Source organism: Rhinopithecus bieti, unplaced genomic scaffold, assembly GCF_001698545.2.
Source record: "Rhinopithecus bieti isolate Rb0 unplaced genomic scaffold, ASM169854v2 scaffold_30463, whole genome shotgun sequence".
Taxonomy (NCBI): domain Eukaryota; kingdom Metazoa; phylum Chordata; class Mammalia; order Primates; family Cercopithecidae; genus Rhinopithecus; species Rhinopithecus bieti.
Genome location: NW_016813249.1, coordinates 67,493 through 128,008, shown reverse-complemented (window position 1 = coordinate 128,008; position 60,516 = coordinate 67,493). Strand labels below are relative to the sequence as shown.

The window sequence follows — 60,516 nt, the reverse complement described above, 5'->3', positions numbered from 1 at the left end:
TCTTCTAATTATTCTTATTATTATTATTATTATTATTATTATTTATTTATTTTTGAGACGGAGTCTTGCTCTGCCGCCCAGGCTGGAGTGCAGTGGCCGGCTCTCAGCTCACTGCAAGCTCCGCCTCCCGGGTTCACGCCATTCTCCTGTCTCAGCCTCCCGAGTAGCTGGGACTACAGGCGCCCGCCTCGTCGCCTGGCTGGTTTTTTGTATTTTTTATTAGAGAGGGGGTTTCACCGTTTTAGCCAGGATGGTCTCGATCTCCTGACCTCGTGATCCGCCCGTCTCGGCCTCCCAAAGTGCTGGGATTACAGGCTTGAGCCACCGCGCTCGGCTCTTCTTCTAATTATTTATTTTCCTATAAAGCCTGCTTTAGTTGCATCCCATACATGTTAGTATGCTGTGTTTTAACTATTATTTAGATTGGATACTTTTTGTTGTTGTTGTTGAGACAGGGCTTCGCTATGTGCCCAGACTGATCTCAAACTTCTGGCCTCAATTGATCCTCCTGCCTCTGCCTCCTAAAACGTTGGGATTACAGGTGTGAACCACTGTGCTTGACCTTAAAAATTTGTATAGATATTTCATTGTTATTGATTTCCCATTTAATCCCCTTGTGGTCAAGTTCTATATTATTTCATATTTGAAATTTATTAAGAAGTATTTAACAGCCCATAAAATTATAGATCTTTGTAAGTGTTTCAGGCCCATTAATTTGGCCTCCACCAGGTCAAATGATTTACAGTGTAATACAAATCTTCCATATTATAATTAGTCTTTGCCAATTTATTATATTAATTATATAATAGGGGTATTAAATTCCCTAACAATAATCTTAAATTTGTCTAATTATTTTTTTAGTCTGTCGAATATTGCTTTATGTATCTTAAAGGTCTGTTATTATGTGCTTACCTTTTACTGGCTCTTTTATCTCTACTAACTTTGGTCTGTCCACATCCTGTCATCCTTTAAGGAAGTGAAAAATAATAAGCTTCTATTTTGTTTTAGGCACTTTTCTTTTGGGTTTTTCTGTAATACATAATCAGATCTAATGCTAAATGATACAAATACTATGACAAAAAAGTACAAGACACTATGAACATGTGTGCAATGGGGATCTAACCCTGTTATGGGAGTCAGAGTTTTCCTAAGTCATACATTTAAGGTAAAGTGGGTATTAGCTCTAGTTAGAAGTTGTGAAAGAGTATTCCAAGAGGGAGAACATTATGTGCAAAAGCCCTGAGTCAAAGGAAGCTTGGCTCTTTGGAGAAACAGAAAGAGGTCCAGATTAGCTTCCCTGTATATTAAAAGCAGAAGTGGTAAATGAATGATAGGCATTCTAGATCACATTTTCATTAGACAAGAAGAAAGACTTACAATGTTCTAAGCTTCTAGATGTGGAGGCTTTGGAGCTTCCTGACAGCACTAGAGATTTTAAGATGAGAAATGCCATGATCTGATGTGCAATTTTAAAAGATACTCAAAGTGCTGTGTGAGAATAAATTTTAGGGGGCAAGAAATGGATGCAGAGAGATCAGTTAAGAGGTGATTGAGGCCAGGCACGGTTACTCACGCCTATAATCCCAGCACTTTGGGAGGCCGAGGTGGGTGGATTACGAAGTCAAGAGTTCGAGACCAGCCTGACCAACATGGTGAAACTCCATCTCTACTAAAAATACAAAATTTAGCTGGGCATGGTGGTGAGTGCCTGCAATCCCAGCTACTCAGGAGGCTGAGGCAGGAGAATCGCTTGAACCTGGGAGGCGGAGGTTGCAGTGAGCCAAGATCATGCCACTGCACTCCAGTCTGGGTGACACAGCAAGACTCTGTCTCAAAAAATAAATAAATAAATAAATAAAAATAAAAATAAAGGTGATTGAAGTGATTAAGGTGGGAGAGAAATGATAGAACTTTTGGTTAAACTATATGCAGTAGAGGTGAAGAAGTGGAAAAAAATCAAGATATATTTTGTATGCAGAATTAATAGGAGGTGGTCATGAATCAGATGTCCGTTAGAAGGGAGAATATTATAAAATGTCATTGATCACTTTTTGCACGTGTGCATTGTGGGGAGGGTAAGATAGGTTTTTAATATGTTGATTTTCAAGATGCCTGAGTTACATTAAAGAGAAAGTACCACACAAGCTATGAGATACATGAGCTAGAAAGAAGATCTAGGTTGAACATATATATCTGAGAGTTATGAATGCACATGGCAACCAAGGCTATGAGAGTGCATGAAATAATTTAGGCAGGGCTCTCTGCTCCTTCTGTTTGACAGACAGCCACATCTTCTGTCACATTGCCAGCCACATCTCTGAGACACCACGGGGAAAGTGAAGGTAGGAGTCAACGGATTTGGTCGTATTGGATGCCTTGTCACCAGGTCTGCTTATAACTCTGGTAAAGTAGGTATTGGTGCCATCAATTATCCATTCATTGACCTCAACTACATGGTCTACATGTTCCAGTATGATCCCACCCAAGGTAAATTCCATGGCACTGTCAAGGCTGAGAATGGGAAGTTTGTCATCAATGGAAATCCTATCACTATCTTCCAGGAGCGAGATCCCTCCAAAATCAAGTGGGGTGATGCTGGCGCTAAGTATGTCAGGGAGTCCACTGGCATCTTCACTGCCATGGAGAAGGCTGGGGCTCACTTGCAGTGGGGAGCCAGAAGGGTCATCATCTCTGCCCCCTCTGCTGACCCCCCCACCATGTTCAGGGTGGGTGTGAACCATGAGAAGTATGACAACAGCCTCAAGATCATCAGCAATGCCTCCTGAACCACCAACTGCTTAGCACCCCTGGCCAAGGTCATCCACGACAACTTTGGTATCGTGGAAGGACTCATGACCACAGTCCACGCCATCACTGCCACCCAGAAGACTGTGAATGGCCCCTCCAGGAAACTGTGGTGTGACATCCACAGGGCTCTCCAGAACATCATCCCTGCCTCTACTGAAGCTGCCAAGGCTGTGAAGAAGGTCATCCCTGAGCTGAATGGGAAGCTCACTGGCATGGCCTTCCATGTCCCCACTGCCAACGTGTCAGTGGTGGACCTGACCTACCATCTGGAAAAACCTGCCAAATATGATGACATCAAGAAGGTGGTGAAGTAGGCATCAGAGGGCCCCCTCAAAGGCATCCTGGGCTACACTGAGCACCAGGTGGTCTCCTCCGACTTCAACAGCGACACCCACTCTTCCACCTTCTATGCTGGGACTGGCATTGCCCTCAACGACCACTGTGTCAAGTTCATCTTCTGGTATGACAATGAATTTGACTACAACAACAGGGTGGTGGACCTCATGGCCCACATGGTCTCCAAGGAGTAAGACCCCTGGACCACCAGCCCCAGTGAGAGCACAAGAGGAAGAGAGAGGCCCTCACTGTTGGGGAGTCCCTGGCACACTCATCCCCCACCACACTGAATCTCTCCTCCTCACAGTTTCCATGCAGACCCCTTGAAGAAGGAGGGACCTAGGGAGTCCCATGTTGTCATGTACTATCAATAAAGTCCCCTGTGCTCAGGCAATAATAATAATAATCATAATAGTTTAGGCAGGAAGGATAACATAAGTAAAAAAAACTTGTAAAGCAGCCAGAAATAACTGAATTTTAACATTCACAGGCCACAAAGAAGAGGAGGAGCCGACAAGGATGAGAAAGAGGGAACAGATATATAAGTGGTATTACAGAAGCCAATGCTTTCCCTTAGGTGTTATTCACATTTGCTTTTGTGTATGGTGTGTATGGATTCTTCAGGTTCAAGACAGTTTCTCCAAGATCAGAGGGAGGTCATTCATCTTTGTGTGGTTCATAGGCAGGTGAGTCCTATTGCAAAGTTGCTGAAACCATAAAATTACAGTTCATTTACTGGCAAGTTTTTAAGCATTTATTCACATATAAGCATTTTTCTTAAGAGGCATTCCCAGATCATCAGGATGGCTGGTAGGAGATAGCTTCTGGAATCAACTAAATGCTTGCCTAGAACCAAGTATTTTTCTGACGTTTTGGGTTTTTAAAAGTAAGTCCTTGAAATACAGCCTGTTTCTTTCCTCTATCATGGTGAGTTTTTTTCCTCTCAGGGGCTCTTTTTGTCTTCTCCTACCCTGAAACCAGATTGCTCTTCAGTAATAGGAAGATAAGAGGAGGGTGAAAAGTCATTCCCCATTAACACTTGGAATTTATTACCAGATTTTTTGGACCATAGTTTGTTGATATCCATGAAGACGGAGATGTTAGAGTACTAAGTGAAGGGAATCACAACTCAGACAATACTTCAATTAAGAGTGACAAAACTTTTCTTGGTATAACCAAGCCAGGAAAAACTGGCAGAACCACCATGGTTTGACCCTCTTATCACTATATGCTTGCATGTATGACTAGAAGTGTGGGATATGGCCTTGAAACATGGCTATGTGAAGAGAGACTGGGCTAATGGCTTTGACCGTAAAGAATATAGATTGGGTGCACATGTTGGGTGACACCAAAACAATGAATATACAATGTAAGTAATTCGTAATTGTCATTCTTAGGAAATGAGTAGCATATGTACCTTAGAAATACGCATCAGGGGTTGCAAAGCTGAGAAGGCATTCTGATATATGATTCTGTTGGAGGTGGTGGTGGGTGAACCTAACTTATTCCCAGTATCCAATATGCCTAGTTGAAAATCATTATAATAAATTTAGTAAGAGACAAATAGCAAACTGGGAAAATATATTTGCAACATATGCAGACAAACTGTTAATAACTTTATTATATGAAGATCTCTTACAAATCAATAAGAAAAGGTAGACACAACTAATGGAAAATGTCTAAAGAATTCAAACAGGTAATTCTTGAAAGAAGGCTAAAATTGCAATAAACATGATAATCTGTCAAGCAACAATGAAATATCAATATTTACCTCTCAGACTGGTAATGATTTCAAAGCATAAATTCAGCAAAGAGAATGAGGTGGGGAAATGAGCACCTTTTCACAAATTTTGGTGGAATTGTGAACTGGCATTATTTCTGGAGGTTGAGTGGGCATGATGTATCAAAATTTGTAAATTTAAAACCCTTTGGCCAGGTACAGTGACTCACACCTATACTCCCAGCACTTTGGGAGGCTGAAGCGGGCAGATCACATGACACCAGGAGTTTGAGACTAGTCTAGCTAACATGGTGAAACTCTGTCTCTAATAAAAATACAAAAATTAGCCAGATGTGATGGCACACGCCTGTAATCCCAGCTACTCGGGAGCCTGGGGCATGAGAATCACTTGAATCCGGGAGGCAGATGTTGCAATGAGCCAAGATGGTGCCACTCACTCCATCCTGGGCGAGAGGGTGGGATGCCATCTCAGAACAAAACAACCACCTCCCCCCCTCAAAAAAGTCCCAAACTTTTGACCCAGAAATTTCCCTTGTAAATATTTATGCTAAGAGTTATTAAACAAGTGCACAAAATTGCATACTATGGATACTAATAGCCAAATTGATATAGTAATTCAAATTTGAAACAATCTAAATGCTAATCTATAGGGTAAATGGCTACATAAATGAGGGTATATCCATATTATGGAATATTAAGTAGTTGGTATTATGTTGAAAAGTATTCCTGATGCATTAAGTTTTAAAAAAAGCAGATTATATAGTAGCATTATTAAAAAATAATATATTTTAATATATATTAAAAATAATATATAAACAGTATCTGTGTTAAGAAAAAAAGGCTTATATAGGCATGTGAAATTTATTTAGAATGGGAGATGAAATTATGGGGGGATTTTCATTTTGTTTCTATTTTGTTATTTTATCTGTGCTTATATATTATCAAGATAATCTATGTCCATTTAAATAAAATAAAATAATTCATACAAGGTAACAAAAGGTAAAATCTTTAAACGTTTGAATGAAATGTATCTCATGGAAAACATTGTAATTCCAAGTTAGTGAAGCACCTGTGTTATATGATGGCTATAATGTGGGGGAGGAGTAATGAGCAGAAAGAACAAAAGATTGGAACTGATAGACAGTAGTTAGTATTATCAACAGTTTTCTCCATTTTCTCTAAGTAGCATCCATTTAGCAAAATTTACTTCTAGAAGATTTAAAGTCTTTCTCTACAAACTCTTTAATTAGGTTATTTCTTTTTACTCCTGACTCAACAGGCTTCCAGGTTCACTTTTCTTTGAAAGCAGAGGTTGTTGACAATATTACCAACATGGAAAGGTGGACTAGGAAAAAAAAAAAGGTGGATAGCTTGATTTATGTTGCAAACCTTGTATGGACTGTAAGATATTTAAAAATATTTTGTACTGGGCGTGGTGGCTCATGCCTGTAATCCCAGTGGTTTTGGAGGCCAAGGCAGGAGGATTGCTTGCAGGCAGGAGTTTAAGACCAGCCTCGCAAAACAGCCAGTCCTCCTTCTCTACAAAAAAAATAAATAAATAAAATAAAATAAATTAGCTGGACATGATTGTGCAGGCCTGTAGTCCCAGCTATTTAGGAGGCTGAGGCAGGAGGATAGCTTGAGCCCAGGAATTCAATGTTGCAGTAACCTATGATTGCACCATTGCAATCCAGCCTAGCTGACAGAGCGAGACCCTGTTACTAAAAATAAAAAAAAATTGCTTTTTTATACAAAAAAAAATTTATGATAAAATGTCCTCTCCCTTAGGTTTTGTAGGTAACAGTATCCTATTTGCATTTGATCCACATGAAAGAACTCTCTGTTCTCAAAATTTGTAGATGCTGTTGTTGCTTGTATTTGCTTTTATTCTGTTATTATGCTACCAAGATTTTGGTTAGATGGCTGTCATTCTAGGTGGCAGACATGCAGGTTTCCTTCCCTTTGCACAACTAAACTGGGTAGGCTTTGGTTCTGGGCAGTCACTGGTATTTATAAACCACTTGTTCATGCTAGGCAATAGGGTTCCAGATTGGGTAAGTTTTATGTTCTGGTTCTTGCTATATGTTTAGATGGCTTATAAATGTAAATAAACATTCTACTCTTACAGGTGGAGTGTGGACACCGGGATACCTGTGTCACCGCCATTGCCAGTTGAAGGTTAGCTCATCTGTGGACACCGGGATACCTGTGTCACCGCCATTGCCAGTTGAAGGTTAGCTCATCTATGGACACCAGGATCCTGTGTCACCGCCATTCCCAGTTGAAGGTTAGCTCATCTATGATTTTCTTATACGTGACTGGCGCCCCCTTGTGAGTAGGGACTTAAGTTGACCTTCACTGCAGAAGAAAGACCAGGGAAATACCTGAAGCTGTTTTAAAAATTTCTCCTTCTATTAAGTATTAATAATATGCTGCGGTTTTGCGTGTGTGAATGGAGGTATGGGTAGAAATATGTTCTCCGTAAAAAATCCAGGATTCCACAGTATAAAAATAGTAATCAAATTTTTAAGTGAAGCTCGAACTAATCCTTACTTTGCTAGATCATCATCGTAAATGAATGGATATTCATCCACTCCCTAAATGAAGAGACTTGACTGGATTTCTTTTTTTTATAACTACTAGAATCTGTTACACATAATTTAGGATTGAGGCTTGAGATATTGTCATTCCAATCCAGAAAACTTTAGTTTTGCAAATATATTTCACAAATTAATAAATTATGTTTTATTTGGTTAATTTCAAGAATAGGGCGTTTAAAGAAGATTTAGTTCTGCAATAAAGTTCCTGCCACTGACAATAATCCTTATTATTCTCTGAAAGACATATGTTATATTTTGTCATCAGAAATATTTATTAATTATTGTTTATAGCACTGGGTTAGGTACTCATCAAACAACCAAACATAATTCTTATCATCTAGGATACTTCCAATATAAAATACAGACAATATATAACCAGGTCAATTGGGAAATAGATCATTTCAGTATGATAAAAGATAGCATTCACATTAACAGTGTGAAAGGGCAGGAACAATAAGACACTTGACTCAGTGGTCTTTAAAATGTAGCATCCAAAATGAGCAAGTGGAGAAAAGGTTAAACAAGTAGGTGACACATTTAAATAACAAGTAGATGAAAAGGTTATTGGACTATTCTCAAAAATCTTGTTTTACGTGAGAAACCATCAAATTATGAATTGCAATTAGTGTATTTTCGTTACTTTTCAAGGGTAGGCTCTCCTATACCTTATCTAAACAATTTTTCAAAATAAACCACAATTACTTTGTTTTCCTCTCTACACTAACTTGCCCTTTGCCTCTTTGAGCGATTGTCTTTTTTAGATTCACCTGAATTTCTTTAGGTTCAAGCGGACTTCACCTGGCAGTCCCTCTCGGTTCTCCCTCTTCTCTGAACTGCCAATGGCCTAATTTAGCAATTATATTGCTTTGTTCATTCCATGTATAGCAAAAATTCTACAGAACACATGCAAGCATTCATTCAAGTATATGTTAATTTGTTCATGGGTCGACCCCAAAGTCTATTCTCTATCGCTGAAGCATGGAAGACAAATACCCTTCGCTTCTTCAGAGACATAACACGTGCACTTCTCTTGTCATGGTGACAGGCATGTGCTGGTGGAGGTCAAAGAAACAGGAACACAAGTGAAATCGAGGTGAGTGTCAGGTAAGGACCAAAGCACGACGCCTACCTCATCTTTGCCCACAGAACACCCATTCTTCCCGTGTCCTGTTTCCCAGGACGTATCCGGGGCGGATAAGAAGTCACCCGTGGGGAGGCGGTGAACGAACTCCTCCGCAGGGGCCCACGCCCGGGAGAGGAGCGGGGAAGGATGATGGGGCAACTCGTGCCCGGAGGGGGCAAGGAGGGGCCCAGGTGTCCCGCTCCCGCGCGACCGCGCGCGCCTGCGCGAGCCCTCCTGGCGTCGCACCCGTGAGCGCAGCATCCCTAAGCCCGCGAGTCCCCGCGCTAGGGAGGGAGGAGGGGCGGCCGGCCCCCCGCCCCCGCGCGCGGCCACGTGACGCCGGCGGAAGAGATTGGAGGGGCAGCGGCGCGAGGCGGCAGACTGGTGCAGCGCACTGTGCTGGCGGCTGGGCCTCCACCACCTCTTCCTCCTTCTCCCGGGAACCTTGACGACGCCTTCTGCTCGGCGCTGCTCGTAGACGCCGCTGCCGCCGCATCCCCGCCGCCGCGGCGCCTCGAGGAGGAGGAGAAGACGCAGCCGGGCCGCCGCCGTTAGAGGGTCCCCGGCCGCCGCTCGCCCGGTCGGCCGCCACAGCCTCCGGGATCAGCCCTCTCTCGGGGTCTCCTCTTTCTCTTGCCGCCAGCGCCCGCTCATCGCCGCGATGGGGCTCCTGGACTCGGAGCCGGGTAGTGTCCTAAACGTAGTGTCCACGGCACTTAACGACACGGTGGAGTTCTACCGCTGGACTTGGTCCATCGCAGGTAAAGTCACTGACTTCCCCATCCTCGCTGGGTCCCCCGTGGGGGTCACCGACCCCTGGTCTCGGAGCGCCCGGGCCGGGCCCCACAGGCCCCCGCGCCCTGTGGCTTTCAGATGCTGCAGATCAGCGGAGGGGCCGGCGCGGGCATTGCGGTTGAACACTGGTTAATCTGATCCGAATGTTAAGACCTCCCCTCCCCCGACACTCGCAGGTTTTTCCTCTGAGCTGTCTCCATCTCTCATCAGCTCTGGGATGCGGGAGCTGACATATCAGATGGAGCCCGTACAGCCAAGAGCTCCTCGCAGGAGCCGCCCCACCCTCTGCTCCCACATCTCCCGAGCTTGCTTCACAGTTCTTCCCCGTGCACAGGATTCCTTTTAACATTTAGTCCTATTTTGTGTGGAGAGCGGGCTGGGGAGGAGGGAGGGCGTCAGGGGCAGCTGAAGGTACAGGAGGCTTCTTCAGCCTCCTGGTTGCTTTGACACAACCCTGCTAATCTTTTCTTCTATCTAGCTCCTTCATCTATAGTATAATTTGGACTGAAAAGTAAAATAACATTGTTTGGCTCCTTGAACCTTGAAGAATTGTTAGTTTCCGAGGCATTTTCAACAGCAAATATGTTTGCAGTGATTGTCTGTAATGGCTTTGCGCACTGCAGTGCAGTCAGAGGGAGGGGGAGGCCAAAACACCGGGTAAGAAATCAGTCTTTAGGAAGGGGGTCTCTACAGCAACACCTAGAGGTTGTCCCAGATGCCTACATATATACAGTTCTTAAATCAGCAAACTTTTCTTTAGCTGTTGCAGTTAATTTGGCAGGGCTGTCAATTGTTTGCTTTATGCAGGTTTCCTAGCGCCCAGTTGTGATATTGTATTTTTGCATTTTACCGTTTATTTCTTCATTTGCTTCGCTGCTTTTGATTTTAAAACATTTTAAAGTTTTTGAAATCTAAAATAAGTTTTAAAGGATTTCAGAAATGATTTTACGATGTGAATTTTTCTGATCCTTTTGCAGTATCACACTGCATCCTATCAGTGAAGGATATTAACGTTCCATCTTATGACTCTGCCTTCCCTACTTCGAAATGAAAATGTATTCCTGAAGTTTTTGTGTTTGTTGTTCAATTAGACAGTGGTTTACAGCATAAGTGTAGTCCGATACATAGGGCTTATGTTGTGGGAAAACGTTTGCTGGAATTATTTTGTGTGAGACAAAATTATTATTTGACATTAATACTGCATTCACTTCCTTAGAAAAGTATGTTCTTTTTCAGAAGATCTCAACTTTGACACTGGGAAATAAGCTATTTAATAAGCCTTTACAGCTGAAAATGGTTAAAATGCAGTTTTCAATGGAGTGTTTCTTCAAGTTTTTTTTTTTTTGTTTTTTCTATGTGCTGTGACACTAATGTTACACTACCTGCAAAAACTGGTAAAGATGTGCCCTTCCCTTCATGTCTGTGATTTCGGTTCTTTAAACATTGCATCAGGGCTTCCCATTACACAATTGTATAGAGCTGAACATCAGACAAGTTCTTTAGCAGGTAATTGCACTTGGCATACCTTGGAGTTAGACACTGTCGAGATCCTCCAGTCTCCATATAGCCACAGCCACACCCAGGAGTTCTCAGTCCTGTCATTCCTATCCTATCTCGGAGCTTTCCCATCTCTTGAGTCTCAGAAGGAAAAATCGAGGGCAAAGGTAGAAAACACCTTTCTGTGATGGTGAATTCCTTCCTAATGATGTTTGTGTAAAAAAAAGAACACACACACACACAAATGAAACAGGACATTTTGTGCAGTTGTCGCATGTGAAAGCTTGCTACTAGGTTTTGAAGGGCATATAGAATAATATCGTGGGCCAAGCCTGAGAAGTGAGAGTAGCCCTAGAACACAAGTGACCTCTCACTAGCAGGCACAAGGAAGGTATTTGCCTGTGCTTTGACTATCCACTTACGAAACCTGAGACTGCTTCCTTGCTTTCTGTAATGAGCTACCTTGTGTAGGCAGATGGTATTTCTTAACCAACAGAGAGGCTTAGTGGATATAGTCTGTTCTGCTGTACTGCTGTGTAAGGAGGAGTATTTTTGAGGTCCAGGCCAAGTAGACCTGAAGTCTGGTGTCCATTTACGTTTACTCTCCTTCATTCTATGCAACTCGTGTTCCCTTTTTTTTTTTTTTTTTTTTTGGACTCACTGACTCTGCTCTGATTCCACCTCTCAGCATAATTTGATGAAAATCTGGGTGGGGGATATCAAAGTGGAAAAGTAGCTTATTAGATGAGGTTAAACAAAAGTTGGTGAGTCAGATGTTTGGAAAGAAGGGGAAACAAAAATGGGCAGGAGAGAAAGATGTTCTTGAGAAATAGTGATGAGTGTGGTGAAAGGATGCTAATTATTGAGGGAGAGCAAGAAATGAGGTAGGCTCCTTATCCTTGGCTGCTCTCGTTCCTAGTGCTGTAGTTACATGCTTCTTTCATTCTTTTATTAATTCATCAAATGCCACTTTGTGCTATTATATCAAATGGTGTTTTAAATATCCAAATATATCCAAAACAATGTCTGAAAACTGGGCTTTTCAAAGGCACATATGTAGCAAATACAAAATATGGTCCATAATATGTTAACAACAAAAATGTTCCTTTGCTATAGTATTAACACTTTGTACATTGGAATTGAAACTTTGAAAGAACTGTACTTTTAGAAAATCAACAAAAATAATTTTTATTTCTCTATATTTGTAGACATTTTGAACGAGGAAATTAGTGTTGGTTTATATTAAAGTATAGGCTGGTGTAGGACTTTATACCAGTTGTTAGTAGGTATTCCATGTCATCATGTTAGTTTTTTTCTTCTATTCTTTCACTTCATAAGTACATTTAAATTATTAAGATTGGAGTCCTAGGCTCAAAGTATATATGTAATAAAAGTTGTATATACATTTTTAAAACTGATGAATCTAAATATTCCCCAATCTATGAATACCCAACTTATCGACATTATTCATTTATTCATGCTTTTAATAAATGTTTAATAGCTTTTTGCATACCTGACATTTAGCCTATAAACACCCTAGAGAGTTAGTAGGATGCTTGCAGTAAAGCCAGGTGTCTCCTGTGAGGCCATATATCTTTTGAACATTTGTTTCTAAATAGCTGTTGTTCACAGGGTATGAATGCTGTTGGTTGAGAGTGGTAATGGTTGGCATTGGCCCTCTTTTCACAGATACAGTACCCCATATTTTGGTGAAAAAAAGTGTCCACTTGGTAGTTGCAGTTAGAGCTTAACTTGCTGGGTCCTTGAATTCACTTTGGAGGGGTCAGAAAGGAGAAGGGATGAGTGGTACAGGAAGAGGGAGGAGAGCTGTAGGATGACGAAATGTGGAATCCAGGCTTTTGATACCATTCATTCTTTCCGTATTTACTTGCCATGTACAGACACAGTTCTAGGCTCTGGGGAGGGAAGGAGGACACTTGGTCACTGCCCTCATGCAGCTTGCAAAGTCTTGGGGGTCACTGTCATTCCCGTTTCCTTGATATCGTGGTCTGGAGGCAGTGTGATCTGTCAGACTCAGGCCTAGCTAGGTCCTAGGGAAGATCAGATAAGTCCTTCCCTGCTCTTCTCATCTCTACTTCTCCTACCTGAAAGGAATATACAAGTTGTTTTTAGAATATTTTAGCTGCTTCACCACAGTTTACTTCCCTCTACCCTTGAATGAGGAGTTGATGTGACTACTGTCAGAGTATTTGGAGAGGGAAACTAGGACAAAAGGTGTCAAAGGCAAGGGGAACAGCTTGACTGAAAACCATGGAAACTGGGAAGGTGCTTAAGGGCCAGGCCAGTGGGTCATCCAGGTTTGATGAAGCTGGGGGCTAGTGGGAGGGGATGTTTAACTCAGCTCCAATAAGCTGAAGTAAAAGCAAGTTTGTCTTAGGGATTGCTAGGCCCCAGAGGAGCATGTGTGTTAAATATTGTACAGTATGCTTACATTAATTTTATTTGTCACAGTTAATGTTTACTTTTTCATCTATGTTATTATCTAAAGTAGGTTTCTTTGTTTGGATTAGCCTGGTAAGGCAGTTTTCTTTGAATGTTTCTTTGAAAAAAGACATTCTGATTCCAAGTTGTAGGCAGCTAATTAAAAAAAAATATGAAACATCACCAGCTCCTAACACGGGATCTCCCTTGGTCACTGTTTTCAGTGAGGTCCTAATTATCCTTTACTCATAAGCTCCCTGAAGCCTCTGGGAGGTCCATGGCAATTTATGGTTTTTTGTTTTGGTTTGGTTTTTATTGTCTTTTCCTTCACCCCAATCTGATTTTTGGTGGTTGACTGCTAGACTTTTAATAGCTAATGCTCTTGTCCATTCCCCAATGATAGCATACAGTAAAACATCCTATTGCAGGTAGAATTCCAGGAGGGTAAACAATGCAGATTCTAAAACTGGTGTCAGGACACAGTTTTAACTGTTCTAACTTAGATTCTTTGGCTTAGGAAGACAAAGTTTTAAGAATTATGCAGATAATTATATCAGTTGGCACTTTTGTAATCTTAAGAGCCACAGAGCACTTGGTCATCCTTTAAATATTCAATTTGTTTTCTTATTTTTCTCTCAAGTCCTGTGGATAATGTCACCTGTAAATGTTTTAACATTATTAACATAAGTGTATTTCATTTATTGAGCCACTTACTATTACGAATTAGGCATATGTTAGCACACCGAAATGAGTAGTGTAACAGAGTCCATCTTTTTTCACTTTAGATGGCTTTTTTTCCTCTTCATTATCAGGACATTTTGCTTGTTAACAAAAGAAGGTGCTATTGTTTTATTTTCCATTAGAATATATTTTTAAAAATCATATGAGTTTGGATTTCAGAAAGGAGAGGGGAGGAAACACATGGCCTTTTAAAGCTAAGGTCCACATTAACTTTCTAGCTTGATCCTTCAGTATTCCCCTTCCCAAAGACCTGCAGCTCTAGGCAACTGGGATAACTCACTGACCCTTGAGTAAAATGTATACGTGTCCACCCTTATGTTTCTCATCCCACCATTCCCCTTGCCTTTACCCACCTTTTCCCTGTTTACTTCTCCAGATACCTTCTACCAGAACCCAGTACAGTAGTCCTCCTTTGCAAAGCGTTTCTTGTTCATGGTACCCTGGAGCAAGTTGTTGTCTCACAGGAGCTCATTGTCTTTAGCAATTACTCATGTATTTCCTGTGCCATTCCTTCTATGACCCTAGTCTCAAACTGTTTAAACTTTCATTGTTATTTACCACTTCACTCGTTTGTATTTTTCTCTCCAACACGAGATGATCATATATATTTGTTGATTTGATATGTATCAGGAGATGACGCTCTTAATCTAGCATAATTTTGAATCTTGATATATTGTGGTTGCTAAATATAAATAAGGCTTTAGACCACACTAAATTACAGAAAGTTTTGTTTTGTTTTAATAGAGAGGGGATTTCACCATGTTGCCCTGGCTGCTCTTAAACTCCTGGTGTCGTGTTATCTGCCCACCTCAGCCCCTCAAAGTGCTGGGATTACAGGCACGAGCCACTGTGTCCCGGCCAGAGAGTTTTTTAAAAGAATCATATTTTTTATCAGTTGGTCATTAATTCAGTTGCTGTTAACTAAAGTTAATGAATAAATCAGGCCATTAAGTCATTTAGTAGCACAAAACAGATAAGAAATGAAGAGTTCAAGACATATAAAATCAGATATGATTGTTTTCTTCATTGTCTATGCGGAAGCATTGCCTTGTGTGGAAGTGAGGAGGGCAGTGTGGTATAGTGAATGGGAAGAATTCTGGACTGGGATTTAGATGACCTAGGTTTTAGCCCTGGTCTGCTGCTGATTTGCTGTGAGAGTTTGGACAAGTTCCTTTGCCTTCCCAGTTCTCAGCATTGTTCACCCATAAATTAAGAGGGTTAAATTAGGTAATCTGTAAGGTTCTACCTGACTCTCAAAGTCTAGATACAGATGTCACTTTCTTCATTCTTGGAATAGGTAAAGCAGTTTCAAATAAACACGTTTATCAGGGATTCAGAAGCCTCATTCTTTGTAGTAAATAAAATATTTTCCAGCAAAACTGTTATCAATACTGCCTAAATAGTACAAATAACAGATTCTTATTTAGTCCTTTTACTTTTTAAAATTTGCTTTATAAGAAATAGCTAGAGGAATAGAGAAACAAAAGTATACAGATATATAAGGATCTGTTTTGAAATAACATTGCTTTTGTTGCTATAACATTATACCTATTTAATTATCTAGACTCTTTGAATAAACAAGAGACAACTATTTATCAAAAACAGCAATAATATTAAAGAATAAAATTATCTCAATTATATATTACAATTTTTTTTGTGATACTCAGCTTTTGAGGATGGCATATTATGTCATTTTAGGCAAGTTATTCATGATTCTTTGGGTCTCTTATTTCTACCTGTACCATGAGAGGATTGAACTACATAACCTTTAAGGCTTACTTTATTGAATCCTTATAACAGCTCCTAAAACAGCAGCCTAGATATCAGTCTAAATTCAGTCTTCGTATTTTTCCAATAGAAAATATGAAATTTTAACATACATCATTGCAAATGATTTTCTATTATAAACACTTTATATATGAGCATTTTTTACTTAAGTTTGGAAGTATGGCTTAAGATTTTGTGAAATTGATAAAATATATAGGTCTTACAGAAGAGAAAACAAAAGAAACTAAGTGGTTTTGGTATCAGTATGTTCATTAATCAAAATACAAATTTTAAAATCTTTTCTCATATATTTTCTTCATGAAATATTATTTGTAAACAAATACCTTAGTATGATGTCTTATTTATGATTATATTGTATTAGAGTAAAATTTTTGGAATTTGAAAGACAATTGCATTAATCCATTGAGGGAATCAGTTACTCACTGTCAGGTATAATCACATAAAAGCATTTGTGATTTTGAACTGCAGAATTCCAAGGAGCAAACTTTTCTGTTTTCATTTTTCTTCACTTATCAAACAAAACTTGAGCACAGATGTGTGTTTTAACTAATTTTATATATTTTCACACTCATGTACATAGCAGCATTATTCACAGTAGTTAAGAGTTGGAAACGACCCAGATGTCCATTGATGGATAAATGGATAAACACAACGTGGTATATACATACAATGGAATATTATTCAGCCTTAAAAAGGAAAGAAATTCTGACATGTGCTACAACATAGTTGAACCTTGTATACTAAGTGAAATAGTCCAGTCACAAAAAGATAATTATGTATGTGGCATTATGGTTCCACTTGTATGGACCCTCTAAAGTAGTCAAATTCAGGCTGGGCCCACTGGCTCATGCCTATTATCCTAGCACTTTGGGAGGTGAAGGCTCAAGGATCACTTGAGCCCAGGAGTTCAAGACCAACATGGGCAACAAAAAAATATTAAAAATTAGCCGGGCTTGGTGCCATATGCCTCTAGTCTCAGCTATTGAGAAGGCTGAGGGAGGAGGATCACTTGAACCTGAGAGGTGAAGGCTTCAGTGAACCATAATTGTGCCACTGCACTCCAGCCTGGGTGACAGAGTAAGATCCTGGCCCAATAAATAAATAAATAAATAAATAAAGTCAAATTAATAGAAACAGAGAATAGAAAGATGTTTGTTAGGGCCTGGGGAGAAGGGGAACTGAAGACTTGTTTAATGGGTATAAAGTTTCAGTTTTTCAAGATAGAAAAGGTCCAGAGATTCACAACAACGTAGATATGCTTAATGCTACTGGACTGTACACTTAAAAATGATTAAGATGGTATATTTTATGTTATGTGCTTTTTTTTAACCACAATGCAAGAATTTCATATATTGTAAAATTAATACATTAGCACCTGTAGAAATGATCTCTTCAGTGCTCAATGGTAAAACAGTCAATTCTTCTTTATTTTTTCAGGTTAAAGTAAAATGACTTTATAAAGATACTATATAGCTGTTGGCTTAAAAAAATCCAAGTGGCTAGAAAGTAGCAAATAACAAGAAAGAAAACTTTAGCTTTGTGTTTTGCTTTATAGTTTTGCCAAGAACTTCACAATAACTCTGGGAGATAGGCCTTGAAGGCATTTTTCCATATATTTAGAAGTCCTTGAGATTTACAGAAGTTAAGTAACTTTTGTAGGTGGTCATTATAGTGCAAATGAGTGTGCACTGGTTGTTTTGTCCCTAGCCAAGTGCCCTTGTCTTCCCATCACACTAGCCAAGCAAGAAAGAAATAACCAGGCCTGTAATCTATGTTTCTCTTTTATTTTACCTTTCTTTTTTTTTTTTTTTACTGTTATCTACAAAGTATCACTGTTTAGAATACTAAATCTGAACACAGTCATAATATTACCAGAGATCATCTAAAGAAAGACATCTAAATATTCAAAGGTGCTATAAAGGCTGGTGTATGAGATTAAACTACAAAGTGATATTTATTCATATACTATATACATACACAAATATGTGAATATATGTAGAATACAAAATGTGATATTTAGCCTGAGAAGATGGTTAACTTCCATATGATGGCGTAGGATTGTTTAAAAAAAGTGTATTCAAAGTGAATTATGAAAGTATTTGCCAAATTGCGTAATACAAGAGCTAGAAACTTGTTAGTGAAAGGATAATGAAATTCATTCAGGACTAACAGTATTTTACCCAGTGACTATTCACCTTATAGAACTGTTAGAGTCAAGGGAAGCTTTTGGCTAAAGTTCCCATTAACTCACACACTCTAATGGTATCTTCCATCTTTTTTCCTAAAGGGAAACACCATTTCAATTTTCTTAAAGCTTTGAGTTCATTGGCAGCCCTGGGTGGATGTTTGAACTTGGAACTCCCAGGTTAAGTTTTATGACTACTTTTTCTGAGAAGCCTAGCAAAATTTGGAAACAGGGAGAGAAGGAAACTACTTGTATTCTGATCTTGGCTTCCAGGAAATGAGGCAGCATTCTTCAGCTCTCTCTCGAGATATATTTTCCCCCTTGAAATTGTCTCCTTTTCCCTTATGAACTGGCTTTTGTGAATAGGCCATTTTCTGAAGTCATGAATTTAGACATCATCTGCACTTGGGTGTGGTGGCTCACGCCTGTAATCCTAGCACTTTGGGAGGCCGAGGCGGGTGAATCATTTGAGGTCAGGAGTTTGAAACCAGATATCATCTGCACATGATGAAACTCACTACCATTTATTGAGCATTTAGTATAGGACCATTTTGAGATGCTGTAGTACTGCATTTTATATACCTTATATTTAATCTTCAGATCATCTCTATAAGTTAGATATTATTTAACCATCTGTAGATGAAGAAGTAGACTCAAAGCTACATAGCTAGAAAGTAACAGAACTGGAATAGGATCAAGATCTTTCTCCTTCCCAACAGTGACCTTTTTATAATGCAGCATAACCTACTTACTTATTCAATAAATACCATTTTATTGCCCAGTAATAACAGTGAACATTTATTGGATTCTTACTAAGTGTCAGGCACTGTGTCCAGTGCTTTATATGTATTATCACATTTAGTCCTCATATTCCTTTGGGCTAGGTACTGTTATTATCCCCATTTTCCAGGTGAGTAAACTGACTTTCCCTGAACCTGATTCATCTAATACTAACCCTGTCAAATTAAATCCCAGTATAACCAGCCTTCAGCTTGAATCACACATTGATACTCTCATCTGTGTTACTGTCTTTTCTTCTTTACAGCTTCTGAATCTGTTCTTATTTTTTGCTTGCTCTGGGAAATTTTGTAATTTCTCTCACTTTCTACCATTATTATGATCTCTATTCAGGCAAACTTGCAATGAAAATTCTTTTTTTCCTCTGCTTTTTGACTCTGTCCTGCATTCTTTCAGGCTCTTGGGTAACTGTTATAGAACTGAGTTAGAGGAAACATCTTGTTTTAACCCTGTGCTGAATGACTCTCAGGGCATCTGCTCTCTCATACCTTGAGACATTGCAGCTTTCCCCTCTTTTGCTGGTGAAGGTCTCTGTTCCCTCCTGTCTGCCCATCACATTCTAACTTCTTCGCCACTTTTTAGCCCAGCCTCTGCCTTGTCTACCCCTGCATTCTGCAAAAGCTACCCTTTCCTCCCATTCATCCAGGTGCTCCTCCAAACTCAAAACTTCCATCCTCTTTTTTGAGTACATAGGGGTTAGAACAGAAATTTTCCCTGCTAATCATGCTGACTAAACAGGAAACTGATCATACTGTTCTTCACCTGCCACCTTCAAAATCTGCTTATTTCTAGAGTGTATCTCAGAGTGTTCATTACCTGCCTCGTTTGTCCAGTTGTATTTGAAAGGCCCTTCTATTCTAGTTCTGCCTTTTTCACCTCAATGATAGACATGGCTTGAGGAATCTATTAAGCATCACAGTTTAGATTTGAGCCTAGGAGACGCCTTTAAGGTATATATAGTTTACTCCCTTTGTTAGAGATAAGCTCTTTCCCAGACTCTTCTTGACAGCCGTTATCTACAGTTTTCATTGAAAATTTCTTTTAACAAATGTTTTGAAGACTCTTACATACCTGGCATTGTTACAGAGATACAGCAAGGAATAAGGGCTGTAGCACTGGCCCTCCTGACATTTGTAAGAAATGGAGGAAGACATTGACTATTTCCTTAAGAAAAAGACTACAGTTACCCTTTGGGGTACTTGCAGTGTACAGGGTGACATACTAATAGGTGTCCTTTGTTTGTAATCAGTAAAGGCAAATAGATTTTTAATAATATCACTTAGTATATTAGTGGTGATTAGTAGCCAGATGTTTAAAAAAAAGGAGTTAATTTGCAACTGTTGGTTTTAACAAATTAAAGGATGGATAGTTTTAGGGAATAATATAGTATAGACTTCTTGGTGTCTTGAATATACTCCTGAAGCTGCTCAGTATTTAGCGATTGTTAGACTTGTGTTCTTTTGTTTATGGTAGATTAAACAAATATAGATGGTTTTAGAAGATGAGGCAGTTGCTGATTTATTCAGATAGAATCTAGGAAGAAATCAAGCCAACTTTATTTTGTGACTTAATTACTTATTAAAGTAGGCTCACATTTCTGAGTAGACCAGAGCAGTGCTCCTTAGACTTTAATGTGTTAAGTCACTGTGGAATCTTATTAAAATGCAGATTCTGATTTAGTAGTTCTGGGGTGAGGCCTGAGATTCTACATTTCTTGTAAGGTTCCAGGTGATGCTTTTCTGCTGGTGCATGGACTCTACTTTGAATAACAAGGGAATGGAGTATTCCTAATTTGTTTTGCAATCTACTACTATGTACTATTATGGAAAAAGAAGAATTTTTAAACGTGCTTAAGTTATTAATGTAAATATCAAATGATAGCATGTATTTTATAGAAGATTTAATTATTTTTTATCCTAACAGGAATTTTGTATGTCTTCTAGAACCATATTATGTTGATCAGTAACTGTTGCTCATTTTACCTGAATCAAAAGAGCCAATTATTTGGTTAATCTTATTATCACCTTCACTTTACATATGAGAAAATAGTGGCTCTGAGTTTCAGGTTCATAGTCATGGGGCTAGAAAATAAATGAGAGCTAGAATTTAGGTTTTTAATTCATGTCTTGTCCCTCTCCCTGTATCAAGCTGCCTCTGCTCCATGTGACTCCCCTTGCCATCATCTAAGATGATTTCCTACTGTTTTCTTGTATACCTTTTATTTAATTCTTCTAGGGGTTTGGATGTTCTAAACATTTTTTAAGTACTATTTTTTCTTTTGGGAGATTATAGTAAAACTTTACTAACTTAGATTACTTGGGGAAGATAGTTCATTCTGACTGGTGGAGCTCCTGAGTTGCAAAAAGCTTTAAAAGAAATTAGAAAAAAAATAGGTTTATTAGAGGTTTTAAGGTAGTTGCTTTAATAAAATACTGATAATTTGTTGTATTAATTATAGTTGTTTATATATTAAGTAGAAGTTACCTGAGTTAGTTGAAAACTATTAGATTACAGGCATTTTATTATTTATTAAAATCTGGTTTATATTGTCATGAAAAGAGTGTTTAAAATTAGCCTCTCTAAATAATTTTAAATCAGAGTGAGAATTTTATGTATTTTATCTCCTAAACAAATAAATACAGAATTACAAAATGTCTTCTGAGTCTGTCATAAAACGTTTTTTTCTTCTCAGTATAAACTCTTCTAAGTTTAATTATTCATGGTAATTTTTATTTAATTTGGTTTAACTCTTCTCTTTGAAGACAGAGGAGGATTTAGTGGTTGATCAGTGTCAGTAACAATGAAATGCCAAAAATTATTGAACTCTTGACAGTGTGTCAGATGCTGTATACATATTATTTTATTCCTCACAACGGCCCTACTATCATCTATAAGGCCAGGGGCACTAAGTAACTTCTTGGGTTTATTCAGCTGGTAAGTGAGGAGTCTAATGCTTGTAAGTCTGATTTGAGAGCCCATATTCAGAATATAGGTTGAGAAGAAAAATCCTGGAAGACATTGAGGGGCTTCACTTTTAAGGGGTAGGGCTCAGATTATCTCTGACATGAGACACACTGTGAAGATGTAAAGTTGGGAGAGAATAGGCTGTAGCAGAAGGGAATGCGTGACGTCGTGGTGTCCGTGTGTGCTAGGAAGCTTCACAAACTTTGGTTTGTTTAGTTATCACATATTAACCCTATGAAGTAACTATTTCCTCATTAAAAAAAGAAAAGGCAACAACAGTTGGTTCTCCAGCTGTAGATTATGTTCCGCACCCTTTCCTTTTGGAAATTTCTTGGTCTCTGTGACATGGTTTTCTCTTCTCCTGCCTCTCTGGCTTACTTGCTGCCATTTCACCCACTCATCTTCAACTGTCCTTAGAGTCATTCCTTTTTCATGTTATTCTCTCACTCTACATGCTCCTTCCCTTGTAACCTCAAACTCTGGTGTGATTGTCATCGTCCAGTGACCCCTCTGTGTGTCCACAGCCCTGGCAGTTCCTCCACAGCACCAGAGGCTACTGGATGCCTCTACCTAGGTGTCCCACAGGTAGCTCAGATGCAAGATGTTCAATATCCACCTGATCGGTTTCTCCCAGATCTTTTGCTCTTCCTTTACTCTGTTCTGGATCATAACTTCACTATCTGTGTTGCCGGATAGCCCAGAAATCTGGGAGTAATCCTGGACTTTTCTTTGACTCTCCTCTCTCAGTGAATCCACAACAGTCGTGGAGTCTGTAGATTTCACCCCTGAAACTTTCATACCTACCTATCCTGTTCATTGCTGGCACAGCTCCCTGACCCAGATTTCCATCATCTCTTGCATTCTAGTGGTCTCCAACTCTGCCTGCCTGTCAGAATCACCCAGGGAAGCTCAGATCATGGTGTCCAGTCCTACCCGCAGAGATTTTGATTCAGTAGGTCTGGGGTAGGACCTGGGAATCTATAATTTTAACAAGCACATGATTCTTACATGGGTAGTCTAGCAGTAGACAAGTGTTGAGAACCACTGATACAGCTGGTTTTCCTGCCTCTTGACATATCCCCTTCCCCTCAGTCCACACCCCACTGCCTCTACCATGATCTTTTAAAAGCCAAAACCAGCTGTGTGTGGTGGCTCATGACTGGAATCCCAGCACTTTGGGAGGCTGAGGTAGGTGGGTTGCTTGAGCTCAGGGGTTCAAGACCAACCTGGGCAACATGGCAAAACCTTGTCTTTACAAAAAACACAAAAATTAGCTGGGTATGTTGGCATGCATCTGTAGTCCCAGCTATTTGGGTGGCTAAGGCACCAGAATCACTTAAGCCCTGGAGGTGGAGGCTGCAATGAGCTGAGATAATGCCACTGCATTCTAGCCTGGGCAACAGAGCCAGACCCAGTCTCAAAACAAACAAACAAACAACAACAAAGCAAATATTTCTTCATTATCTGCGTGATAAATTCCAGCATCCTCAGTGTAGTTTGTAAGACCACTTAAGGGATCATCACAGTCATTTCCTGCCCTCTTCCTTTGTATATATCCTCTCCATCAGGTCTGCTTAGTTTCCAAATTGTTTTATTTCTTGCTTCTGGGCTGTTTATACATTCGGTTCTTTCAGGGTATTCAGATATTCTCATTTGCATATCTCTTATCATTGTGCTAAGGGAACTTTTATAGGTCTTTCTAATTCTGCACCCTGAAAAAAGACTTTTCTCCCTGTCTACTTGGCAAATTCCTCTTCTTTGAAAAAAAAGTTCAGATGTCTGTGTTTAAACCCTGCCTTCTCCCCTTTTCTGTCCTACCACTGTACATAAGACAGTCCTCTGACATTACACTCATCACACTGCATAGCAGTTGAATTCTCATATCTGTCTCTTCCTCTACTAGTTGAGCACTGAGAGGTCAGGGACCAAGTGATCTGGCCAAAATCACTTCGCTCCAAAGGAGGAGTATCTGACTTCAGAGTCTGTTCTATTCCATCATGCTATGTGATCTTAAGATAAAAATCAGATTAAGAATAAAAACTTATTGGTGGAAGGTATTCAAGGGAAACCCCATTTCAGGTAGACCCCTCATTTTTCTTTCTTTTTTTTTTTTTTTTTTGGAGAAGGAGTCTCCCTCTCTCTCTGTCACCCAGGCTGGAGTGCAGTGGCGTGATCGTAGCTCACTCCAACCTCCGCCTCCCGGGTTCAAGTGATTCTCCTGCCTCAGCCTCCCGAGTAGCTGGGATTACAGGTGCACGCCACTACGCCCAGCTAATTTTTTTTTTTTTTGTATTTTTAGTAGAGACAGGGTTTTACCATGTTGGACAGGCTGGTCTTGAATTCCTGACCTCAAGTGATCCGCCTGCCTCGGCCTCCCAAAGTACTGGGATTGCAGGCATGAGCCACTGCACCCGGCCCCCTCATTTTTTATAAAGGAATAATATGCAAATAGTAAAATTGACTCCTTTTACTGAACAGTTTTTGAATTTTGACAAACATGCATAGTTATATAATTATTATGTAGCCTTTTAATAAAGATAAAATTGTATGATTGCTGACCACATTAAACAAGTCAGTCCCACTTGACAGAAGCTTTAGAAATCAGTCTCAAAATATTTTCATTACAAGCTATTTTTTAATGCTCTAAGGGTCTGCAAAGGTTAAAGTGTAAAATCATAGATTCCCAGGTCCTACCCCAGACCTACTGAATCAAAATCTCTGCGGGTGGGACTGGACACTATGATCTGAGCTCCCTCGGGTGATTCTGGCAGGCAGGCAGACTTGGAGACCACTAGAATGCAAGAGATGATGGAAACCTGGGTCAGGGAGCTGTGCTGGCAATGAACAGGATAGGGAGATAGTAATTCTCATTTTTAAAATAAAGACTTTTGCTCCTGAGCTCAATTTGCTATAATATTTGGCTTTAGGTTTGCTTAAATTTCATTCAAAGCTAGGATGGGAAACCCATTACCAAAGGAGACAGCTCATTCTATGTACAAAAGGGGAAGACCCACTGGTCAGAAATTTCCTAAATTGAGGTGAAATTTACTTTGCTATAACTTACCTTGGTTCTAATTCTACTCTCTGAAAATGGAGATTAAATCTGATTTCTCATAAGTTCTCTTAGTATTTGCTGAGGCCTCTTTCTCTTTTCCAGGCTTTAGTCTTTAGTCTTTTTCCCTTATTCGGTGTCATGGCTTTGAAGTATTCATGATCCAGGTCTGCCAGATGCAGCACCTAATGACGGTACGACTTGGCTTCTTTGAGTAACTCTTGTCATTCTTTCTATTGAAGGAACTTTTGAAAGTCTCTCTTATTTTCTTTCCCTTGAAAGAACAATCTTAAAATATAGCATTTTTGCCGGGCGCCGTGGCTCAAGCCTGTAATCCCAGCACTTTGGGAGGCTGAGACGGGCGGATCACAAGGTCAGAAGATCGAGACCATCTTGGCTAACACGGTGAAACCCAGTCTCTACTAAAAAAGTACAAAAAACTAGCTGGGCGAGGTGGCGGGCGCCTGTAGTCCCAGCTACTCGGGAGGCTGAGGCAGGAGAATGGCGTAAACCCGGGAGGCGGAGCTTGCAGTGAGCTGAGATCCGGCCACTGCACCACTCCAGCCTGGGCGACAGAGCGAGAGTCCGTTGTACCTATAATTCAGAAAAAAGCGATGGGAAATTTTCTCCCTTAAGATTAAAGTACATGGTGATTGAGTAGTGCCTACAACAGCTGCTAGGTTAAATGAGGCTTTTGCTTTACCTGCAGTGGCAAGTCTCTCGACCTCTGAATCTCATTTTTAAGATAAAGGGATCATTTCTAAATCTAAAATTTTATGATTCTCTTTTAGATAAAGGTTTACCTGACAACATGAAAGACTTAAAATTGTTAATAAATAGGCTCAAAATAAGAGCAAATTTACTAACACATGAAGGTACAAACATGTTAATAAGCATATTAATAGTATAAAATATGAAAGTAATTTGATAAAACAAGTTGACAAGAGTCCATTTATATTTGTATCATTTTTGTTTCCCCCTCCATCCCACCAAAACTTTCTAAAGAGAAAATCCCAAGAATACTGCATAAAACGTATTTGGATCTTTGTACTATTTGGTGACAGGGTTTGACTTCAGTGGTGGTAAGAGAGGTAGGATTTTAGTAGACGTTTTTCAGTCTTTTTTCCTAATGAATTCATGACGTCGAATCCCACTGATAACTGTGTAGGATTAGGATGTTGACAACATAATAGAAATATATCTCCTGTCACTCTAATATGTATAATCTACGTTTGGATTCAGTACATAGCCCAAATGAATTAGAGGTTTTAATTTAGCTGTAAAATACTAATATATATATTTAAACGTTCGAGTTAATGAAAATATGGATAATTTAATATATTTAAAGTTTACATAAAATACATGAAGCATTAGTATTCATGATTTTCCTTTACTGTTTTAGTCCCCCAACATTTTTTTGGTTCAAAACTTAGGTGGAACTGTTAGTAATGGTGAATTTTCATATCATTGTATGGTACTATTGTGACACAGCCCTTTTTAATGGAAAAGGAAACATATGAAAGAAATATAGAATATTTGCATCTCATCAGAAGCACTAAAGGAAATATTAATGCAAATACATGCAGAAAGACAAACATAACTTGTATAGTATTATAACATGTAAAGACATGGAGAAATTTCATCCAAATATTATTAAAAGGTTGGGAATTGTTGTGCTGTGGGTTAGGGGTTGATAGTTACTACAGCTTCCATGATAATCCTCGGAGGCTGAATTTTTGAAAGCTCTCTGACCCTTCCGAACTAGAAGGGCTAATTTGAAAAGAGTGTGGTGTAAAATGTGGCCTTTTATAGGCTGAAAACAGGGATTTGTTAAGTGGTTGTTGAATGAATGCATGCCTTGCATTGTTGGGCAAAGAAGTGAGGGTATTGCTTTTTTACCCTGGAGTAAGGAATGAAGTAAAAGGTCGTGAACTTTATAAAGCACACATATTCACTAAATACTGGGTTGATGAGTTGTTGACTTGAGGATAAAGTTATTAGGCCAACATAGAGGAGGATCTGGGAAAAGCTGTAGGAAGGGTTCTTGGACACTGAGAAAACCTTGGTTGGATTTGGCAGAAAGGATAGAGAATAGAGGAATAATGTGAAAACATTATCTGCTCTTTATTTATTCATCAAATATATTTTTAGTTACCTTGATAGGCCTTGCAATACAAGAATGAAAGACCCTCTTTCAGGGAGGGTCTTTCATTCTCCTCTTTCCAGGGAGAAAACAGTTTAAAAGAAGGTCACTGGACAGTGTAATGAGTGCTGTAATGGAATAGTAACATGTGCAGGTGCTTTGGCCATGCAAAATGCGTCCCATGACCAGTTAAAATTTTCTTGATCCAGTTTTCCTCACTGTTAGTCTATTCTTCCTAATAATTATTTTTAAAAGTAACAATTTTCAGAAGTTAAAAGAAACCTAAATGATCATCTAGTTTGTTACTGCTCAAAAGGGGATGGTCCATGGAATAATGGCATAGCATCAGTTAGAGCTTCCTGGAAAATGCAGTCTTCTTAGAAATGGGCTGCATGGACCGGGCATGGTGGCTCACGACTGTAATCCTAACACTTTGGGAGGCCAAGATGGATGGATTGCTTGAGTTTAGGAGTTTGAGACCAGCCTGGGCAACATGGCAAAATCCTGTCTCTACAAAAAATACAAAAATTAGTAGGATATGTTGGCATGTGCCTATAGTACCAGTTATTTGGGAGTCTGAGGTGGGAGAATGGCTTGAGCTCAGGAGGCCGAGCCTGCAGTGGACAGAGATCATGCTACTTTACTCCAGCCTAGGCAACAGAACGAGACTCTGTCTCAAAAAAGAAAAAAGAAAAGAAAAGAATGGGCTGCATGTCAGACCCATTTTTACCATGGGTAAAAATGATTTTGAGACTGTCTCAAAATCTGCATTTTACCATGCCCACCCCGCCCCCAACCTGGTGATTCATTTTCTCATTGAAACTGGAGAAACACTAATCTAGTTCACCTACTTTCCATCCAGTTTTGTAGATGGAGGAAATGAAGACAGACTGTGCACCTAAGGTCCTGTGCACAGTAGCACAGCCAGTGTTAGAACTCAGCCAGTCAACTGGTCATGGTGGCTTCTTACTAGTGCCTGTTTCCTTCTCTCTTTTGGAAATTCTCTGTTGAATGAGAGAACAATATAGTGCACCACACTTTGTATAAAAAAGAATGAGCATTTTTATTTACTCTTAATTTGTGGCACCAGCAACTCAGGAGGCTGAGGCAGGTGGATCACTTGAGCCCTGAAGGTGGAGGCTGCATTGAGCCATGTTTGCACCACTGCCCTCTAGCCTGGACAATAGAATGAGATGCCATCTCTTAAAAATAAATAAATAAATAAACAAATAAATAAATAAATAGAATCCAGTCTACTTACTGGTACGGTCTTGTGTGCTTTCTCTGATTCCTCTGTTATTTCCTGTTTCTACTCTCCTATTGGCCTCTATTAGTGTTTCATATTGTAAGATCTTCAGCTTCTCACTAATGTCTCTTTCTCTCTCTCCTGTGGTAGTCCTCTCTTTAAATTTCTCTTTTGAATGAGAATGATACAGATACAGCATACCACACTACACATCAAAAAGAATGAGCACTTTTATTTACTCTTAATTTCTGGCAGAGTTTTGGATCTGTTTATTTAATTTTTTTTTGTACCCGCTACTCAGAACTTTCTTTGAAGTGAATAGGAATTCTGTATGAGATAAGGGTGAAAGATAATCTGTGATGTTAGAAATTAAAATCTCCTCACAAATTTCTTCCTTTGTTACGTGGAGTATGGCATTAATCAGAGTACTTTTGCTCTTTGTGTAAGTCTCATAGGAAAAACAGCACCTGCCTTATAGTTTGTGGAAAAGAACAGAATACCACAGCAACTCCTTCTCTGTGACCTAGAACAGGGAGTTTGTCTAAATGTTTCTTCTATAATATAGGGGGTTTGTCTAAATCTTTTTTTTCTATAATATGGAAAAAGAAATGCCTAAGTAGATGCACACCTCATGTTTTATGGGGGGCCTTTAGCATAGAAAGATACGGTCATAGGATGATAGTTAACATAAAATGATAAAATGCCATTAAGAAAAGTGAACACTCATTGATAAGTCCTTAGTGGCACAATGCCTTTTTAACAAAAGTCAGCCGGGCCGTCTTTTAAGTCATTTCCTCCTTATGAGAGGTTTACTATCTCTCTGTGGTTCAAATATATTGGTTTATTTTTAACTCTGAAATGTGTTTGATTTGAGTGATATAGCTATAATGTCTATGAATAATAGACCTCCCTTTAAAACTATGAAATACAATCAGTTTTTCTGTTTTCCTGGTTCCCATATGTGTCTTTCTTTCAAGTCATTATCACCTTTTTTTTTTCCCCCATATCACAGGTCGTCAAGCAATAGCTTACCTTTTTAACAACTCTAATTTCATTAAAACCATAGTAGTTGTGTTGTTTCCTGACTTTGCAAATTATTTGATTAAATATTGTGTTTTATATCTTGTATCTTATTGTTTATTGACAGTATATATTTTATATTTTGTATCTTATTGACAGTATATAGACACAGATTAATTTTTTTAAGTAAGATATTTTAATACCTAGTTCACTAATCCAGAAGCATTTTGCATATACAGCTTTTAGTAAAAGTGACAGTCTAAATAGGGAGTTATTATAATCAACAATTAAGTTAAATTCATTTAGATTGGTTCTAAGAACTTGAATTTTCTTTTACTACTTTAAAATACATTATTTCCTCAAAATAGGACGTAAAAATGTTTCGCATTGCCAAGAATAAACTAGAAATTAGATTTGCAACCTATAACTGTTGTTTAGCTTTGAGAAATATAAAAATTAACATTAACATATTTTTATAATGTGTTAAAAGATTTTTTGTTAATCCCATCTATATTCATTATCATCTGTTGAGAAATGTTTACTTGGGCAACATTCCATTATAAAATTTGATTTATGGTTGTGTATATGAATATGCTAGACAAGCAATTCATTTTGTTTATTTTATTTTATTTTATTTTAGTATTTTATTTATTTTTTTTTTTTTTAATTATACTAAGTTCTAGGGTACATGGCAGATAACGCAGGTTGTACATAGTATACTTAGCCATGTGTGGCTGCACCCATCAACTCGTCAGCACCCATTCAATTTCCCCATCATGTTATATCAGTATAAACTCCCCAATCCAATCCCTCACTCCTCCCCTTCCCCCCTCCCCATGAGTAGGCCCCGTGCGTGATGTTCCCCTTCGCCGAGCCAAGTGATCTCACTGGTCATCCCACCTCATGAGTGAGAACAGCCGTGTTTTGGTTTTCTGTTCTGGATAGTTTGCTAAGAAGTGATGGTTTCCAGCTGCATCCATGTCCCTACAAAGGACGCAATACTATGCAGCCATAAAAAAGGATGAGTTTGCGTCCTTTGTAGGGACATGGATGCAGCTGGAAACCATCAATTCATTTTAAGTAAAATAATGTGTTGCATTATATATAGTTCCACATATGTAAGTTATGTGACTTACGGCTCTAGAGAAAAACATTTAAGTTAGTTATTCGTGGGAATAAAATAGGTGCATGCTCTCAATGAAAAGTTAGAAAATGTCTTGAACATGGTGACTGTTTAAATACATTATAGAATTGTAATGAACTCTAACTTAATCTCTCAGTGCCCCTGTACTCTTGTCTTTAGTGTCTCTAGATATCAGCAAACGGCTACCATCACCCTGTACCTCTCCAGTTAAATTCTTGCCTGCTTTAGGAGTGGACACACAGAGCAGCCTCCAGGCTGCCCTGAGAAATTTCACATGTATAATATGGAAGACAAATGTTTCCTTAAGATATTTATTTTCTGTGTATGAAGCTTTTCATTAACTTTTCATCCCAAGATAATCACCTCTGTTTTTAGTGAGCTTTATTTCTTGTTTTTGTTCTCTAGGGTCTCTGTAAAACATAATGTGTGACAACATAAGTAATGAAGCATAATTTTCAAAAGCCACTTGCAGGATTCCGTATTGTTTCTTTGGTTTTTATACCACGTATTTTTTTGTTGGGACTCAAAGGACAGTGATCCATATTTGGTCAAATTCGGAAATTAAGTTGAAACATCTTGCTTCCTAGAAAGTGTGTTTTATAAAACATTTATTGATTAATTTTATGGTATTTTGTTTTCTCTATAGATAAGCGTGTGGAAGATTGGCCTCTGATGCAGTCTCCTTGGCCTACACTAAGTATAAGCACTCTTTATCTCCTGTTTGTGTGGCTGGGTCCAAAATGGATGAAGGACCGAGAACCTTTTCAGATGCGTCTAGTGCTCATTATCTATAATTTTGGGATGGTTTTGCTTAACTTTTTTATCTTCAGAGAGGTATGTTTTTAAGATCACTTTAATAATTTTCCAAGGTTATTGGAAATTTAAAAATGAGAATGTATAAAACCATCATTGTAATATTGTACCCAGACATAACTGTTAGCTACTCTAAAAGTACATTTTGACATTTTCACTTTTGAATAACCAAAAAATTAAACATGAAGTAAAGGACAGTTGTTTAAAATGGAAGTCTAAATAAGACCAACTGGATTCTAAAAGAACCCTTATTAGTGGTTCTGGCATTGAAAGTTATTTGACTTTTCTTAGCCTCGTTTTCCCCACTTAAATACCTGCCATCTTGGGTTATTATCAGATTTAAGTAAAATAATTTTTGCATAATGTTTGGCATGTATTAAGCACTCAGTAAACAGTAGCAACTATTTATTTATAATTCTTATTCAGTAGTTTCTGGTTTGGTAACTGATCAAAATATGCCGATTTCAAGTAAATCCTCTTATATAATGTTGTATTTGGGGCTGGAATTAAAATGAATTAACTACCATATAGCTGTTGTTACTAAGCATTATATACTTTTCTGGGCACGAGCAAATTCTCCGTGACATTTTTAAAGGAAATCCTAAAGGCTAGATTGACACAGCCATTTTTTAAATTGCATAAGTATAAAGAATTTGTTCCCTAAGAGACTCATTAAAATTCTGTGTGATCCCAGAGAACTGACTAGTAATGCTGGAAAATAAACAATAACTCTTCTTCGAAAAAGAAATATTTCTTTAATTGAAAACTTAGCCTCAAGTCTCAACTTCATAAACACTTTAATTTATTTGGATATCTGTACCTAATTTGTTATATGCAAACCACTCTGCGTCAAACATAAAAACCAATTAAGGAAGGACAACTTTAAAATCTGAGTCCTAGCAGTAAAAATTTCTCTTAATGCTGTGAAGTATTTAATAGATAGAGTCAATATTCAGTATAAAAGTTACATGTGATTTTTAATTTATATTTTAATTATAGAACAAATTAATGCACAGTAACCTCTAGCAATTGGAATGCATGAAATTTTTTAATGCATTTGAAATTTTAAAGAAAATATTGCTTTTAAAATAATTTGAAAGGCTACATTTTGTATATAATTGTATTTTTAATGCTGTATTTACTAAAACTTTACTACAAATATTACTACTCTTTTTCCAGTTATTCATGGGATCATATAATGCAGGATATAGCTATATTTGCCAGAGTGTGGATTATTCTAATAATGTTAATGAAGTCAGGGTAAGTACATTAAAAATACTCTTTATCAGTAAAAGTGATTTGATTTTTATAGGCCCCAATCTGTGAAAATGTAGAATGTACTTTTTTAAAGACAGGTTCTTTAACATTCATTTAGAGACAGGTTCTTGCTCTGTCCCCTAGACTGAAGTGCAGTGGTATGATCATAGCTCTCTGCAGCCTCAAACTCCTGGGCTCAATTGAGCCTTCTGCCTCAGCCTCCCAAGTAGCTGGGACTATGGGCGTGCACCACCATGCCTAGCTATTTTTTTTACTTTTTGTAGAGACAGGGTCTTGCTATGTTGCCCAGGCTGGTCTTGAACTCCTAGCCACAAGGGATCCTCTTGCCTCAGCCTCCCAAAGTGCTGAGATTACAGGTGTGAGCCACCACACCTGGCAAAAAGTACTTTAATATGATAGTGAAATTATACTAGATTATGAGTCAATAAAACTATGCTTTTTTTAAAAGTACTTAATTTTAAATTTGTTTTTGTATCTCAATGTTTTTTATTTTGCAGCATGAGCAAATATTCATTGGATTACTAGAATGCAGTATTTGTTAAAGCAAAGAAGTCTCATGTTTCTTTTAAAGATATTATTTTAGATTTTGTTTGTTTGTTTTGGGCAAGAATAGAAACTCTTAGAGTCCTAGTTATGTATTAAGAAAGTGAGAAAAGTAAATGTTTTGTGAAGTGTGGAATGTTTAGGAAATTAAGCATAGAACAATTTGTATAGGCATAAACTCAGTTTATTATTATATTTGCAGAAAAATAAACTGCTAGTAACAAGATGTTATATTTTGTTTCCCATTCACTTACATCAGTAAAATTAACATTAATTTAAGCGAAAGAAACAGCAGATTACCTTATTCTATTAAGTATTTATTGAGCTCTTCTTATATACTGTGGTTCATACTAGAAATTACATATAAAACATAACATGTTTTATGTTACCTATAGTATATGTAGTAATAATATCCAGTGACTTCCCTTGAGAAGAAGTTTCCTGCCATGGGGAGTGGACACTATATAAATATCAGTATTCATCAGGACTGGAGACCAAATTGCTTTAATGTACTTAACGATTTTATGTACATATCTTCATTTCCCTGTTAGAAGACTTATGGACTGATGAAAAATCACCGGTTTGGTTGTCATGTTGGTTTTATTTATTCGTTAGTGTATTGAGCATCTACTATTTGTTGGTACTGTGAGGGGCACTGGGGACGAGCTGAAAAGCCCTGCCTTTGTGGGGCTGGCATTCTAGTGAGGGTGATGAGGCAGACAGCAGCCATGTAAACAAATGACTGAGGAGGAAATAAAACCTGGATGTGACTGAGAGAAACTGAGAGAGGCTCCTCTCTAGATGTATTGACTATGAAAAATTTTCTTCTGATAACTGTTGCCAAATAATCTCTTCAGCTGGAGAGCTGACTTCTTGCTTGCTGTAGGGAAGGGAACAGGGAGAAGTGTTTGACTGACTGACTTCTGGGAGTAGGCATAGAAAAACCCTTGGATGGAGCAACATATTACTATTTTTAGGATAAAGTTAAGAGTACCACTCTCGCTTACAGATGTAAACTTTCAAGTCTTTAAAAAATGAGCTATTATGAGAACTGTAATCTAGGAGGATAAAGAACCTGAGATTTGCAACAGATTTCATTTGGAATCTTGCTTGTGCTCTCTTCTCCTCTGTAATATGGGATACAATAGAGTGAATATTTTATGGAGAGACTCATTTTTGTATTCATTGTTATGTAGCCAAGAAGTATCACTTTTGGTGTAGCTTATTTAAAGATACCTAGTGCAGTTTGCAAACTAAGGAGACTTATTATTTGTTATTATTTTATGTGAATTATGGCAAATGTAGAGGTCCAGATGGAGAAAAAATAAGTGATTATATCTTTCCTTTTAGTTACAGGTTACTATGCTAACATGGTGATAATTACTTTATTTTAAAGAACTAATGTAATAGTGAATATTAACTGTAGTGTTGCTGGGAGTAGTTAGCTATTTCAAGCTTATTTTCCACCAATTCATATCATTTTAAAGATATTTTCAAGTAAATCCAGTAAATAATTCTCAGTTTGTAAATACTTCGTTTCTTATATGCTTTCTGTTTCTTCTTTCCCCATACTTCAGAATTATAATTTTGTTTTTTAAATGCAAAAGCCAAAACAAACAAAAATCTCATGACATATACCGGGTGCAGGTATAAAATACAAAGGGATCCTTCAACTCTAAAACACCTAAGCCTGTCTGTGAATGAATCTGACAGGGCCCTAACACACAAAAGTTTATAAATAGATTTTAGTTATGTACTGCCTTATTTGTTATTTGTACATAGGATGCTTATCATAGAAAATACTTGACATAAAAAATTCAGTTTTGGTTTCTGTTGTAGTAGGATTCTTGTAAAACATTTTGAAACATACAGAGGTCACCTCTCACTGGATCCTTAATCTCAGCATGTAATGTAATCTTTCTGCACCATCTGGTGACTTAATTAGAGCCCAGGAAAAGAAAAGACTTATTCATGTAAGCAGGATTATATTTATGACCTGGGAAATATTTGTTTGTTCATTCCCATTTATTATTTTAAAGATTTTAATACCTAATACAAACTGCTATGATTGGATATTTATGTTGTTGCACATGTTGGTGCGGTGAGGGGGTGGGGCATGCGGGCAGGAGGAGGTGAGGGGAGAGGGTGGGCAGACAGGCAGACACTTGCAGAGACCAATTGCTACATGAACTTACTTGCAAGTTTTTCTGAGATACAATGTCTAAACTCATTTTACAAAGTCAACATCTCAGTTCCTCTACCAAGTTGAAAAGCATAGCAGGCTGAATGTACTTCCAGCTATGTATTCAGCAGTTTGACACTATGTGACATCTACCTATGGAACAGACAGAAAATGTTCTCTAACTTATTAGCACTGTATAGACAGAGCTCTGGACTCTTTATTTTCTATTTTTTCCCCATGGAGAGACGCTTAGGTTTTTCAAAACTACTTAGGCATAAATGATTCCATGCCTTGTACATTTTGTGCAACATAAAATAAAAATATTTATTTTGAACTTACAATGAGTATAAATCCGTACAATAGTGTCATTTTGGTGTTTATAACACGCTTTCCCTTTTTACAGATAGCTGCTGCTCTCTGGTGGTACTTTGTTTCTAAAGGAGTTGAGTATTTGGACACAGTGTTTTTTATTCTGAGAAAGAAAAACAACCAAGTTTCTTTCCTTCATGTGTATCATCACTGTACGATGTTTACCTTGTGGTGGATTGGAATTAAGTGGGTTGCAGGAGGACAAGGTGAGCATTTTCAGGAATATACTGCTTGCGTTTAATTGCATCTATGTGTTCAGTGGAAAGCAATGAGAACCTAGGACTTTGACTTGATCTACCGTTTAAGTTGCTTTCATGGTTAAACATTTCCATGTTTATTTCTTTTTGTTTTTTTTCTTTTCTTTTTTTCTTTTCTTTTTTTTTTTTTGAGATGGAGTCTCGCTCTGTCTCCAGGCTGGAGTGCAGTGGCGTGATTTCAGCTCACTGCAGCCTCCGCCTCCCGGGTTCCAGCGATTCTCCTGCCTCAGCCTCCTGAGTAACTGGGACTACAGGCACACACCACCACGCCTAGCTAATTTTTTGTGTTTTTAGTAGAGACGGGGTTTCACTATGTTGGTCGGGATGGTCTCTATCTCTTGACCTTGTGATCCGCCTGCCTTGGTCTCCCATAGTGCTGGGATTACAGGCATGAGCCACTGCACCCAGCCATCATTTCATTTTTTAAAAATTTGAGGCAAGTATAACTTTTGCTTTTTATCTGTGACTACTTTAATACCTAAAGATTTGCCCCAGAGATAAGCGTAAACCAAGACTAAAAGTAGAAAACAATATTTTGATGGGGAACGGGACTAGTAGTTCTGATCCAAAGAATACCAAGACACAACCCCTCAAATCTGAAGATTTCCATCTTGGCCCATAGCTCATTCCTGCTCTAATACAGATTGAACATCCCTAATCCAAACATCTAAAATCCAAATGCTCCAAAATTCAAAACTTTTTGAGCACCAGCATGACACCACAAGTGGAAAATTATACACCTGGCCTCATGTGATGGGTCACAGTCAAAACACAAGTGCACAACACACTTTATTCAGTATACCTGAGGGAAAAAAAGACCCTCGTAGCCTTTTTCTGTGTACAGCATAATATTGATGCCAAACCACCGCAGACAATGTCCACATGGGTGGCTAAGATAGTGACATCTTTGCTTTCTGATGTTCAGAGTACACGAACTTTGTTTCACCCATAAAATTACTTTAAAATTTTATAAAATTACCTTCAGGATACATGTATGAGGTGTATGTGAAGTTTTGGATTTAGACTTGAGTCCTATCCCCAAGACACCTCATTATGTCTATGCAAATATTCCAAAGTTTAAAAAAATCTGAAATCAGAAACAGATCTGGTCCTGAGCATTTTGGATATGGGATACTCAGCCTGTATAGGTCTTGTTGGTTCTCATTCAAAGGAACTTTTATATAGCCTTGTTAATGTTAAAGAGGATCTAAATTCATAGTTTGGCCAGGATCTGCCTCCTGTCTTTTCAGATGCCTGTAGATTAAGGATGATTCACTTTGTTGAGCTTGATGCAGATGATTCCTCTGAGGAGGATCCAGGGTACAAGTCATTATAGTATAGTTCACCTTCCTGCTTTCATTGTCATATTATGATAATTGGCAGCTTAGGTATTAATACATGTATTATTGGGGCCCACTTTAAAACAATACAGTTAAAGGCAACCTCTGTAATTTTAAAAGAAAATTAGTAAATCTGAACTGAACGCTTAGATCACTTTATGGCAAAATTAATTTATTATTACATCTATACCTTGATTTAATTAATATTCTGAAGAGAAAGAATGCCGTTGATTTAAACTGACTGGAATATCTCTGTAGATTTATCTATATTAAATGAATTATTCAATATGTGTAGTGCTGTTATATTTTAAACTATTTGGAAACCTAAGAAATAAGTGCTGTTTTGTTATAGATATGTATATTGGCACATCTAAAGGCAAGAATAGTAGAATTAAAAGTAACATAGGCAACAGTTCTACATTTGGGCCTATTTAAGCTCACTGGAGTACCCTATTTGAAAACCTACCACTTTGAAAGTCCTTTGCATTTGAACATACATTTTATTTATATGGTAAAACCTCAAATCTAAACTTTAAAATACCTAGCTTAATCTGAAGGGAAAACTTTTTTATTAATACTACTTTATATTTTTCATTCCTAATCTGTACTCAATATTAAATATTAAAAAATAGTGTGTATTCATTTATTGTATGTCTCAGTGGCTTACTGCCTAATAAAATTTTCTGTATCTGGTAATTACCTGTTGTTTTTCTAAAGCATTTTTTGGAGCCCAGATGAATTCCTTTATCCATGTGATTATGTACTCATACTATGGGTTAGCTGCATTTGGCCCATGGATTCAGAAATATCTTTGGTGGAAACGATACCTGACTATGTTGCAACTGGTGAGTTAATGCTTCCAAAGTTTCTTCTGCGAAAATACTGAAATTGTTTAAATTTGATTAATTTTAAAGTGCAAAGTCATTTTAGACAATTTTCTATTATGAAATTAACTTTATCCTCTAGTTATATTGCAATTAGGCCCACTTGACTCCAGCCAACTTATTCATAGACTTATTGGTCACAGCAAGTCTTTGTTTTTATAATATCCTTAAAAGACTAGACACGGCACTTCTCTAAGGAAAACATTCTCTAAACATATTTGTGGAAAGGATGATTAAAGATCTAAGCATGCTACAAAGTACGTAGATTTTTGTATGAATAGAAAATAATATGTATTTTCCCCTCAGGTGATTTTCTTAACTTAAAATTTTATTATCTCTCTTCTTGTCCTTGCTTAAAAATTTTGTTTTTTATTTCATTTTTCAGTCTTTAACATATCTCATATATTTAGACTATACAGCTGAAAAGAAAGCACATAGCCAAGGAAGGGGTGGGGCAAAGGAAGGGAATAGGGACAAGAGAACTCCTTGTAATTCTCTAAAACACTGTCCTTAAGAGAGCAGAGACAGATATTTTCAAATGGTAGTCTTTAGTCCAGATAGTTTTCAGCACATCCCCCTAGTAAGACTGCTTGTGGCAATCTGAGTGTGTGCATTAGTGTATCTTTCAGATGCTAGGCACTGGCCTGTAATCAAACTGGAAATTCAAAGCCGACCTGGTAACTATTTTTCAAGCTTTAGAATTTATTATAATTTGCTTTAATCATAGCATGTGCACAATTTTATCAGTGGAATCACATTTGGAAATATTATTCATCTCTGCTTTAAGTTGCTAAACAGCTGGCTAACCGAACAGGAAGCACAACTTTTGGGAAATGCTGGGTGTGAAGGATTCATTTGTAACCAAAGTGGTACAGAAAGCTTCCTCCAGTTTTTGTCTAAAAGCTGTTAACACAGTTTGTGTAATTCATTTCTCTCAGTAAGTAGTAAATGGACCCAAGAAAATGAAGAGGTGATCAAAATCATGTGAATTAGTCCTATGCGTTTTGTTGGAGCCTACACCTGCCTCTCCTTGAGTGATGCCGTACCCAATCACACCCTTATACACACCCTTTTGGGTGATGCAGCTTCTAAAAACCATTGTGAAACCAAAAGTTCTTCAAATTTAAATATTTGCCAAGGAAAATTATAAAAGTTGTTTAATATGGTATGAATTTTTAGCTTACATGGCATACATTATTTTAATAACATTTAAAATAAGTACTACTGATTGTTTTAATCAACAATTAATATTTTAAGGACAATGCTGTCCTGAAAAGAGAAACCACAATTGTCCATTTCAAATAGGATGTTGAATTTGTATTTCTAAGCCAGAAGTTCTCACAACAGTTAGTCATATAAGTTAATTGTATAAAAAATTAACCCTTGTTAACATTATGTCTTGACCCATTCATTTATTGATACATCAGAATCTATTTCATTTTAATCATCTCACTTTTGGCTTTTTTCCTTTAAAAAATTTTTAAAGTTGAAAGTGATTCTTTTTGTATTTATTCTGAAATATCTACTAAATTTTATCCAATATTACTTTTTTCTTTTCTTTTTTTTTTTTTCTTTTGTGTGGCGGGGGGGGGGACAGAGTTTTGCTCTTGTTGCCCAAGCTGGAGTGCAATGGTGCAATCTGGGCTCACTGCAGCTTCTGCCTGCCAGGTTCAAGCGATTCTCCTGCTTCAGCCTCCCAAGTAACTGGGGTTACAGGCATGGACCACCACGCCCGGCTAATTTTTTATATTTTAGTAGAAACGGGGTTTTACTATATTGACCAGGCTGGTCTTGAACTCCTGACCTCAGTTGATCCCCCTGCCTCGGCCTCCCAAAGCGCCAGGATTACAGGCGTGAGCCATCACACCCGGCCTTCAAAATATTAGTTTTGAAGGATAGTGTTCTTTCAAATAAAATTTACCTGCCTACTATCTTTAAGAAATAAATGAGCCATTTTGATATTTGATGGAAACCAATTTAAAATGTGGGAGGAAAACAAAATTGAAGAGCCTACAATACTATTATTTTACTCTCCTAGGCCACTGATTCCCTTTCATCAGATAACATTATTCAACACATGTTCCTTGATCCTGATGCTGTGCTGAGGACTCAAGAATCACTGATGGGCAAGACAAAGCCCTGCCTTCTGGAGTCATATTCTAGTGGAAAGATAGGCAATAAAGAAATAACAAATACAAAAGATAATTTCAAATAGTTATAATTCTCCTTTAAAAAAAAAATGCAAAAAGCTCTTTAGTTAATGAGATTGGGAGGGCCAATTGAAATTGAAGTCTTGTCAGAAAGCCCTTACTGAGGAGATGGCATTTGAGCTGTGAATGAGAAAGAGCTAGCTGTGGGAGCCAGAAAACAATAAATTTTGCACAGTGTGGCAAAATTTGGGCCTGTGATAGCTATGTAGAAGATGCTGATGTTGTTAAAAGTTGTTTACAATTCACATTAAATGTTTTGTGCTGTCATTACTGTTTTTCAGGTTCAATTCCATGTGACCATTGGGCACACAGCACTGTCTCTTTACACTGACTGCCCCTTCCCCAAATGGATGCACTGGGCTCTCATTGCCTACGCAATCAGCTTCATATTTCTCTTTCTTAACTTCTACATTCGGACATACAAAGAGCCTAAGAAACCAAAAACTGGAAAAACAGCCGTGAATGGTATTTCAGCAAATGGTGTGAGCAAATCAGAAAAACAACTCGTGATAGAAAATGGAAAAAAGAAGAAAAATGGAAAAGCAAAAGGAGATTAAATTGAACTGGGCCTTAACTGTTGGCAGTGAGGAAAAACTCCCATATCATATAAAATTTCAGGGAAAACAGAAGCAAAGGAGAGCTTGGGGGTGGGGAGAAAAGACAAATGTGCTCTATGTCCTAGTAACTTTTAGACCGAGTAAAGTGTTAATACCATACCCAGATGTTTTATTTATGAAGTTTTTATTTTAAACTTTTTTAAAAAAATTAGCCTTGATATTCTGCAGACCAAAGCAATCATTATGTGACTTTGGAGATTCTCCCCCTGTTCACATCATCCAGTTGTCTACAGGATGAGATTTTTCATGTATCTTATAGTCATTCATTCTTCGGTCTGAATTTTAAGACGATCACAGAAACAGTCTTTATGAATTATTTTGACAAATTACTAATTATCTACTGACTGAAATCAGTGGTGTTACATTTTCTTGTCCAAAGCTGGAAATGTGTATACATTTAAACTTGCACATTTGAATTCATTTGCTGACCAGAATGGTCAAATCTCTCCACCTCTAGTCAGACTATACTTTTGGTGGTAATTAAATTTTTAAAATCTGCTGATCTCTGTAGAATCTTAGAGGCTTGATGATGATGGTGTTGGTGAAAATAAGAAAGAATTGCAGTAAAGTCTTGTCTGGTGACTCAGAGATCACTATGACTCGAGGCACAAATCACTGTGGGGAAACAATTTTTTGTGATGAAAAGGCAGCATTTGAATACTCCTGTTACTAGCTGAAATATATTATAAAAATTAAAATTATTGTCTGTTTGAAACATGAAACAACTCATGTGTTTATTAGTAACATCATAAGATAGTTACATTTATGTGCTGTTAGAATATGTTGATTTTTATCAGGCTTTCCTTGTTTTGATTTATGGCTGTTACTGATTTTTCATATGTGGAAATATACCTACCTCTTCTGTTGGAAAGAACATTTAAAATTAAATAAATTTTAATTAAAAAATCAAGGAGTCTTCTAATGTAAATTTTAATATTAACTTTCAAATTCACTAGTGTTTTTTTTTTGCTTTTATGACAAATAGCATACACCAAACATTTCTGTGAAACTATTCTTCTCTTTCAATGTGTTTAATTTTGGAGTAACGTTTTCCTTGTGACTAAGTTGCAAGATCTTATTTATTAACTAGGTATGAAGTATAAACCCATTTTGGTGCAATATTCTTGACTCCTTGGTGCTAAAGATTGTCAAATTCAATGCTTGATGTTACAAGGTGTTGTTAAAACACAAAATGAATAAAAGTGAGAGTAGTCAGAACTATGACATTCAATTTGCTGTTTACAGATGAAGTATTTCATGTAATATAAGTGAACAACTGGAAATAAAATAGGAAAGAATTTGTACCATGTCTTACTACGTAAGTTAATTTTTTAAGGGATGTTGCAAAGGGATTACTAGAGAAAGACAAAATGTGACCAAAAAAAGCATGAATATCTCTAAGTATCAACAACATGTCAAAGCTGCATGTGAAGGATGTATGCTGTTTGTACAAATTATTTCAGAATATTTTGTAAGCTATAACATATTTATTGTGCATTAAAATTAAACACTTTTTCCCCAAAGGCATGCAGTCATGAGAATTACAGAAAATTTGCAACATATAAAGTAGTTTGATCTAAGAGGATTCAACACCTTTGTTTTGTTGCTCAGTGTGTAGTGACTAGAGATTTGTAAATCTTTGTGAACATTCTGTGCTGGTTCCCAAGAACTATTCATTCCCTGCTACCTGATTTCAGCACAATAAATATACTTCTGCTGTGTAAAAAGTGATTTTTTTTGTTAATCAGTTTATTATAATGTAAACTGTCTGCTAGATGTTTATTTGATTTAGTTAATTCTAAATTGTTTTCTGCTGCAATTTCTTATATAGAAAACAATCAAACTAGAACTTAGGTATCTACAATTTCTGGTAAAAGCTTATTTTCTATAGTAGCATATTTTTACTTTAAAAATTAGTTGCTGAAGAGCTTTTCATTCAGCACATAAACACTACCCTTTGTCTCTCTAAACTATTCCTTAACATAATCGGGAAAGTTCTGTATTCCATTTGAATCATTCAGTCCTTACTGTAAGCTTTCTTTATGGAGAGATGGTTTTAAAGAATGGTCATAAATACAGCCTTCCCCCTTTCAATAGCCTTTCAATCATTTTCTAGGTTAATCCCCCCACACCGACACCCGCCGTGTATGCTCGGTACCCCCCCTAAAAACTGATGAATACCCCTCTCGGTTCTCTTTCCCCCCCCCTCCCCCCCCCCCACTCGTACAACACTTTGCTCACAACCCTAACAGTAAACATCTTCCTTACATAGAAGACAGGAAACATTGTTTGAATACTTACACATAGACTAGAAAATACCTGAGACATGTGAGTTTTCCTCTATAATAGATGACTTTAGCTCTTTCTCTTTCCTTTGTTACTTTTTTTTTTTTTTTTTTGGTAGAAATGAGAGTTCACTACGTTACCCAGGCTGGTCTTGAACTCGCGTTAACCAATCCTCCTGCCTTGACCTCCCAAGTCTGTCACTCTTGATTGTTATGCTGGTGGAAACTAACTGATGACTAGTTTTAGTTTTAACATTAATTTATTCTCTTTCTCTCTTTTGTTATGCATCCTTTCAAGGTATTCAAAAATATTTTAACATGGATCATTATGTTTGTACTTTAGAACATGGAATCTAGCAGTGTTTTTAGTTTATTAGGAATATTTTAATTTACAGGCTTGTTTCATATATGCAACTCAGCTACCCTGTAAATAAGAAAGAACATAGAGATATAAGTGATTTTGTTGTATTATCTATTTGACAATACAAGTCAGATGCTATATATTGACTATTGGAGCAGAACTTTTGAATCTCTGTCACCTTCAGAATGAGACACCACACTGGAGAGTTCACACTCTCCCAGTTCTTTCCTTGTTATAGCCATAATCTCAGCCAGCTGTACTCGTAACAATGTGCTTACTAAGAAAAAAACAGCTACAGCTATCCAGGATGTGTACTGGCTGGCCTGCTCAGCATGGAGCTGGGTGGCAGATTTCAGCATCTTTCTGGATGGTAAATAGGGCAGCAGAGGTGAGAGACTATGATACTGAGCTGTGTACACAGGCACGCAGTATCTGAGCAGCAATCATAAAACCTGCTGAAGGAGATTGGTCAGCTGTCACTCAGCGTGCAAGTAATTTTGGCAAGTGACCTTAGAAAGCAAGTCCTTGTGAGTGGTGTAATTTAGAATCCATGCTTAGTCTTTTGTATTTTAGGCAGATAACTTGTGAATGACAAGAATATTTGTGAAAAGGAAGAGAAGTAGAAATGGATTCCTTTTTTTGTAGTGTTCTTTTTGTACCAACCTAATATTTTTGTTTCAAAATACTACAAATCATATAAGTGTTAGAAGTTAGTTTGCCTATAAATTACAGAGGGGAAGGCACAGCTGTGAATTGAAAGGCACAGATCCTTTTGAATTTGTTTTCATAGCAGGCTGTGAATCCTGGAGAAGATTAAGAAACCTAAATTTAAAATAATTGATATATAGAACAACTGCCACATGAAGACTGTAAGATTTTATAATGTATCACTGGAAGAGCCTTGTGACTTATGCAGAAGAGGATCCAGAGCTGTCTTTAGATGATTAATGGGGATGCTATGAGTCACCTCTTGGTGTTTTTTCAGACTTAGAAATGTAAGTTTTGCTGTTTCCTTTGAGAAATTAAACTTTCTTTTTCTTTTAATTAGGCTGTTGTTTTTTCCTTTTCTTTTTTTTCTTGTCTTTTTCAATTTACCACATAAAGCATGTTTACACATCAATATACATGAGCAAATTTTTCTTCATACATGTCTTCCCTGGAGACCCATCTGGTCTTAAATAGAAACTGAACTTAGATTTTGATTTTTTTTTTCCATTCTCATACATGAAGTTATCCCAGGGAATGTGTTCATAAAGTGGTATCTCCTTTCAGAGGGAACAAGCGCACACTGAAACACATCACTTAATATCTAATTATAATGCAACTATCAGAAGGTCATGTTGCTTTTGAACATCTATACAGAATATGTCCAAATTAAAAGCCATCCTAAATACAGAAAAATCTTGAAAGGTTTAGATAATATGGCTGTTTCTAAAAACATAGGATCTTGAAATTATTATTTCTCAATTTAAATACAAGATTGTTACAAAGAATAAATATTTCATCAGTCTATATACATATTCCATGTACTTTGTCAGTCTTTAGGTATTCCTGAATCCTTTTTCTGCAATTTTAGAGAAGCCAGTCAGATTTTTCCTTTTCTCAGTTAAATTTTATTTTCTTTGAATTTGCCATGGAGAAAAAAGAAAGCATCCAGTTGAAATCCCTTCTTTGTCATTCATGATGCATTATATTTCAACTGAGTTTCTCCTCCGTGTGAGGAAGCTGTTCTAGGAACCAGTCTTGCAAGAATAATGATTAGCTAGCTATTTGGTAATTGGAGGGTGGATAGATTGAATCTTGTACGATAGATAGCATTATGTTAGCAACAGTCTCACCTCACCTGAGAGTGTGGCTTGTGTTCTAATTAATGAATCTGGGGATCAAATACATTTACAATGTTTATAAGCTTATATAGTTAGGATTTATCAGTTGTACGTAATACAGTTAGGTTTCCAATATATTGTGATTTCAGATCTCAGTAAAAATGTTATAAAACATGATCACAAAATAAAAGCTGCTCTTCAAAGCTGTATTTATTCAACATTTGTTTTTGTTATGCTTGAATTATTACTGCCAGCCCTTGTAAAGTGGTACCTAATCTTTCCTCCAGAAATAAAAGTAATTTGGAAACTCATGAGGAAAAACAGCAGCCAGATGAATTTGGGTAACACGTTTCTACTTTATCATTAAGGTTGAGATTTGGAGTTTACATCCTCAAGTCTACTCTAAATATTAACTACTTCAGAAATAAACATCATCTTTAGTGTACTAGATGTTCATGGGCACTATGAATCCATTCCTTTCCCTTTGATATGTTCTCATTCTCCCCTCCTTCAGTATTACAGAGTTTGGGGAACTAAAAATTATATTTCTCAGATTCCCATGTGATCCCCTCGTAAATTTAGGTTTTGTCAATGTGAGGCACTCGTGAAATTTTACAAAGGCTGAAGGAGGTAGGTGTCACCTTTCTGTAGTAGCACAATTATGCAAGTGGGCACCTACAGACAAAAGTATTGGAAACAGTTGGATAACATGTTCTACTATCTTGGCATCAATTTTATGAATACAGACAGTGCTAATGGTGATGGCACTTATGACAGATGTGGTTGAATGAATTTGAAGCTAAAGACTAAGGATAGCCTCCTGACTTTCATTCCTCCAAGTTACCAATAATTTTGTAAGCATCTACTCTTAAAGATTTTGTGCTTGAATACCTTGAGTGGTATCTATTACATGTGATGAACCTTACCTAATGCAGTATTCAGTACCAAAATTTGATCAAGAAATCGACTTTTAAATATAATATGAGATTGGTTATCTGACTTAGTTGTTTATAAGCAGTGGTAACTTCATGACCACTGGGAAATGGGATACTGTTTTCCATGAAACAAATAGCTAAATGATCACCTATGGCCACATAGGATGGAATAGCTATTGAAGACAAGCCTCTGACAGACTGGCTGCTGCATTGCACTATTGTGGTGCAAATGAGAAAGAGAGAAAACTTGAGTGGAAGGGTTGCTTCCTATTGCACTGAAGAGCTTACAGAAAGAGCATTTGCTCTTATTTTAAATTCTTGGCTCAGGGCAAGGAAAAAGTTGCAGAGAACTTCTATGACCACCCCCCAAGAGACCCTTTTATATATCATAGCTGCAGACTTAAAATGCCTTAAAACAAGATTCAAAGTTTGCTCCTTTGGGTTGCAGAATTACAATTTGAGTTCACAGTCTCAGTGGTTTCCTATGTGAAATTTGTGGCATTGATCATGAAAGGATGGGACCTAAAGAAACAGAATGGGGATATTTGGGTAGATTTGGAGGAACCTGAGAACATGAATCTTTAAATTGCTTTGAATATGCCTGTTCATAAAAGCAGTCTCTCCTCCCTGTCAGATGACATTAGTCCTTTGTTGCTTGAGATTCTGTAACAACCTCAACCAAGGTAGTTACCTTCCAAAGGGATGCTGATCCTCTTTATGCCTGCCTTCTCCCCTTTCAGTGCCATCAGATCTGCAAAGAGAATTAGATTGCAGCATGCCCCGGGAGAACAAATACAAAATCTATCCTGGGAGGAGGCAGTTTGATAGGATTTGGCTAATTTTCATTTGCAGGAAGGCGTAGGAATAGGTTCTCAGGATGTTAAGGCAGGGAGAAACATTTCTTTAGAATAAACTGAAATTATTGATATAGTTCTTATGTATTATCAAAAATTCTTATTTTGAGGACATAGCTCAACAGTGAGGAGCAGCTTTACTGGTTTTTCAGTTGTTCAACTGAAACAGGGACTCAGTGGCAGCCTTTATTAAACTCAGATATATGTTAGAACTTCTTTGGAATAATATGGAGGAAAGACTCCAGAGACTTAATGGAGTCAGGAATGTTGAAGAAGATCTACCATGTGTGACTCACTTGACTAGCCCTTCTCTATGTTTGAGATATCTATTGGAAAGTTCCATCAGCATCCTTGGAAAATTCTGTAGTGGTTACTTTCTATAGATTGGGATGATGACAGAGGGAGGAAGCTGTCCCTAAAATGAGTTCCTTAATTTCAATTTCAGCGGGAATTACAGTATCAGATTGGCAGAGGCCAAATGGCAGTATTTAAATACCAGAAAAAAAATAGACATGATTACAGTCATGGGCAAAAGAGCCAGAGTTGTTATTAGAATGGCTTGGCCTATGGGTGTCTATGGTGGTGGCCAATTTATTATGATGTCCTGAGGACTGAAATAGGTAGACTAAGGTCCTTCTTGATTAGTATAACTGACTAATCTGATAAACACTGGCCTGACTTGAGTCATTACAATGAGAAAAACAGCCCCTCACCAATTCCCATTCTTGGTCCAGTACACAGACCCAGAGCTTTTTAAATGGAGGGAACATTGGATTCCCTTGAAATATTCTGTGGTGATGTCAGAGGATATACCATCAATCCTCTTTCTAGCTTTCACCAAAAGGGAAAGAAAATAAGCACACTTTGGGAGGATTACTGGGACACTGACTCAGAGCAGATGCTGCTCATTGGGCACCCCAATTCCTACTGTGCTCACCATTCAAAATGGGGACTTATAGAGGCCGGGTGATAAATGTAATTTTGATCTGAGTTCGTCTCACAGTGACTCAGTGGATCCTCAAACGTACCCTTCCCAGTTCCTGCATGTGTAGTTGGATTAGACATACTCAACCTCTGGTTGAACTCCCACATTGGCTCCCTATCTCATGGAATGAAGGCCATTATGGTATGAAGGACCAAGTTGAAGCTCCTAAAATGTCCCCTTCTTATTGAAACAGTAGACCAAATGTATTGCCACATTTCTGGGTGAATGTCAGAGGTCCATGTCATCATCCAAGGTCTGAAAAATTCAGGGGTGATGATTTTTTGTCATACCCCCATTTAACACTCCTCTTTGACCCACGAAGAAATTGGGGAGTCTTGGAGAGAGTTAACCATGTAACTCCACATTCAATGACTGTTTCAGATGTAGTTAACTCACTGAAGCAAATAAAATGTTGAGAGCTGACATGCTGCTATGAATCTGTTAAAAGTGTTTTTCTCCCTTCTAACAAAGAGATGACAGAAGTCATTTCACCTTGTAGGGTAAGGCATCTTACCTCAGCTATCCAGTTTTCTGTAGTAATAGTACACAGGAACCTTGTCTGTCTCACCATGCCATAGGACATCACTTTGTTTCACTACATGGTTAGCATCATGCTGATTGGCTATGTGAGTAGGAAGTGACAACCTTCATAGATTCCTTGTTAAGGAATGTGTGTGACAGAAGATGGGAGGAAAAAACAAATTATGCAGATTCAAAGACCATGACATCACTAAAGTTTATGGCAGTCCATTAGTTTATAGCAAGTTGAGATAATTCCTCCTCCATATACAAAGGTGTATATATGCTGTTTCAAAAGTCCAGTGAGATGGTAACAATCATTGTGTCTCTTTAATAGTGGGTGAAAGAAAATCGCTATTAAAATTGCCCAATATTAAAAAGACCCAATGATTGTTACCATCTCACTGAACTTTTGAAACAATGTACACACCTTTAAATGTGCTACTTTGACCCATTTATCAAGTTATCCATAAGATTGCTAGTTCTGAATGGGGTCCAGAGTAAGAGAATGATTTGTAACTATGAACTGTTGTGCATGCTACTCTGCTATTTGAGATTTGAGATCCAACAGATTAAATGGTGCTTGGAGTGTTTGACAGAAAGCAATCCTGTAGGAGGCCCCTGTCAAACCTTGATTTAGAATTACAGTGCAATCCTTTGAGGTCTTAGAGCAAAGCTATGACCTAGTCTCCAAATAAATGTTAAGAAACAGATCTTGGATTGCTTTTGGGCCATGGCAGAGACTTGTGTATCTGACCACAGAACATAAAATGGTCATGTAAACAGCTGCCCATCATGGTCTGGGTGCTGTGTCATAAGCTAAGGCATGCACAGCAGCACCCCTTCATCAAGTAGAAAGTCATAAAGGCACAGGTAAGAGGCATGAGCAATGCCTCAGGTGACCATCACACCTGCTCTTGCTGCATTGCCATTTCTCCCTCAGCCCACACATTTGACCACATGAAAGTTTCTATGAAATGTTAACTGGTTGTGTTTGCACACCTCCGATTCATTTTGCTCTGTTTTGTGCCCTGAAATGCTGAACAATATGGACTACATCATCTTGGCTCCCTTGCCACCTGTCTTCCAGTTGGATTCAATCAATAGCAAGTGCCAATAGGAGATCAAAAGTTCCAGAGTGTGAAGAACACTTCCATGCCCTCTTCCTACTTTAGTGTTGCATCTCTGACCCTACATACCTTCCTCCACAACGGCAGCCCCTGCTGGGAAGCTTATTCTCCATCGGTCTGATTCTCACTGAGCTCTGTTTCTTTCCTTGCCCCTCCAGAGAATAATAGCAGCATCACATTCTTGCTAGTTTTCTTGCACCTCCCCATCCCTTGTTTGTTTCTTTATGCCTGCCTATATCTCTATATGCAATCCCTTCGTTAAAGGCTCTGTATTTAAACCATCTGGGACAAAGTCTAATTTATGATGGGACTCTTATTAAGAAACTGTAAAAGAAAGTAATCGAGCCTGGTTTACAAATTATTCCACATAATATGCAAACACCAGCTGGAAATGGACTGTGGTAGCATCACAGCTTCACTTAGGAGTTGCCCTGAAATGTGTGTGGCAGGAAAATACTCATTATGAAAGAACTTTGGGCAGTACATCTGATTGCTCCCTTTTTCTAGAAGGAAAACTTCCCGGGGTTGTGAATTTATATCAGTTTTTTGGGTAACGGAAAATGATTTGGCTAGATGCTCAAGAATTTGGAAGGAATAAAATTGAGGATTGGTGATAAATGGTTCTGAGTGGGACGGTTTCTGTGTGTTCCATTTAAATGCTCACCAAAGGCACCTACTGTGGAAGAGGCTGTTAATAAATAGAGGGACAGGATAATCTGTTCTGTGGATATTAGTCAGCCTCCTTCCTTAATTTCCCTAACCACCCCCTGTTTGCTCACTGGGTTTATAAACAAAATGTACAAAGTACAGGGTAGTGTGCTTAATGGTGGCTCTGGGACTTAAAAATGTCACCCTATTTGAAAAGGTCCTCATAGATGTGATTAAGTCAAGGATCTTAAGATGAGAAGATAACTGAGTTCTCTGGGTGGGCCATAAAAGCCATTCAAGTGTTTTTATAAGAGGGAAATGTCCCAGTACTTTGGGAGGCCAAGGCGGGCAGGTCACCTGAGTTTGGGAGTTCGAGACCAGCCTGACCAACATGGACAAACCCCATCTCTACTAAAAATACAAAATTAGCTGGGCATGGTGGCACATGCCTGTAATCCCAGCTAGTCCAGAGGCTGAGGCAGGAGAATCACTTCAATCCAGGAGGCGGAGGTTGCTGTGGGCTGAGATCGCGCCATTGCACTCCAGCCTGGGCAACATGAGTGAAACTCCGTCTCAAAAAAAAAAAAAAAAAAAAAAAAAAAAAAAAAAAAAAGAGGGAAATGCTATACCTGTAAAGAGGAAATGGTGATGTGAAGACACAGGCAGCGAAGGGTGATGCCGTCAGGAATGCTGGCAGCCAGCAGAAGCTGGAAGAGGCAAGGAGTGGATTCTCCTCTAGACACTTCAAAGGGAGCACAGCCCAGCCAACACCTTCATTTTAGACTTCTGGTCTTCAGAACTGTAAGAGAATAGATTTCTATTGTTTTATGCCACTAATTTTGTAGTAATTTGTTATAGCAGCCACAGGAAAATAACACAAGTATTATTCGTATTATTTACCAGGGAGAGGTTTACATGGGCTCAAATGGTATGGACTTCTCAGCAAAGTTGGTCTGGCTAACACTGCTGCTGAGTGCCCACCTGCCCACAGCAGAGTCCAGTGCTGACCTTGTTGTATGGACTTGGAATAGCCAGCCACTCCGCTCCCATTAGGGAAAGGGATCAATTCATTCTTACTAGAATGATACTTACTCTGGAATGAATTTGCCAACAATACGATCCATTTGTAAATGTATTGAATGTGTTATCCAACACTATGGTATGCCACAGAACATTGCTTCATATCCCAAAAAATCATTTTATAATAAAATAAATAAGGCAATGATCTCACATATATGGAATTTAGTTATTGTTCCATGTATTAGTCTGGGTGGAATAATTACTATAACAACCCCAAATTAAAGGGCATAATATAATTAATGTGATGGAACACATAGATAATTTTTTAAAATTCTATTTCCATTTCACAGTGCAATAGCGGTCAGTAGGGCAGAGTGAGTCCACAATCATTCAGAGATCCCAGGCCTCCCTCCCTCAATTGGTCTTCTGCACTCAGCTGAGGAGATGAGTTTCTCAGGGCTCAGCTCTACAGAAGGGCTTCTCAGGGGATTTCACAGAGGGAGTAGGCCGTCAATGACCCAGGTTTGGAGGTGATTATCATTAAATTTAACCCATACTCTATTGACAGGAACTCATTCAAATTATTCCACTTAAGGGCAAAGGACTCTGAGAAATGTAATCTAAGTTTGTCTCCAGGAAGGTAGGAAATGTATTTGTGAGCTTCTGACTATTATCTGCAACATACCATATAGTCTATCTTCCTGAAGCATGTGGCCTTTAAGTCATTGAAATGTCTTATTAAAGAATGTTATGACCCTAGCTTACAGACAACAGTTTGAGAGCCCATGATGCTTTACTGCAAGGTATAGTATATGCTCTGAAACCAGACACCAATGTATGATTCTCACATACAGTAATCTTTTGATTTTATCATTGTGAATTTTTTCTTTGCTGGTTTAGAGATTTTCAGTACCCAGAGAAGGAAAGTTTCTACTGGGACATATAATAATGGTTTCACTTAAAGTCAAAATGGCCACCTAGAATTTAGGAATTCTTTTGCCATTCAACAGAGAAGAGAACTGTATCTGCTGTGGTAATTGCTGGGGTGAAAAAGAGAGGTCTATGTGTGGAACTAGATCCTCTTTGGGACTTCCAAATATTTACATAATTACATAGCCAGTGATAAAATTTCATGGATGCCTTTAGTAATCCCAAAGAGACAGGATTACCAAGGCCTCAAATCTTTCAGCAATGAAGGTTGGGGTTTCTCTACCATGTGAAGAATCCTCTCCAGTTTAGATAATAACTGAGGCAAAAGACAATTGGAATAAGCAGTGGAAAATTAGGTTAACCATACTATTAATGATTTTGCAAACAGTTGCAAGAACAATATCTGAGATGGTTTTGCATATTTTCCCCGGCTTTGTGTTTATATTTGTATATATTAATCCAACGTCTCTTCTCTCTCTGTTCCTTCCTATTTGATATAAGGCATATTGCTGATGGTAAAATTTATAGTTTAGCCCTAAGTTTAAAAGATATCAACTTGAAATTATAACTGAACTGGAAGAGAAATGAACAATATCACTAGATGGATACAATGAACAGACTTTGGATCTTTTCTTTTAGGAGAGAGTGATCATGTTTTGGTTATAAAAGTCATATTGCACTATGCAAGGTTGGAGCATGTTGGTTTTGCTCTGGTTTTTCTTTAGAAGATAAATACAGGCAAAGATTGTGGATGTTGAGTCACTGCACAGCACACTGTGTTCAATATTGTTCAATGTACTTGACATGCATTCCCACTCCTTTCTTATACCCTCCCACATATCACTTATTGCAAAGGCTAAAGTGCTAAAAACTGTATTTCTAACCTTTCTTGAAGCTACAGCCTTGGATCTGGTTTATATTCTACCAATAAAATGTACTCGAGTGAGTGAGTTTTTTGGAGAGTCAAATAGCGCAGACAGACTTAACTCTGATAATAGCTGGAACTCATGTTTCATCATTTATCATCAGCTTCATTAGCATGGGGAAGATATGATGTTATCAGTGATGGTAGCAATGGCAGAAGCAGTTTTCTGACCTCCAAACTTTTAAAAAATGTTAAAGAAATGTTTCTCAATGTTTGGATGAGTGCCAAATAATTGGCCTAATTTGTGCATCCACAGATCTTAGCATAGGCCTGATTCCTACACCTCTCCTCTCTTATTTTGGGAGGTTTCTTAAGAGCTGATGACAGATTTTAAATACAGATAGTTTATTTGAGCATTGCCTCTAGAAATCTGGAGTGAATGTGTAAAGGGAGTAAGATAGGGAAAGAGGGAATGCCAATCAAGGGTATATTCTAGGCTGGTTACTACCGTGAGCCACTGAAACACATCTGCTGGGAGCCCTCTGGGGAACCATAAAGAGACCACCTAGAATCTTATATCTGGAGGATGAGAGAGACTGGGCATCTATCTACAGATTTCTGTCTCTCGTTGGTTCCTCGGGAGCATTGTCTGTACCCTCCCCCTGACATCTGGGATATGCCTATTTTCAGGCTAAGTAACTCTGAGACAGAAACAAAAAGAGAAGCAGCAAAAATGAGCTTGAGAGGGGACACTCACTGCCAGTGATCATGGAACTGTCCATTACAGCCCTGAAATGAGCAGCAGGCTGAGGGAATGTAGTTTTGAGCACCAAATACTTCATACAACCGATTCGACTCTCAAGAGCAACCCCCCCCTTAAAAAAAAAAAAAAAAAGACTGAGCTTACTCTCTGGCTTGTATTGTAATCTCTAGTGTGTCCAGTTGTTTGCAATATTCTCTAGAAGCAAATTCATTGTGTAGTCCACGGAATTATACAGATGATATTTATTATTAGCTGATTTATTAGCTGGTGCCCTGGTTCTCAACATAATTTATAAGAGAACTTTTTTTTTTCAATGATAATATAAAAAGTAAAGCTTAAGTGCTATAATGCTATAAATTTTGTGGATGAGGGAATTGGGAGTTTGTTCTGTATACAGCCTTTTCAAACTGCCTTTTTTTGACCCAACTTCTCATTCCAACAATTCATCAGTCTGGCATTTTTCGGGGGCTGTGGTTGAAAACCTGGCTACCGCCTTCACTACAGCTGTCTCTGTATATAACTTGGTGGCAGTTTCCTCTACTTTGCTTCATGAGTCTATAATTTAACTGCCTACTTTCCATCTTGCAGAAAATTATTGAAATATCTTATCTGCTAAAATCCCTTCATATTCTTCCCATTGTTGTAGGTTTAGACATTTTAGATAATCTTTGACTATTTTTTTTTTTAACAGAGCCTTGAGAGGGATAGAAAATAGATAGATGAGCTTACCCTACCATCTTGAGTCAGAAGGCTCTTCAATGTTCCTTAAAAAAAAAATGTTTTTGAAGGCATCCTTGAACCAATGAGGATTCATTCTGAGCTTTGTCACTGATACAATCTTGAACAAGTTACTTAATCTTTCTGGGTTTCTTTCTTTAACTGTAAAATGGGGATATAACCTCTAACTTGATTAATATATGGAAATTAAACTTAAAAATGCATACAAAGTATTTAGCACAGTGTCCGCTTCATGGAATTGCTTAATAAATGTGAATTCCCTGCATTTTTCTTGGCATCCCCTTAAAAGTTCATTCATCCTCAGATTTGGTTAAATGATTTTAATTTCATTTCTTAATTTATTATGTGGCAGTAATGGGAAAGGCTAGGTAGTTTGCAGCATTATTATTCTTTTCACTGTCATACAAAAGAAAGAGAATAACTGCCCTAGGCTATTTTCTTGTCATAACTGATCCACAATATGTTTTATATTCATTTCCAAAAGGGTTACATTCCCCTCCACCAAGAAACAAATTATTCATTACTTATTTACATCAACATCATGACTTTCTTATTCCTATCTATTCACAGCTTAAAGCTTACTTCTAAAATGGCCTTTCTATAGTTAGAAAATTACACTCTCTTTCTTGGGAATTGATTATATTAAGCATTTTTAATGTAACATAATACATTGTGTATATTAACCACTTAGTAAAGGATTCAATGCATTGTTATTTATACAGCATAGCTAGTTACAGTGCTGCTCTGAATATAGAGCTCCCTTGGAAAATATAACACATGTAAATAATAAAATCTCCTTGGCAGAGAGAAATCTTTTAATTAATGAGTTATTGGAACATTAATGGTATCTCTTAGTCCTGATATTGTGGATTGTGGATTAATATGATATAATTTGAATTCAGGCAACGAAAATCACTATAGAAAATAGCATGATTTCTTAATCAAGTACTGAGGCACTTCAAAGTTCATTTAATAGCAAAACAAATTTAAAGAACTTTCTATAGTAGCTCTTATTGCTTTATGTTAGGAATTAATTTGCACCCATTATAAGACAGTGGTGGAAAAGCTCTGGTTAGAATAGCAGGAGAGATAATCAGATTAAGGGCTCATGGTCAGACACTGTGACAATAATAGAAATTAATGACTTTAAATCCAGAGGGGCCTGCCATGGATCCCTGGATTAAAGAACATTACTAATACCATGCCCATCCCTGTACACATCTACAAATCTCCTACAGTTTGAATACAAGTGCTTGAAAAATATTTATTAATCATCTAAGCAAAATTAAAGTTATTGCATTATTGATGCTGCTTCTGTATGCTAATTTTTCAAGTCACATGTTATAATTTCATTATAAATCATAATGTTAAAATTAGACTTCATTTTTTAGAGGAGTTTTAGACTCACAGCAAAATTAATCAGAAAATACAGAGAGTCCTAGACACCCACTGCCCTATCACATACACAGCCTACTCCACTATTGACATCCTGCACCAGAATGGTTCAGGTAGGTACAGTGAACCAATGATGACCCAAAGTTCATAGCTTGCATTAGTGTTCACTCTTGGTGTTGTATATATCCTACAGGTTTTGACAAATGTATGACGTATATCTACTATTAGAGTGCCATATAGAATAGTTTCACTGCCTTAAAAATTCTCTGTTCTCTGTCTAGTCATCCCTCCCCCTTTTGCTGTCTTTACAGTTACACCTTTTCCAGAATGTCATATAGTTGGATCATAGAGTGTAGCCTTCTCAGATTGGGCTTTTTTCACTTAGTAGTATGCATTTAATATTCCTACACATATTTTCATGTATTGGTAGCTCATTTCTCTTTATCACTAAATAGGACTTCATTGTCTAGATGTACTACAGTTTATCCATTCACATACTAAAGAACATCTTGGTTGCTTCCAACTTTTTGTAATTATGAATAAGGCTGCTGTAAACATCTGTGTGCTAGTTTTTGCATGGACATGAGATCCTAACTACTGTGGATAAATATCAAAGAGGGCAATTTCTGGTAAGAGTATTGTTTAATTTTGTAAGAAACTGACAAACTGTCCTCCAAAGTGTCCATGTCATATTGCATTCAAACCAATAATGAATGAGAGGCTTTGTAGCTCCACATCCTTGTCAGAACTTGGTGTGGTCAATGTTCTAGATTTTGGCCATTCTAATACATATATAGTGATAGTGTTTTAATTCACATTTAATTCACATAATTTAATTTACATCAGAAGTCTTTTTCATAATGAAAAAAATTGATGTAGCTTAGTTCATCCCATATTTCATTTTTTATTTAAAATTCATTTTGCTTTGCCTACTTCTCTACCATAATTGCATGGTCAGGGGACAAGGTTATTGTTTTTTTAATTTTTTTTTACAAGTATTCATCCTAGTAGTTTTGACTAGATCCCCTGAAAGAGTTTACCATAGATGGCAAAATATTTTTAACTGACATCTTCCTTAATTATTATTTAATTATAAAATACTAAGACCCTGGGCCAAGATAATTCTCACTTACTCTACTTACGTTTGGCAAAGACAGCTACTCTTCACCAATATTCATTTCCTCCTCCCCTTTCTGGCTACATGTTTTCCAGCTCCCTCACAGTAACTGAGGACTGATCAGTACATGTGAGTAGAAGCAACAGGTACTGGTTCCCCCTTGATTCATGAAAACCCTCTCCACATGAATCTCCACTCTCTTCTCCCCTTCCATAGATGCGTGTTTAAATACGTTGGCTTGTTGACAAGGGTGGGGCCTGGGTCCCCAGCTCATCCTTTGGAAGCAAGCTGCCTGTTTTCTGAACTGAACTGTGATTAGAGCAAAAAATAAACTTTTGTTGTGATAGTTGCTGAGATTTGGGGCTCACTGTTACAACAGTTAGCCTACCTTGACTAAAACAAAGTGAAAAAGCCAAGTTACATTGAACATAACAGAAGAGAAGAAGGATACACACAGCAGGTCAAACTGAAAAACATCTTCTTGCAGAAATTCAATTACCAGTGTAAAAATAGGCCTTGTTGAGTAATAGAGATGATGATACTCTCAATTATTTAAGCAAAAATGTGCACTATAAGATGAAAATCATCATATTAAAAAAAGTGAGTTATGTGCTGGAGTATCTTTTTTGACAAAGGTTGTGAAATCTTTTTCTCATGAAGATATAGATCCACCTGGAGTGATTAAAGTGTACAATACAATCACATCCAAACCTAAAAAATTGTATTCAAAAAGAAATCAGAGGTTAATTTCAGAGAATATGGATAAAAGTATAATCGCTGTATGTGTGGGCCCTGTATGCCCTTTGTACTGCTGAGTCCTGCTCTCCCAGCATTTTGATTCACTCTTGTGTAGGAGAGGCTTGGGCTTTGATTTTCTCACCCCCATGACTGGTACTTGTGAGAGGACTAACATTTGGTCTGTAAAGGAGAAATGGTGATCCACCATGGAGCATTCCCTGGCCCCAGTGGTCATGTTGGATTGTGCCATACACCCTGTGCCACCCACTCAGTGACCCTGCACTGCATTCTATGGTCAGGTGTTCCCTTAGTTATATAGAGGAAGGAGCATAAGTTTGCAGTTAACAGAATCCACTTGAAGGTTTTTTGCAGATTGGTTGCTGAGCTATTAATAGTGAGGTGGCAGGATCCTTATAGGATGTGCCAAATGTTCATTTAATTAGTATTTCCCATTGTCTGTGATAAGTGATTAAGAAGCATGAGTTCTGGGGTCAGCTGGCTGAGGTTTAAGTCCTGGCTCTGACACCTATGGGCTATATAAACTAGGGCAATATCACTTAACTGGGCTTTAGTTCTCAAGTTTTTGGTGAGGATTCAATGAGACACGGCTAGAGAAGCAGTTAGCCCAGGGACTGGCACATATTAAATATTCAATGAGTAGCATTATTATTATAGGGGTTCCATCATATTATTGGCAGACTACTTCTTATTGGTTCATATACTTGTAACACTACATAATAATTACTTTGACTTGTAACTTGTTTCATTTTCATTTATATTTATCAATAATCACGGGAGGCAGGGTTTACCTGCTTTGGCATTCACAGTGCCACGTGACCTGTTTAATTCAGGAAAAGGATCACCTTAATTATCCACTGGACTGGAGCCTGTTTTATGCAGTAGCTTTAGGGACAATTAATGAGCATGTGATATGCAACTAGAAAAATGTTCTGATTTTCCTATTCATGAGATTTATAGAAATTCGGTCACCCTAAACTAATGGGACTCTTTACTATTGTGGGTGTAGTATATGTGGTGTAAAGCAGACATGCAGATCATTTAATGTTTTTCTCATAGACCTATTAAATATTTAATATAAATTAATTGCTTTAAGCTTGGTCCAAAATGTTTTCTTATATACATCATTATGGTATAAGGGCTTCTTAAGATACCTGGACATGGCTATGGAATTGTACTACTGCCTGAAATTAACCATCTTTCAAAGACTTATTTTTGAACAACTTCAGTGGTGATTAAGCCTACAACAATTTATGTAACATTTATCCTTCCATATTCAGATTTTATGTCAGAAGTTTCCTAATTGTAACTGAAATTTATATAACTACTAGGGAGACAGTGGTACACTTTTGGAAACAAGACATTTCCTTGTCAAGAAGTAGTGTGCTATGCCTGTAATCCCAGCACTTTGCGAGGCCAAGGTGGGCAGATCACCTGAGGTCAGGAGTTCAAGACCAGCCTGGCCAACATGGTGAAACCCCTTCTGTACTAAAAAATATAAAAATTAGCTGGGTGTGGTGGTGGTGCCTGTAATCCCAGCTACTACTCCGGAGGATAAGTCAGGGAGAACTGCTTGAACCCAGGAAGCAGAGGTTGCAGTGAGCTGATATCACACCACTGTACTTCAGCCTGGGAGAGAGAGAGCAAGACTCTGTCTCAGAAAAAAAAAAAAAGAAGAAGAAGTAAAGAAGTAGTGTACTTATACCAAAACCTAGATAACATAAAAAGAGCTTTACCTATCATTTTTGTGGTAATTATACTTTATACCCTCAGATTACTGTTGAATATATTCATTTAACAAACATTTAAAGAATTTCTTATATGTACCAATTATTGTGGTAGCCTCAGGAGGATAATAATATGCATCCCAAAACTTTGACAAAGCCATTGACTTGTGGGGGGAGATTGGCGAAGAAACTAATAATTACATGATAAAAGGTGTTTAAAGTCAAGGTCTAGATAAAGTGAGAAAAAGTTAGAACCACTTCATAAAACCTTATTTCTCATTTACAGACAACTTTTATGAATATATATACATATTCATAGTCTATTATATATGAATACATATTCATAATAACACATATATTTTCTTGCCTAGACATGCAGAGATTTGTGTTTAACATTTCTGGTGGCCAGTGCAGTCTTAGATGTGACACTATTGGAAACCCTTGAGACAGTATTAACAGAACATATGATTTTTCTATAAATGAATTGAGGCTGAGGCAGGAGGATAAATTGAGCCCAGGAGGTAAAGCTACAATGAGCTATGATCATGCCACTGCACTCCAACCTGGGCAACAGAGCTGGACCTTGTCTCTTAAATTAAAAAAAAAAAAAAATTATCCAGAAACAAACTAGGAATTATTTGACCAAGTTCTTATGGTCAGCCAGAGCCTGAACTAGAATCCAGGGTTTTTTTGTTTTGTTTTAAGTTTTTTTTTTTTTTTTTTTTTTTTTTTTTTTTTTTTTTTTT

At 37.7% G+C, this 60,516-nt stretch overlaps 1 protein-coding gene and 1 pseudogene across 1 annotated transcript; both read left to right on the top strand.

Annotated features, from left to right (window-relative positions):
* Window positions 1-2,438: 2,438 nt before the first annotated feature.
* Window positions 2,439-3,338, top strand: LOC108512610 (glyceraldehyde-3-phosphate dehydrogenase pseudogene; annotated as a pseudogene).
* A 5,598-nt stretch (window positions 3,339-8,936) lies between these two features.
* Window positions 8,937-42,637, top strand: ELOVL4 (ELOVL fatty acid elongase 4). The gene is made up of 6 exons (XM_017847910.1): window positions 8,937-9,369; window positions 31,070-31,257; window positions 32,416-32,496; window positions 35,643-35,814; window positions 37,923-38,050; window positions 40,581-42,637. Exons 1-6 carry the CDS (start codon window positions 9,270-9,272, stop codon window positions 40,854-40,856), a joined length of 945 nt encoding a protein of 314 aa, XP_017703399.1. The 5' UTR covers window positions 8,937-9,269; the 3' UTR covers window positions 40,857-42,637.
* The last annotated feature ends 17,879 nt before the right edge of the window (window positions 42,638-60,516 follow it).

What these genes read in the sequence shown, in the direction of transcription:
- ELOVL4 (XM_017847910.1), top strand. Translation starts at nt 9,270, where the DNA reads ATGGGGCTCCTGGACTCGGAGCCGGGTAGTGTCCTAAACGTAGTGTCC. An exon ending in ACTTTTTTATCTTCAGAGAG is followed by an intron (nt 31,258 to 32,415) that starts GTATGTTTTTAA and finishes CTCTTTTTCCAG; the next exon opens with TTATTCATGGGATCATATAA. An exon ending in ACCTGACTATGTTGCAACTG is followed by an intron (nt 38,051 to 40,580) that starts GTGAGTTAATGC and finishes ACTGTTTTTCAG; the next exon opens with GTTCAATTCCATGTGACCAT.